General features: G+C 37.7%; 4 protein-coding genes and 3 pseudogenes across 7 annotated transcripts; 5 read left to right on the top strand and 2 right to left on the bottom strand.

Annotated features, from left to right (window-relative positions):
* Positions 1-14,260: 14,260 nt before the first annotated feature.
* Positions 14,261-15,167, top strand: LOC308641995 (olfactory receptor 10A3-like; annotated as a pseudogene). The gene has a single exon. The product of its transcript is annotated as an olfactory receptor 10A3-like (transcript).
* Positions 15,168-20,361: 5,194 nt separating this feature from the next.
* LOC308642859 (olfactory receptor 10A3) lies at positions 20,362-21,306 on the top strand (the record flags this gene model as incomplete). The annotated part of the gene is made up of 1 exon (XM_081282237.1): positions 20,362-21,306. One exon carries the CDS (start codon positions 20,362-20,364, stop codon positions 21,304-21,306), a length of 945 nt encoding a protein of 314 aa, XP_081138363.1.
* A 12,322-nt stretch (positions 21,307-33,628) lies between these two features.
* On the bottom strand, positions 33,629-34,328 carry LOC308641767 (cilia- and flagella-associated protein 97-like; annotated as a pseudogene). The gene has a single exon. The product of its transcript is annotated as a cilia- and flagella-associated protein 97-like (transcript).
* An 80-nt stretch (positions 34,329-34,408) lies between these two features.
* Positions 34,409-34,891, bottom strand: LOC308641766 (cilia- and flagella-associated protein 97-like; annotated as a pseudogene). The gene has a single exon. The product of its transcript is annotated as a cilia- and flagella-associated protein 97-like (transcript).
* Positions 34,892-39,195: 4,304 nt separating this feature from the next.
* On the top strand, positions 39,196-40,146 carry LOC308641765 (olfactory receptor 10A3-like; the record flags this gene model as incomplete). The annotated part of the gene is made up of 1 exon (XM_081280373.1): positions 39,196-40,146. One exon carries the CDS (start codon positions 39,196-39,198, stop codon positions 40,144-40,146), a length of 951 nt encoding a protein of 316 aa, XP_081136499.1.
* A 9,301-nt stretch (positions 40,147-49,447) lies between these two features.
* LOC308641764 (olfactory receptor 10A3-like) lies at positions 49,448-50,458 on the top strand (the record flags this gene model as incomplete). The annotated part of the gene is made up of 1 exon (XM_081280372.1): positions 49,448-50,458. The coding sequence occupies one exon, from the start codon at positions 49,448-49,450 to the stop codon at positions 50,456-50,458; it is 1,011 nt and encodes a 336-aa protein (XP_081136498.1).
* An 8,609-nt stretch (positions 50,459-59,067) lies between these two features.
* LOC308641328 (olfactory receptor 10A3-like) lies at positions 59,068-60,012 on the top strand (the record flags this gene model as incomplete). The annotated part of the gene is made up of 1 exon (XM_081279805.1): positions 59,068-60,012. One exon carries the CDS (start codon positions 59,068-59,070, stop codon positions 60,010-60,012), a length of 945 nt encoding a protein of 314 aa, XP_081135931.1.
* Between the last annotated feature and the right edge of the window lie 12,077 nt (positions 60,013-72,089).

The following is a 72,089-nucleotide window of genomic DNA, read 5'->3' as shown; positions in this document are numbered from 1 at the left end:
TTTCAAACTTCAAATGTAACTAGGCATCCTGTATTTCTATTTGCTCCATCTGGCAATCCCTAAGTGGAGGAGATTTAGTAGTAGAGTAGGCAGCAACTATGAGCCACAGGAGTAAGACATCCATGGTTGTGGCTTATGTTAGTCAGCTTTATGTTGCTGTGATCAAAATACCTGGCAGGGACAATTTAGAGGAGAAAAAAATATTTTGGCTTATGGCTTCAGAGATTTAGTCTGTGGTGGGCTAACTCCATTTCTCTAGGCTCAGAGTGAGGCAGCACAGCATGGGGGAAGGATGTGGAGGAAGGAAGTTGCTCAGGACCTGGTGGCCAGAAGAGGCAGCAGAGAAGATGAACCTTTCCAGGGCATGCCCTTAGTGACCCACCTCATTCCACCATGTTTCACCTGCCGAGAGTTACCATCCAGTAAGACCATTGAAACTAGGACGAAGTGATTAGGTTAAAGCTCTCATCATCTAATCATTTAACTCTGAATGTTTCTTCATTGACACAAGAGCTTTGGAGGGACACCTCATATCTAAATCACACATGGTTCTTACTGTTCCGAGAGCTTTTACCTCTCTATTCCCTGAAGGATGGAAAACAACAACCCCCAGGGAGAAAGGGAACAACAACCCCCAGAGAGAAAGGAGGACAATGGGTCTGGGGCAGGGGGGACAGGAGAAGGCAAACAGTGGGTTCTGGACTTTCACCATTTCCCAGCAACAATGAACTTTGAACTTTCACAACTGCTCCCTCTGACTGCCCAACTGATGCATTCTGCTATGATTCAAGTCAAACTTAAACCCTATAAAAATCAGACCCCTCTTGTAACCAGTTGACATTTTCTCTCCTGAAAATGTGCCCCTCCAGGAGTTAATAAAGCATCAACGGTCCATCGAGGTCTGTCCCTGTGTCAGTTATTTTTGCTATCATTATTGTGTTGAAACCAGGTGTGGGAGTAAGGGGTCTTTATCCCTTCCTGTCCTAAGGAACCTCTTCCCTAACAGTCATGTTAAATGGCTGATGAGACCTGGGAAATAACCAGTGATCATCCAGCGCTCCTGTGGTAATCTTAGTTTGGGGAAGCTGCCAGCCACTGCTTGGGTAGCTATGGCTGAATTCCCAGAATGACTGCCCCTCTCTTCCCCCCCAGCCTTTATAGGAGACCCTTCACACTCTCTGCAGTCCACTTTGACTAAACAGTAGCTGGTACATGACTTGAAACTGGCCCCATTTTTGGGCTATGTTTTTACTGCCTTATTGCTATGTGAAGGGAGCAAGGATCTGTATTGGGTCCTTTATTGGATTTGGAGGCATCCTCCTTCTAATCCTCTCCTTTCCAATTCCCCCCTGTACTTAGACCTCTTCCTTGCACTTAACACCTCTGGATCAGAGACTGCTTTTTGCCATTTTGTTTCTGCATGCAACACCAGCCTTCCTACTCTTCAGAGAAGTAAGATTTCTTGTAGGCGCTCAAAGAGGCAACCTGCCTAAGACCTCTGCCTTTGGCTTGTCTGGACACAGGGATCCCCGTACCACAGAGGTTGTATCAGGGGACGCCCTCTCATTCTTTGGTGGAACTGCTCTAGTGATGATAGACTTCAAAGGATGCTTTGATCTCAACTGCCACCCTGATTAAATTTCTCCATCCTGGGAGCCTCCATTCCATAGGACTCCCCCTTAGGTTATTTAATAAATTATTTTAAGAACCTCTGCCTCATTAACTTTAGTACTTGGATCTGGCCACAGTATAAATTAGACCCCTAATTCCATAGTCCAAATTCAGAATTTGGGAACTTTGATCCAAAAATTTTCCAGAATTTAGACAATTTTCTCCATCGAAATGACAAATCGTCTGAGGTTTCCTACCTCCAAGCTTTCTCTTACCTTCACTCATAGTGCTCATTAAGCCAGCCCTGCTCTGCTCTACAATTAATTCTCACTGACTCCCCATTCCATAAGCCCCCTAGATAAGGTCCCAACCCCCAGCCCTCTCCTTAATTTAAAGTCAAAAGTTGGGGTGGATTCCCCATCACCCAGGTGTTGGGAATGTTGGTCCTAACTTGCTTCAGTTTCTTTTCTGTGGGAGAAATTTGGTGTTGGATAGAGAAAGGTTTGGAACAACTGAAGGCAGCTGGCCAGGGCCACTCCCTGGTGCCACATGAAGATCTCATGTTCTGAGTCTGACCCTGACTGCCCTCAGGGGTACCATATATCAACTATCTGCCTTTTTTTCTGACCGCTTGTGCCCCAATTCTGTCCATACTGTCTGCCTCTTAAACAGGGACTCATTATGAGAGATTTTCAAGATAGAGCTATTCTAACTTTAAAATCACATTCCTCTCATCTGGCAAGAAGAAGACCAGAAAATCTATCTCACTTAATTAGAGTAAAACTACCCCTCATCTGTCCTAGTTCAGGAATATAAATTATTTATTTCCTCAAGGGAAGATATCCAGGGCACTAGCAGGCTTGTTTCCCACTTCAAATTAAGGAGCATAAAATGAAATCATGGTCCTGTGAGTAGGAGAACCCCCAAGGACAAAGGGAACATGTAAAAAATTTTAAGGCACAACAAGCTGGCAAATGTCCTCCCTGAAATTAAAATAGTTATTCACAAGTTGAGAATAATTTTCTGCATTATCTATTATTAAGAGCTCGGATTACAGTCAGTTCAGATATAGGAAAAATGAGAGAGCTCTGAAATCCTTAGGTAAAGATTCTCAAAGTAAAGAAAACGTGTATATATGAGATCATGCCATCTTTTCTCCCTGTGCTGTAGTATTTAGGGAGCAACTCAGGTGACTCTTAACAATAGATAAGAACAAGGTCAATTTGATGAGATTGGTTTTGAACACCTAGAAAAATAGTTATAACCAAAATACAGCCATACCTGAACATTTAAAAGAAGAGACAATAGTTCTTTTAATGGAACTTAAGATGTACACTTGTGTCAGTTCCACAGCCCTGGTGCCTCCCAATTTCTGAAGCATTTTTTTCTTTGTGAGGCTTATATTTACCCCTGCCTACAAAAATTGGACTGGCCTCTCTACCTTGGTCTTGTTTACTCCTCAAATTGACATTTGACCTAAACAACCAAAGCCTATCCACTCCAATAACAGCACACGCCAGATGTAGGAGAGCCCTCCAAGTTATTCTCTTACCATAAAAACATTATCACAACAGATTATTGAAGACATCCAACAGGTTTCTGACTTAGTACTGATTTTTACGAAATCAGTTGGATTCCCTGGCATCTTTCATCTTGCAAAACTGGTTGAGGAAGAATTCTGTTTCTATGTAAACCAATCAGGAATGGTAAGAGACAAGATTATATGGCTCCAGGACAACCTGGAACAGTGGAGACGAGAACAGCTGATTCTGATAGTCCTGAGGGAGCTTCTTTTGTAGTGATAGGCATCCCAGGTCCTAAAACTATGGGTCAAGGTAGGCATGTGTTGACCATGAAAATATTTGTGTTTGGATTCTAGGTCATAATATCAAACATTATCATGGAAGAGGAGAGGATGGGAAAAGTGAAACAGCTGTTACTGGATTCAGTGGGAATCCAGTTTCTCAGACAAAATGTCCATGCCTTGAACCTGGAAGACACAACTCATGCTATGGGGGCAGGTCAAAAAAAACAACAGAGATGACTGAAGGGCAGCTAAGAAAAATGGGTCAGCCCATTAATCCTACTATGGGGCTTGATCCTTTTCATAATGCTTCTTTGGATGTGTTAAAATTACAATCTCAGGTCCTGGCCAGGGCTAATGCAAAAGCACCTACTTTTTTTTTTCCCTTTGGTAATTGGATTCAGGGGCACTTGACCACTGAGTCACATCACCAGCCCTATTTGTATTTTATTTAGAGATAGGGTCTCACTTCACTGAGTTGGTTAGTGTCTTGCTATTGCTGAGGCTGGCTTTGAAATCATGATCCTCCTTCCTCAGCCTCCTAAACTGCTGGAATTACACCACACTCAGCTGCAAAACATCTATTTTGATAATAAAAATGGTTTCTGGGAAGTTTGGCTGAAAGGATTTTTTCCCTTACACATTTTAAATACTTTTCTATACATGCAGCTGGGTACTAGGTGTAACTGTACTGTTAATTTTTTTCTTTTCTTGTTTTACATAGTCTGTTAAGCAGGATGGTGACGTTTAAACCACCAGGAAAATATGGTTCCAAAATTAATTATGCTTGCTATGCTTCAAAGTACCTAACCTCCTGAGATCACAGAGAGTGAAACCTAAATCTGAGTGGGGCATAATGACTCTTGATTAAGGAGAAAAATAAAGGCCCAACTGTATTACTTGCTATGTATTTTAGGTGTATGTTTCCTGGCATTTTAGAAGAACATATTCTGTTTTGTCACTGGGAAAAATGTTTCCCTCACACTAGCAAGCCAGTTAATCTTAATCTTTCTCATAATAACCTTTCTCCTCTGTATTCTTAATTTTATACAGAAACAGCTTCTTAGTAAGCTGAACTGTTGAGCTCAAACAGCCTCCCAGGAACACATCAAAGCCATTCTCCTCCTGCGCTCACAATCTGTCTCCCTGAAACCACAAAAAGGGGAATTTGCCTCCAATGACTTTGAGTCTCTTCCCACATACACCCATCCCCAGCCTTAGTCCCTGGATCTCCATATTCTCTCCTAGAACTCTGAAGGCGGGTGGGCCGGTGGGGTGGGGTGTGTCCCTCTACTTCATCCCTTTCAGCAGGAAGCAGATGGACAGGATATCTATGCCCCTATTCATTATCCCTTTACAGAGTCTGGAATAAAGATGTTTCTTTTCCCCAACATGAATTATAGATGGCTAAAATATATAAGGCTGAAAATACCACATTCTCTGAGAATGTGGATGAACAGGAAGTCTAATTACTGGTGGGAAGGAAAAAAGTGCAACCACTTTCAAATACAGTTTGGCAGTTTCTTATAAAGCTAAACGTAATCTTACCATATATGTGATCTAGCAAACATGCCTCTAGCTATTTACACAAATGAATTGGAAACTTATGTTCATATAAAAATTGCACACAAATATTTGTAGCAATTTTATTCATAATTGGAAGCAACCAAAATGTCCTTCAATAGGTGAGTGAATAGACACAATGTGGTATATCACGGCAATGGGATATTATCCAGTGAGTAAAAGAAATGAGCTATTTAGGCATAAAAAGACATGGTGGGGCCTTAAATGCAATTATTAAGTGAAGAAGCCATTCTGGAAGCCCATATATGGTATAGTTCCAAATATATGACATGAAAAAGTCAAACTCTGGAGACAGTAGAAACATCAGTGGTTGCCAGAGATTTTCAGTGATGACAATCCAGGTGACAATCCAGGCACTTTGAGAGCAGTGAAAACTATGATACTATAATGATAGATACATCACATCACACATTTGTCAAAACCCATAAAACTGTACAATTAAGTGTGTACCCTCATGCCTCATGTAAAGTAAGGACTTTAGTTAATAATAGTGTATGGATATTCTTTCATCAATCTTAAACAGCTGTGCCACACTAATGCAAGATACTTGTAACAGGGGAATCCCTGCAGAAGTGGTGATAGTGGAGAAGGTATATGGGAACTTTCTGCACATTCTTTTTTAAAAATACAGCTTTACTGAGGTGTCGGGTTGCTCGCGACTAAAACACTCAGGGGTCACTCCAGGGGAACTGGCCCGCGTGAAATAACCATACAAGACACAGAAATACCTTTTTCTTTGGGGTGCTGTGACGGCTCCTCTGACCTTAAGGGTCCGAGGAGAAAGAGAGAGAGAGAGAGAGAGAGAGAGAGAGAGAGAGAGAGAGAGAGAGAGCGCGCGCACGCTAGTGGGGACCCCTTTTATTGAAAAGAAGTCATTCAAATAAGGCAAGGGGTCAGGTTTCAAGGGGCTGAGTCTAGCTTCATGATGTCTGCTGTCAGCAGTTGACTGACATCTAGGAAGGCCACACCCAAGGGCATAGTAAAAGAAGGGGACACACAAAAGGCATTTCCATGGAATATTCTATCCCAAACAGGGCAAGAGGTAATATTACAAAGGAATAGGTGAGCATAGTTCCACCCATGGGGATGTAGGAAGGCATGCCCATGCATGAGACACAGAAGACTGGGGCTACCCAGCAGTGTGACTGCCTCTGGATGCCACACAGCTCAGCAGGAGAGATGAACCCAGTCACATGCTAGACAGCCTCCCACACTGAAGCACAGCTGGTATACAATAAACTGTACATATACATATGGATACAATTTGGTGAATTTGGACATATATACGCGTGTGAAACCATCACCAAAAGTAGGTAATAGATGCATGCAGTATTACCAAAAGTTTCCTTTTGTCCCTTTTTTCTTCTCTTTGGTGGTGAGAACACTCAACATGAACTTACCTTTAATCTCATCCACAGCCCTCTGTGCTGGGGTAGTGGGATAGGTTGCAAGAGGGAACAGCATGGGTCTGCTTTGATGTGCTATTCTTTTCTATCAATCTATTTGTATATTCTTGTAGGCAAATATCTATTTTTATTTTTAAGAACCCTCCATGCTGTTTCCCATAGTGGCTGTAATAATTCACAAACACCCAACAACATATAAGGGTTCCTTTTTCTCCACATCCTCACCAACACTTGTAAGGCTACTCTTTTTTTTAATTGGTTGCTCAAAAACAAGAGAGTCAGGCTACCTTTTAAATAACAGCCATTCTAATAGGTGCGAGTGCTATCTCATTGTGGTTTTGAGTCACACTTTCCTGATGATATGGATCAACACTGTTTTATATATCTGTTAGCCACCTTGTGTTCTTTGGGAAAGTGTCTATTTAGTTCTTTGACCATTTTAAAAACAAGTTATTTGTTTTTTGCTATTGACTTATGTGAATTTCTTGTATATTTTTGATATTAATCCCTTCTCAGATATATGGTGTGCAAGGATTTTCTCCCAATCAATAGGCTGCCTCATTGGTTGGTTCATTTCATTGTGGTGTAGATGCTTTTCAGTTTGATGTAATTTCACTTGTCAACTTTTAAATTTATGTTGCCTAAGGCTTTGGTGCAATATAAAAAATCATTGAGATTTCTCCATTTTCTTCTAGGAGTTTTATGTTTGCAGATTTTTACATTCAAGTCTCATATCCATTTTTTTTTTGTTGATTTTTGTGTATGATGTAAGATAGGGGACCTATTTCATTCTCTTGTTTTCCCACCCAGTTTTCCCATCACACTTCACTGAAGAGACTATCTTCCCTAATGTGCATTCTTGGTTATCTTGATTACTGCTTTTAAAATCCAAATAGAATTAGATCATTTAAATTTTCATGACAGGAAATCATTTCATATGACATAGGAGAGGAAGATATTTAAAATGGTTTTAAATTGCACATTCTAATCTGTTTTGATAAATTCCTTCTTCATTTTCTCTCTTACTTTTCACCTTATCTACTGTTGCTCTCTGACCACTTAAATGCCCATCAGAGTTTGCTAAGAAAAGGCTTTAGCATATAATTTAGCATCCCTCTTACACTCAATTCTTGGTGCTTGGTATGGGTGTCAGTTTGAACATCTACCAGACTCTAGTAAAATCATGGGAGTTTTATCTATAGACCTATCTGGAATTGCACCAGAAATTTTCTATATCCGTTTGTGTCACAGTCATTTCTGAACAATACTTTTTTTCTGAACAAGTTAGATTTCCTTTTCATTTTTTCCTATTTTTCTTTTATTGGTGCATTATAATTATACATAATAGTAGGATTTGTTATTAAATATTTGTAGAATGCACAGGATATAACAATATAACTTGCTCAATATCATTCCCCAGTGCTTCCCCTTTCCTTTCCCCTGGTCCCTTTCCTGTACTCCACTGGTCTCCTTTCTATTTTCATGCGATCTCTACCACCAACCTTTCTTTTTCCTTTATTTAGCTTCCACATATGAGAGAAATATACACTCCTTGACTTTCTGAGTTTGGCTTATTTCGCTTAACATAGTGCTCTCAATTTGCATCCATTTTTCTGCAAATTATATAACTTTATGCTTCTTTATGGCTTAATAAAACTTTATATTTTCTTTATCCATTCATCCACTGGTGGATGCTTAGCCTGGTTCTATAGTTTGGCTATTATGAATTGTGCTATAAACGTGGGTATCTGGGTATTCTCTCTTTTTTTTTTAGATCATTGATAGAAATGCACCCCCCCCCCCGCATTGCTGCTGATGCCGCTTTGCTGCCTGCTGATGGAACTAACTCCTGATGCTTTCCTTCTTTGCTTACCAGAGACTCATAAGGAAGATGATAATTTCTGTGTGTTACTCTTCCTATTGCCCACTTCAAGAGTCCCAATGGAATTTCTTACTATGAAAGAAGGGGACTGGAACATATCTACATTGCTCATAGAATGCCTTCTACAGTCAGACTTTCAGCATGTTCAATGAAGGTCAACTCAAAAAAAGACTTCTTCATTCATGAAGTATATACTTATTTACCCTTTGACTTTGTTTAAGATGCTTCCCCATCACTCCAAAGGGTTGAAAAGCTTTTGAAGTGATTTGTTTACAGACTTCCTTGTCCCTGTCTCTAGTTATTCTTCACCTTCTCTTTTGCCAGCATTTGAAACCTTCTCTTCTTAACCTACTACATTCATATCTTCCATGTACAATTCTTCTTCTTCAAATTTATTGTTTCACTGGACCCATTTCATCCTATTTCTACTTCTGTTACCAGTGTTAAGTGCAAGAGTATCCAGGGTTGAGGTTTTTGTGGTCCTGAGCAAAGAACTGAATGAGACTCAAGAGGTTGGCAGACAGGCTGAGGTTTATTGAAAGTGAAAGAAAACACTGGTAGAACAGTGAGCCGAGCTGCCTTGTCTACATGGTGGAGCTCATTTTTTACTGAGCTGTGCTAGATCTCCTCTTTTAGGTGGAGCTGGGACTAATTAGCACCTTGGTGGACAACTGAATTTGACATGATTTCTTTTCTACTGCCCCTGGATAAATTTCTTTTTCCCCTGGAAAATACACAGAGGTGGATCAAACACAATGCTAAATGATATGTTAACTAGCAACAAGTTAACTTAGGTCAGCCCCCCAAGCTAGTTTCTGGTGTCTTTACTTTTAGGGACTTGATTCCCCTTGTGGACTGTTAACTTCCTCTCTTTAACTGTAAGAGGACTCAGTTTCCCTCACAGAAAGAATCTCAAGGCAGTGTGTTACATGGGATTGAGGAGCTCTAGGTGGAGCTGAGAGCCCTAAGGGGTGTTCTTTATCTATCCCTTCCCCAGGCCCTATCTCCTACCTAACATTTCTGATCAATTCTCTCTTGCAAAAACTACTAATGTGGATTTATGGGTCCTCAGCTTTTATCTTATCTTCCTGCATTCATACAATAATTTAAAGTATACAATGCACTTTCTCTTTGCACAGGTCATTAATGTGTTGAGTCACTATCTTTCATTGAGCTCCTTCCTCTATGAATAGTACTTTCATTTCTCTTGGGGGTGTTTTTTTCATTAAATATTTTCAGCTACTTATAGTTGGAAATGATGCCACACTCAGTTATGGGGTAGAAGTTATGTAAATTACAAATTAGGCAGTATGTCCTACCCCATTCACAGTCACAGTGTCTGGTTCATGGATGAGCACATAATCTCAACATAGTGAAGAATAGGAATATTTGGATTAGTTTTTGTAAATGAAAACCCTTTTCCCTCAGGATGAATTGTACATTTTCCACTGGACTTGGTTAAAGAGGATGTATCCGTAAGTTTTGTTGACAGCCTTGTTGCCACTAGGAGAAATCTTTGGAATGGAACCCACTCTAGGAAAGCAAAGATTTAGAAATAGAGAAAAGGAACTCAGGTCCTGGCCACATTACCTGAGCTTTGGATAAAGCCACACCTGCAGACAATTTATACCTACACTTTGCTGTGATTGAGCCAATGGTCTCATTGAGTGATTGAGTGGGTTGAGGATGAATCCTGAGTACCCTGGTTCTTATATAGACCTATGAGGTTAATAACATTATCTTTATTTTACCCTCCTCCCCCACCAAATAGAGCCAGAGCAGTTATATGAATTGCTCACAATCATAAAGCTAGCCCTGATGTTTTAACTTCAAGTTAAAAAGCTCCACCTATAAAAAAAATCTCTGAAAGGACCCCTGCCCCAATTTTGGTGTTCCATACATATTCTTACCAGAAATTATAAAAATTTTGATGATGATGACACCGAGGCTTTTCACAAAGTAACTTCAGTTTCCTGGGCTTCACACATTTGGTATCATTGTATAAGCTGTCCACCTAACAAATCGGATCCTCTGTCTAGATCACCATGTCCTTGCTCCCACCCACAGCCTTTCCTCCCTTTTCCCTTCTCCCTGGTGCCTATTTACTAACGTTCATTCAATCACTGGTTTCATTTTCTTAATGAGGGAGGTCATGATGAAATTGGGTCTCTTGTGTGAAGACATGTTTATTTTTCCCTATAAAAATTTGGAGGAGTGGTTTCCATGTTTGTGCAGCCAAGCAAGCTTCCTTATCTGTATAAAGGAAAGTCTGTATAAATGAAGTATAACATTCTCCAGGGAAAGTTTTTCCCAGGACATACAATTCAGTGCCATGTAGTGTTATAACATCAATGCAACAAATCACTAAATTGCATTTATGATAGTATTTCTAAACTAAAGAGGTAAAACAATTGATTAAATGGGATGAAATCATGAAAAATCAATAGGTAAGGAACCAAGATTCTGCTTGTTTACCTTTAGTTGGTTTACCATTTATAGATCCTCTTACTGATAATTGGAGTTACTTATCAAGTGATAACTCAATGTTCAGCTAAGAAGGTCAATTGCTCTACCTTTCATATTCACATAAAAGTTTAGATAATAATTAGAGCTGTAGGATAGTTTGCTTGCACAAATCATCAATTCATAGTGGAATATAACTGAGGGACAGGACGAGAGTGGTAAGACACAAGGAAAATCATGTAGAAAGACAAATCCTAGAGGAGGGAGTTATTTGCCCAAGATTATAAAGAAAGTTGATGCTAGAGCCCATGGAACATGTCATTGAATTAGCTAAATTAGCATTTCCTTCATGGTAAAGGAAAAAGATGGAGCATTCAGGTTCAGTTTTTTTTAAAATCACTCTTGAAGACATTAATTTAGATTTGTTTCATAATTTCACCTTATCAGCCCCCTAAATAATGGTCTAAATTTTCTTATTTTACAAACTTATTTACTTTTATATGTGTGAAATTGAATGTATCCTTTTGTCTATTAGAAATCAAACTTAAAGGTTGTTTTCCTACAGAGTTCATTTTACTTATTTTAGGAAATTATTTGACATCCCCACTAGATTATCACAGACATTTGATTTTAATGTATCATCATGGTTGTACTCAATAAATCAATCTGTTTTTTACTCTGTTAATGTCCTAATGATCTACACTTAAGACATTTCATGTCTTCAGCTGATTGGTCCCTGGCTTCTTATATCCCACACTGTATTTCTTCAGGTTTTCAAAGCCTCATAAAAAGGTCAGTAGGCCTCCATGATATCATGAAATACCTTCTACTTAAGTGGCCAGACTTCCTTCCTAAACCTTTCTTCTCTACCTGCTGGCTCTTCTTTTATGGTTTAGACCTGGAATCTCTCCTCTAAAGCTCACATGTTGAAAACCTGGTCCCCAAGGCAGCAAGATTCAGAGGTGTGGCTTTTAGGCAATGATCAAATCATGGGGCTCTGACCTCATCAGTAGATTAGTCCATTTGGTGGATTAATCCTTCATAGCTCAATAGACCACTGGAGGTGAGACCTCATTAGAGGAAGCTGGTGGATGTACCCTGGAAAGATTTATCTTCTCCTCAGCCCCTTCCTCTCTTCCTGCATCCTGGCTGCCATGAGCTGAGCTGCTTTTCTGTATCATGCCCTTCTTCCAAGATGTTTCTGCTTTAGATGTGGCAAACCATGGACTGAATCCTCTAAAATTGTGAGCCAAGATAACTCTTTCCTCCTCTGAGTTGTTCTTGTCAGTTATTTTGGTCACAGTGATGGAAAGCTAACTCACCTTCTCTCCATGATAACGTGTGATGAAGCCTTTGTCTTCCATTCAGAATTAATTTTTCCTCATTTAAAATTCTAAAACTGTTATTATCACTCTGGTTTCCCTTAAGTGCCAGCCTGAGAAGTGGACATTTAACTCTACCGATCAGGGGAGACCTGAAGTTTCCAGGAAGGAGAGTGAGATTATTTTGATGAGGCTATGAGGTACAGATTGTAGGAGAAGGTACAAAACATAGAAAGTCAGTTAAAACATGGGAGGAAGGGAAGGGAAAGGGAAGGAGACAGGGAGATTGGGCTTGACTTGCTGAGGCCCTGTGGGTGAAGAGAAGGCTGGGGACAGGAAGAGTTGATCTGGATGATAGCAGGAAGAATGGAGAGCTTTATTGAGAAAGGCCCTCTGGCTTTTCTTTTATGCATGCTGGGGATCAAACCCAGGACCTCATGCATGCTAGGATAATGCTCTACCATCTTCAGCCCCCAGAGTGGTGCTCTGGAAGAGTAGATTGGGAGAATAATGGTGAGCTCAGTGTGGGAATGGCTGGTTCAAGATGACTCAGGCATTATGTTTGCCTCCTAAGTGCTCATTCACTGCCATTCCATCCTCCCTTCAGCCTGACCCCTGTTTAAATGCAGCAGAGGCCCTGAAGCTGCATATTTTTTTAAGCAACAAATCAGAAATACTCATATTAGAACCAGAAAGCCTGTTTAGGGTTATTTGGCTGCTTCCAGTCAGGCAGATGGAAACTTGCTTGAGGGAGAGGGAGAGATTCATCTTGGAGGTCATGGCAGAGACAGGACTGGCTCTCAACTCAGTAGTATTTCTAACCACACAAGGGCCCTCAAACATCTACAGAACCTGGCATTACATGTAAGCTCTTTTTATTAATGCCTTTGATTTCTTTCAGGTATTATGTTCCTCAAGGCTAGAGTGTGGGTTTTCCAAATTTCAATATTTATTTCTCCATACATTCAATAAATATTGGCTTAGCCTCTATTATGTCATCTATTACCTGTTCTAGGCATTCTGAAGGCAGCAAGGATTAGAAGGAAGTTCTTGTCCTCCTGGAGTTTACTTCATTCTAGAAGGAAGATGTAGATACTAACATAAAAGCTCAAATAAATATGTTTTATTTCAGTTGTTGGTGAGTGTTATGGTGAAAAATAAACCAGGGAGATGGGAATTAAGAGCTGCTATTGCATACAGTGTGGTCATGGAAGGCCTCACTATTCAGTTTATGGAACAAGTTTATATGTAAGTGTACAGAGGCCCTCTGCAGTAGCTGCTAAATCAGTGTTCATTGAGTAGGTAATGATTAATGAGCTTCCTAATATATGGGGGGGGGGGTGCTTTGGAGAGGGGAAGGAAGAGAGAAAAGGAAAGAGAGGGATTAAACCACAGGATCAGAATGATCCTAACTGATATTTTCTGTAGCTCTAAAAGCCACCTTCACCTTATGACATAATTATTGATAGGCTATAGAGAACTGACCTCTAAACTTTCTCACTGAGGCAAATGTCAATATTAGTAGCCAAGTCCAGACTGACTAAAAATCAATATCCTTAAAGCCATTTTACTTATGTTCACCTAAGAAAAGTGAATCTTCAATTCAACTCCGTTTGAACGTTTTTATATCTTGGTATATTATTTTTATTTTTCATGTTTAATAAGGTAATATAAATATATTTGAACTTTGGTATTTATAGTAAATATTGACCAAAAAAGTGTTCAAAATTGGGATTATCATTAACTTTATTTTTTCTGCATTTATTGCTATTTGTCTAATTTGAAATTCTATTTTAAAATGCACATATGATGATAAAATTAAAAAGAACACAGATGCATACATTAATGTAATGGACAATGGATTCTAAATAATACAACATTCATACATGCTCTAAGAATAGATTTATTTTTTTGCTACAAAGCAAAAAAGTTGCCAGAGAATATCTGCTATTATTCTGTACATTTTAAATAAGATTTCCGAGCTAAAATTCTTCACTTCTTATTCTAAAGATTCACTGTTATGAGTTATTGACCATTCTTCAAAACTGCCAATCTGATGTTCTCTCAAAATGTGTGTGTCATTATATCTTCTGACACAAAGAACAGACTTGATTTCTCAACAACTGGACTGTGATCTCAATTTTCATTTACTATGTCTGCAAAAACAATATAGAGCTCTAGCAGTACAATGAGAAGACAAAATCAAAGCTCTGTGGTTGAATTCATCCTCTTGGGCTTCTGTAACTTTCCTGAACTCCAAAAGCAGATCTTTGGGGTTTTCTTGGTCATTTATCTGGTGACCCTGATGGGAAATGCTATCATCATAGCTGCAATCTTTCTGGACCAGACCCTCCACATCACCATGTACCTGTTCCTGCAGAATTTATCTGTGGTGGAGGTGAGTTTCAGTGTAGCCATCATGCCTGAAATGCTGGTGGTTCTGACTACTGAGAGAACTATAATTTCTTTTGTGGCCTGTTTTGCACAGATACATTTCATGCTATTTTTTGGTGTGACCAATGTTTACTGCTAGGGGCAATGACTTATGACCGATTTGCTGCCATCCTTGGACCTACCCCATGATTATGAACAAGAGAGTGTTTGTGAAATTAGTCATGTTCTCATGGGTCTCAGGGATCATGGTGGCTACTGTGCAGACCACATGGGTATTCAGTTTTCCCTTTTGTGGCCCCAATGTAATCAATCATCTGTTCTGTGAGACTCCCCCAGTGCTGGAACTGGTATGTGCAGATACCTTCTTGTTTGAAATCTATGCCTTCACAGGCACCATTTTGATTGTTTTGGTTCCTTTCTTGTTGATACTCTTGTCTTACCTTCGAATTCTCTTTGCCATCCTGAAGATGCCATCAACAACTGGGAGGCAGAAGGCCTTTTCCACCTGTGCCTCTCATGTCACATCAGTCACCCTCTTCTATGGCACAACCAGTGTGACTTATTTACAGCCCAAATCCAGCTACTCACCAGCAACCAAGAAACTGAGGTCATTGGCTTATGCATTGCTCACACCCCTGCTGAATCCCCTTAACTACAGCCTGCGAAACAATGAGATGAAAAGAGCTTTGGTGAAATTATAGCGGAGAGCGGTGGTTTTACAGTCTGACTTGTTGAGAAGCCATGTGAGATTTGCTCATTCCCCAAGTGAACTCTATTTGAATTTAATAAATGATGATAACAGATTCCATTTCTTGATATTAGTGTGTTCACACTGTTGAATTTGTTGAGTTTGAAAATATATCAGGAGATCCTTCTCTTTTAATACTGTAGTCTTGTCATTTGTTCTTTTTTTAAAAATTTATTTATTTATTTTTAAATTATTATTTTTTAAAAGAGAGAGCCACATCCACAGCCCCTTGTCATTTGTTCTTAAAAGATAAAGAAGTTTGCACAACACATGATACAACAGTCTATTCATGCCTTTCTCTATTATGGGCATCAAGGTTACTATCAGAGTATTGTGATTAAGATGATGCTTTAATAAATATCTAGTTCAATAGGTTTCAATGTATTGATGCTTTTATTTCTGTGTGATGGACTGATAGGATTGATAGGATGAGTAGTTTGGTGCTTATATATTTTAATAGCTATTATTTTAGGAGTACTAGGAAATGTAATAGGTTAATTTTCAAAATGATTATCACTACTTCAGTTTCACTTGAGGGCCTACTGATCCTCACTGACAGAGCTTCAAGAGACCAACATGGTGATGTGATTTTTATTTCTGAAGTAAAATTTGGTTCCAGAAAAGACTAAAAATATGTTTATTTGGGGGGGGGTTAAATCTATATTTCTCTTGGTGCTTTTATGAATTTTTGTGTAATGTTGTTGATTAGAGAACTACATGGGAAGTTTCCTGAGTTCTCACCTGCCAGTGTTGGTATCATTTTCATTTACATACTGTTTTAGAGACTTTCTTTGTATTACCATTTCAATTGTCCTCAGATATTTTGTTTATAACAAAAAATAATTCTTTTTTGAGGTTTATTGTGGGAAGCAAATATAATTGATTAATTGTGGCCCTTGTGTTACATCACTAATTTTGTGACATATTCAGAATGCATAATTTCAAGGTTACAAAATTTGCAACATTTCATGCTTGCTTTCTGTTTCAATGTTGCTCTTAGAGAGTAGAGAGGGACCAGTTTATCAACTCTGTTATCAAATCAGCTGTACTGCCCTTAATTTCTGCTTTAGGGATAGCAATAAAGGAGTAAAACACAATTATTTTCCATGCTTTCACTTAGTTATGGGAAAAGCCATCTTTATTTACAAGTATTTCTGCCCAAAATTAAAAGTGGAGGCATAACATGAACTGGATTTTCACTAAAAGCAATTTCATCAGAAGGTTGAAACCAGTTTGAGTAATATTTGAATGTTGTATATTCCTTCTATCACAGCCTTCAGTAAGCATTATTAGCCAATTCGGTTTTTGGATTCTGTCCATTGGTGTCCTGAAATTTTCTCATTGCTCTTAAAGACATCAATGAAATGAGTCTATTAAGAAATAAAAAAAAATTTTGAAAGCTAAAAAGCCAAGAACAATGTACAACTTAAAATACACATCTTGGGCTGGATGTAGCTCAATGGTAGAGCATTTGTCTGGTATGTGTGAGGCCCTGACTTTGATCACTAGCACCGCAAAACAAAAATAAAATGAAAGATACATCTTCATTATAATTTTTAGTTTTTAATTTATTTATCATAAATCAATTCTGTTAGGAGTGGATTAATGTGAATGTCCCTGGGGAAATAGTCTTGGCCCTTGAGGAATTTCAAGTTTATTGGAAGATCACTCAACTTTGGATCACTGAATTTAAAATTTAGGTATTTCTCTGTTCTTGGTAAGAAATGGAATTTGAACTGGCACTCACATACATGATGACATCTGAAACATACTAAAGCACCAGTCTTCTTGCTCTACTTAATTCCCACCATTGCCCAAACTGTGCATTCTGTCCAGTTGAATCCTCCACCTGCTTACCTGCCTTTGCTCACACCTCCCCTGACTCCTCCCTTCTTTCCCTGTTTACAAGGTTCATTCACCCTCTGATTTCACAAAACTCCTACTGGGAGACGTCGCATTAGAGTTGAGTCTCATGTGTACAAGGCCTCCAATCCCTGTGGACACATGGAGGACTGGCGCTCCATGTGTGTTCTCTTGAGCTTTCTTTCCTGCCCAGAACTGAATTCTTCAATTCTCTGTAGCTCTCATACAAAATATGAGAAGGTCTATGAGAAGCATTCCAAGTTCTCTCTGGAGGGATTCTCTGGGGCACATGATTCTATGTCATAGGAGGTTAAAAATCAGTGCAGTGAACCACTGAATTGCATATATGAACAGGTGTATTTTGATCAGTGGTGAGAGTGCTGTTGAAGTAGCAGGCAAATGAGAGTCAGAGTCAATGGGTAAGGCAATGCGGCTCCTTCTTGTGTACTTGTTAAAGGTTTTTTTTTTTTGCTGCGAGTTCTCAGTGAGGGTTGATGACGCTGTTGAAGACATGCCTCAGGGATCAGTAGGCACAGCTGAAGCATTTGAATCAGAAGATTTTTTGGTTTGATGCTTGTCTGTTTCTTTTTTGTTTGTTTTTCAGAGAAAACTGCAGACCATAGTACAGGCATAAGGACTTTGCATGCACTAATCATGAAATTCAGGGAACTTTGTCAATAAGTCCCACACTAACCATATATGATTGGCAGGCTGAAACCTAAGGAAAGAAGCAACCTGCTCAAGTCCTACTTGTTAGTCTTTTAATATATAGAGAAAAGAGGGAACATTCATGATCAATTGTTCTTTACCACTATTCATAGTTTTCTTATTATTGTTGTTTTTGGTGTTATTTATTTTTAAAAACATACATACATTTTTAAATCAGAACATGTTAATTATACATACTTATAATGTAATGTGACATTTTAAAACATGTATACAGGTGTGCAATGATCGTATGAGAGTAAGTGGCACTTCTACCACTTAAGACACCTATTAGAAAACAAACAAACAAACCAAGCCAAAACAAAAATCCACTTTATGTGTGTGTGTGTGTGTGTGTGTGTGTGTGTGTGTGTGTGTGTAAGATTCTAAAGAATTTCTGCTAGGTATTTTGAGTTGTGCAATTAGTTACTGTCAACCATAGTTATCTTACTTTTAAAAAAAGATAATTTTATTCTGTTATGTGCTTTTAATCAGTTCTATAAAAGTTTCCTAAGATTTTATAATATCTAAATAATATAAATTTCAAAACCTGTCCATTTTTCTAATATTTGGAATTGATTACATGTTGTACATTCTTTTTGCTATTAGAAATAAGTCTTGAATATTTTGTACTGCAGAGTGTACTTTACTAACTTTAGGAGGATTTTTCATATCAAAAATATGTAAATAACTTGATTGGAATACATGACTATGGTCCAACTCGGGAATAAAGCAATTTGTCTTCTACTGTTGCTAATACCCTACAGATCTGCACTGAAGACATCATATACCTTCATCTGGCTGGGATTCTGTGTCCTACTGGCTTCCTCGGCTCTCTTGTATTTCCTCTGGTTTTCAGAACATCACAGAAGAAACAGTGTCTCTACTCTAGGCCTATTGTCATCGAGGACCTCGGATTTAAGCAAGTGCATCCTGTGGCCCTTCCATCCACTGGCCCTTCCACCCACAGCATCCTGTGAATATGGTTGTCTCTCCATCTCCCGTCACATGTAATCTTTCCCTGATTTAAATTGTCTAAAGCACTTATTTTTACTTGCAGTTTTTTCCCTATTGTGTCGTGTACTGGCTTTACTTTTCTTTTAGACACTGTATTCTTTAAAGATACAGTCTAATTTTCCTAATATCTTCTATTCATTTGTTTAAAAAAATACTGTTTTTACCCCCGGTACTGGGAATTAAACCCAGGGATGCTTTACCACTGAGCTAAGTCCACAGGCCTTTTCGTTTTTAAAATTTTTTTGTTTTGTTTTGAGACATGGTATTGTTGAGTTGCTGAAGCTATCCTCAAACTTTTGATCATCCTGTCCAGCTTCTCAAATCATTGGGATTACAGGCATGAGCCACCTCCTCTGGCAAAAACTTGGTGTTTTGACATCTGTCATGAGCCAGCGATTATTGTAATATTGTGTAGTTAGCACAGAAATAAAATTTTCCCACTCTCAGGGATTATACTGTGGTTAAATTTTTACACATACATATATAATGTCAATTGGTAAAAATTAAAAAACATAGTGAGGGTAAGAGGTTCATATAGAGTCCTGAGGTTTGAGGGGGTATGTTTTGTAACTTACTGGTGAGGGTCATAGTTATTTTAGGTAGTGTGCTTTGGTCTCTGTTGAATGCTTGACTCTATAGTGTTCCTGACTACATAGAGTTTGGAAAAAGGTAGGTAGGTGGTCAATCATATCTTATTGAATAATTAGTGATTCCATGAACTTCTTAATGAGGATATTAGGGACAGGGAAAAGAGAGAGTGGTTCGAGAGAGTGGAAATTTTGAAATTATAGTTCCAGAATGACTAAAAAGTGGGCTTGTCCTTAAATCATCATGGTTGGAAGATTGGGCCTTGGAGCTCTGACCCTAAAAATTTCACATGCACAGAAATCTCAATAGAATTGTCCAGAAATCAAAAGAAATCAATAAGCCTGGAGCCAGTTTACGTAGTCTACAGGTGTCACCATTGGTAAATGAGTCTAAAATACACCCTTTCTAAATGTTCTTATGAAATGTTGTCACATTTTAATGTCATATAAAACTCTATTCATTTTGAATCTAGTGAGTATTTCAGTAAATTTACATAAAATTCACTATTACTGATTGTTAGGTTACTGTCAGAATTTTGAGGTTAGTTTTTTCCATCTATTTTTTTGTGACTCTCTCTATATATATTTATGTAACATTGATTAAAATAGATGATACCTATAGCAAAGTTATGGAATTAAAACCAGTGTTATAAAATATTTGTATTTACTTTAAAGCTATATTTATTTACAAACTATATAGTGTACAAACTGTAACAGAATTTTGATAGCATTTTGATTTCTAAAAAGAATTCTTCATGTTTCCTTTTGTATTTGATCCACTAATCCTAGTATTTTGATATTCTCCAAAATTTTCAGCATAAGTTTTTGTGAGGATGGATTCCTCTCTTCATTCTCTGCCAGAATTTCTGATTTAAATGCAGGCTGTTGCTCTCAGCTATTGGACCGTAACTTCTTTTTTTTTTTTTTTTTTTGCTTATTATGTCTGCAAAAACAAAATAGGGCTCCAGTACTACAATGAGAAGACAAAATCAAAGCTCTGTGGTTGAATTCATTCTCTTGGGTTTCTCTAACTTACCTAAATTTCAAGAGCAGATCTTTGGGGTTTTCTTGGTTGTTTATCTGGTGACACTGATGGGAAATGCTATCATCATAGCTGCCATCTTGCTGGATCAGACCCTCCACATCCCCATGTACCTGTTCCTGCAGAATTTATCTATAGTCGAAGTGAGTTTCAGTGCAGCCATCATGCCTGAAATGCTAGTGGTCTTAACCACAGAGAGAACTACAATTTCTTTTGCGGGTTGTTTTGCACAGATGTATTTCATTCTTCTTTTTGGGGGGACTGAGTGTTTTCTCCTGGGGGCAATGGCTTATGACCGATTTGCTGCCATCTGCCATCCTCTGACCTACCCCATGATTATGAACAAGAGGGTGTTTGTGAAATTAGTAATGTTCTCATGGGTCTCAGGGATCATGGTGGCTACTGTGCAGACCACATGGGTATTTAGTTTTCCCTTTTGTGGACCCAATGAAATTAATCATCTGTTCTGTGAGACTCCCCCAGTGCTGGAACTGGTATGTGCAGATACCTTCTTGTTTGAAATCTATGCCTTCACAGGCACCATTTTGATTGTTTTGGTTCCTTTCTTGTTGATACTCTTGTCTTACCTTCGAATTCTCTTTGCCATCCTGAAGATACCATCAACAACTGGGAGGCAGAAGGCCTTTTCCACCTGTGCCTCTCATGTCACATCAGTCACCCTCTTCTATGGCACAGCCAGTATGACTTATTTACAGCCCAAATCCAGCTACTCACCAGCAACCAAGAAACTGATGTCATTGGCTTACACGTTGCTCACACCCCTGCTGAATCCCCTTATCTACAGCCTGCGAAACAATGAGATGAAAAGGGCTTTGGTGAAATTATGGCGGAGAGCAGTGGTTTTACACACAGTCTGACTTGTTGAGAATATATGTGATATTCATTAATTACCCAACTGAACTGTATTTAAATTAATAAATAATGAAAATATTTTATATTTCTTTTTAGGAGTATGCTTAATTTGTTTAGTTTCCCACGTTTGAAAACATTTTAGGAGACACTCTTTTTTAATACTGTACCATTATTATTTTTTTACATTTCCATAACATATGGTAAAACAACCTAGTCATCAGTTTTGCAATTAGGAACATTCATGTCATTACTAGACTATTTTTATTAAGATGATGCTTCGCTAATTATCTATACGTTATATATTGATGATTTTATTTTTTGAGTGATTAGATTTCTCAAAGTGGACTGAGGAGATAAAATTTTTTGTAAATGTATACATAAATATAAGTATATATGTACACATACATGTTTGTACAGAGAGAGAAAGAGAGAGGAAGAGAGAGAGAGAGAAAGAGAAATTGGGAATCCAATTCATAGCTTTGTATATGGTAAGCATGAACATAATCACTGTGCTATATCTTCCACCCTGTTTATATAATTTAATTGCTATAGCAGAATTACTTTTCTAATGCTTGTAACTATTTCAGATGGCCTGAAAGCCCACTGAGATTCACCAATTGCTTTAAGCTCAAGAGACCTACAAATATACCGACGTGATTTTTAATTCAGGAGTACAAATCTCTTCAGTGAATAAGTAAAAAAGAAAAAAAAAAGAATTTATTTTGTAAAGGCCCAAACTAGATCACTTCATGGAGTTACACATGTTATAATACCAAGCTGCTTTATCTTGGTATTTTTTGAAAGATTTATGGAGTGGTGGTTGCCAGAAAGCTATATGGGAAGTTTCTTGAACTCTCACTTGGAAGAAATAATCATAGTTTTCAACTATAGGTGCTGTTTAAGAGACTTTTGTTGCATTTGCATCTGTAGGCCAAAATATACTCTCCAACATTTTATTTTAAAAAATGAATGATTCTTTTTTGTTGTTTACTGTTGAAACTAGTGGAATTCACTGATCATTCTTCTTTATACGGTCCTTGGATCACCTCCAGTCCTTGAACCCTATTTACTGCATGCTTCCCCCAACTATCTTGAGTATTCTGTGCTGTTGGCATCTCTAGGAAACTGAGTCTGAAATGCAGTGAGGAGTGCAAACATCTGGGAAGGAAAAGAACTGACACGATTGGCAGGAGGAGTCCTCCTGCTTCCCAACAGCCCTCCTTCTTGCCCAAGAGGGAGCTCTGGAGTATACATTAGGGCATCCCACATGGGTCAGAAGTGCTAGATCCTTGCCCAGTCATTGACTGGAGACTCTTTAAGAATTTCATACATAGTCCCAGCTATGTAAGAAGCTGAGGAAGAAGTGTTGCATGGCTCCAGGTGTTTAGTGTCAGCTTTCACAAAATAGCAAGACCGTGTTTAAAAATAAGTTAAAAAACATTAGAAAAAGATAACTATATTTGTTGTTATAATAGTCAAAATCAGAAACATCTGTCACAAATTTTAGCTTTTTAATTATAGATACTCTTTGAAGAGCTTTATCTTTCTCTATAATTTCCTTCTTGTAACGCTTTGTAAGATGGAGTCTATGCAAATCTCCATTCCTCAAGTCAATACTTTAAGTGTGTTTTGCTTTTGTAGGGATATCAATTATGTATGTACTGGATCTTTTTGTTAGCTTTCCAATCGCCAGTTTTTATTCTAATGACTCATTTTAGTTTTATTTTGTTCAAAATTCTTTGCTGTCTTTAGCCCTTACTTCAGTATCTTCTGTCTTTATCAATATCTTTGCTATCAACGTTGTATTTGAGATTTTTAAATCTATCACTTTCCTGAAATCTGTCCATGAAGGTGCTACCAGTTTCTTTTGTTTTGCTGCATCCTCCTGAGCAGGCATAGTTTTTATTTCATGCTTTCCTTCCATAGAGACAGTTAGTTTATAAGCTTTAAATATCTTTAGACACTTTTTGGGGACAATTTACATCCACTCTGTGCTGTGTTGGTGAATGTTCTTTCCGTATTGTTGTTTGCTTTTCTTGTCTCTTCCCTCCTTTCCTTCTCCAGTTTCTGTGTATTACTGTGAAGTGGGGCCTTTTAATCATCTCCCATTTTGATAAGAGTGTGTTCTTTCTTGAGCAAGTTATCTGTAAGGTGTTTGGTTAGAGAAGGGGACAGGCTATGTTTCAAGGCAGCATAAATTGCCCATGAAGAACACAAAAACATTCTTTACGAACTTGGAGCTCCATCTTGAGCCAGATTCCATGAATTCCAACCTGCTTTTAAATTAGATCCCCAGGTGACGTGGACACACTTTAAAGTTTGAGAAGCTTTGCTGTACAATGCAGTGTAAATCTTCATGCTAACCATGAGTTAATTTTTTCTTCCACTGCTCCCCTGCCATCAGATGATTAGGACTCACATATACCATATTACCTCATTGACAAGATAGCTTCCTAAAACTACAGTAGGACTATGTGATCCTTTGGTCATCCATGCCCACCTGCTTCTCTCTGTTTTAAAACATGTCTGGGGAAGTCTTTACCACCAACCTTCTTAAGCAGTTCTCATATCTCTAAACAAGCGATTATGGTCACTACAATGATTCCAAAATTTAGCGTACATCAGAATGTAGAAGCAGAAAAAACACACCATCATACTTATAGGGTTCTGTCTGGATGTGAACATTAAACTGATGGAAATAGATTGGAAATAGATATCAGAAAACTCTCACAAAGCAAAGAATAACCAGAGAAGCAAAGTTGATTAGTTATATATTGAATTGGGCAATCATGGTAACTTTTGAAGAAACAGTTACATTATTTTTTTTATTCTTTTCAGTTTTATTACAAGGAATTCTGTATGGCTTAAAATGTGAGTTATTTTAACAATAGTTGTATGGAGGTATTTTAGTCTTGACTAATGTCCTTGAGGGTAAGGATGTTGTATGTCCACATGGGAATTTTATCTTCTGTTTTTCAGAATCAATGTGAAGTTCAGTGTGATCTTCTGCACCTGCTGTTTTTCAAGAGCCTTTAATTTAAATACTGAACATCAGAACAGTATATTTTAACCCCTTCAAGAATCTGACTGATGCTAAGCCAGAGGGTTGGGCTCCATACAAAATGTGTCTTGCAGCAGATCTGTGGTGGGGTCTGGTTGCATGCTGATGCTGCAGACCTGGGGCTCACACTTTGGAACCACAGCTCTGGAGGAGGAGGCTGAACTGCCCATGTAGCATCCCTTTTGAATCACATGCATCTTATTTTCTCACTGTATCTGACTGTTCCTCTCTCATGTTGTAATTTAGGTTAAGATATGTGCTGTTTTAAAAAATATGACATTTAGATTCAAATGTCTCATTGTTCTTTGGGGTAATTTCTTGGAGCACAGTGATATCTTTAACTTGTTATTTAAAAACCCGAACTTCACTTCCAATAAAAAACTAGCTTTTATTTAATACAAAGTAATAAATCCAAGAACTAGATGATTAAACAAACAAACTGCAAAAGGCTTTCTCCGAAACCCTCAAACTCTCATCTCCCCAAATTCTCTCAAAAGTAACTCTCATCCCCAGTCCCATTCCATGGAATAATTATTCTAAATTGGTGATGTACATTCCTTCTGATATTTCTGATGGATGTAAAAATAGTGATATCTATACATGTGTGTTATTTCAAATTAGAATAAGAGTTTATACTCTATTTTAAGCTTGTTTTCTCTGGCTTTTAAGACTTTAGTTTTCCTTTTTGTTTTAAATAAGCAAATCAGAAAATTTTAGAGTAGAAGCCAAGAAGGAAGCTTTTTATGGAAGTTGAAAAAGAAAATAGGCAAAATATGAGATGAGAACTACCATTTAAAAACCAATTTTAATAGTTCAAAATCTTTCACAGCATCTAATTAAAAAGGAGGCAACAATAGTTTAATATTTGACAGAAATAAAAATAATTCTCAATAAGAATCTGACCTCATAACTAGAACTTGGACTGGTATACTTTCTAGTTATAGATGTAAGTCTAAATCTTCAAAGTATGTATAATAAGAGCAAGTCAACCAAATACAAAACAGTGCCAGATCATCCTTTACTCTATATTCTTGAAAATGAAGAGATTAATGTACTCGTGAGTTCTTCATTAAAAAATGCCCCGTAAGCCCTCATGACTTCAAAGTTCTGGGGCTTAAATCAGAGAATACTAATTTTTCAACTCTTATCCAATTCATCATGTATGTGCAACCATGACAACAAAATTATAATTATGTTTAAAAAGAATTATTGCTCTTCCAAACTTTTACTTTAAGTCAAATCCTTGTTATTAGTAATACTTAAACTTTCCATTTCAAAGTAGTAAACACTAAAAGTCAATAAGTTAGTATTTAGCTGGGCATGGTGGTGCACACCTGTAATCCCAGTAGCTTGAGAGACTGAGACAAGAGGATTGCAAATTAGAGGCCAGCCTCAGTGATTTAGTGAAGCCCTCTGCAACTGAGTGAGACCCACATCAAAAACAGTGATAACTGTAAAATATCATCTCAAAATAAAAAACCAAAAGGGCTGGGAATGTAGCTTAGTAGCAAAGTGCCCCTGGGTTAAATCCCCAGTACTTTGGGTAAATGTCCAAATGATGAGTTTTAAATTCATCATTAAAGTTATCCTTAAAGTTAAGTTTGTAAACAAACAGTAAAAGTGCAATAAGTTAAAAAAACAAATAAAATAAAACCTTGGTTTTGTACAGCTAAAGCTTATATAGACAACAGATATAAAATCTTGTTCACCAGAACCAAGCATCAAATAATGTCAAAGAACATTGTGAACCAAAGAAAGCAGCAGAAAAACCTCATAGCCAGGTTGTGTTCTTGAGAATTTTTAAATTCCATTGTTCCCACACTGTATGTGCCATATCCTAAACAAAATCTATGAATATAAAGTAAGGCCAAGAAATTATGAATTAATGGTTAGTAAAATGTAATCTGCCTTACTGCTAAAGCTTCTAAGAAAACGAAGAGCAGCATACATGTCACAGAGCTTAAGCACTGAAAACAAAAAAAGAAAAATTGCCATGGCTAGAGAAAATTCATGGTAAATAAAGACTTATCATTTGATATGAAAACTTTCTTATACATTGTAAAGGTATACTGAAAAGGCTGGTAATGAAAAACAGTGATAACTGTAAAATATCATATTTGGTATGAAATAAGAGCTTATAGATTGACAGAAAACTATTCAAATGTCAAATGTCAACTACATTATACCCAATTGCCACTAACAATTCCATCAAAGTAGGTACTCTTTTAAATCTGAGACTGGCAACAATATTTCCAGAATTCAGTCAAATAAGCCAAACCAAAGCAAAACAGAAAAATTAGGTAATATTTATGGTAATAGCCCCAACAAATGTAAAATTTATTTCTCTTTTTGCTTATATTTTAGTTGTTTTTCAGACCCCATAAAGAGTAGCTGAAATTTATTTTTTTTTGCATTTTTTAAAAATTTATTTTTTAAATTTTAATTTGTTATATATGACAGCAGAATGCATTACAACTCATATTACACTTATAGAGCACAATTTTTCATATCTCTGGTTGTACACGAAGTAGAGTCACACCATTTGTGTCTTCATACATGTACTTAGGGTAATGATGTCCATCTCATCCCACCATCTTTCCTACCTCCATGCCCCCTTCCTTCCCCTTCCTCCCCTTTGCCCTATCTGAAGTTCCTGTATTCCTCGTTCCCCATCCACCATCCCCATTATGAGTTAGCATCCCCATATCATAGAAAACATTGGCATTTGGGTTTTTGGGATTGGCTAACTTCACTTAGCATTATATTCTCCAACTCCATCCATTTACTTGCAAATGCTATTTTATTCTCTTTTAATGCTCAGTAATGTTCCATTGTGTATATATACCACATTTTCTTTATCTATTCACTACTGAAGGGCATCTAGGTTGATTCCACAGTTTAGCTGTTGTGAATTGTGCTGCTATAAACATTGATGTGGCTGTGTCCTGTAGTATGCTGTTGTTAATTCTTTGGTTATAGACCGGAGAGTAGGACAGCTGGGTCAAATGGTGGTTCCATTCCAAGTTTTCCAAGGATTCTCCATACTGCTTTCCATATTGGCTGCACCAATTTGCAGTCCTACCAGTAGTGTATGAGTGTGCCTTTCCCCCCACATCCTTGCCAACACTTACTGTTATTTGTATTCTTGATAGCTGCCATTCTGACTGGAGTGAGATGAAATCTTAGACTAGTTTTGATTTGCATTTCTCTACTTGCTAGAGATACTGAACATTTTTTTCATACATTTGTTGACTGATTGTATATCATTTTCTGAGAAGTGTCTGTTCAGGTCCTTTGCCCATTTATTGATTGGGGTTTTTTTTTTTTTGGTGTTTTTGAGTTTGTTATATATCTTAGATATTAGTGCTTTATCTGATGTGCATGTGGTAAAAATTTGCTCCCATTCTGTTCACTCTCTATTCATCTCACTGTTTGTTTCTTTTGCTGAGAAAAAGGCTTTTAGTTTGAATCCATCCCATTTCTTGATTCTTGATTTTAATTCTTGCATTATAGGAGTCTTATTAAGGAAGTCGGGCCTAATCCAACATGATGGAGATTTGGTCCTACTTTTTCTTCTAATAGGCACAGTGTCTCTGGTTTAATTCCTAGGTCCTTGATCCGCTTTGAGTTGAGTTCTGTGCATGGTGAGAGAGAGGGTTAATTTCATTTTGTTGCATATGGATTTCTAATTTTCCTAGTGCTGTTTGTTGAAGAAGCTATCTTTTCTCCAATATATGTGTTTGGCACCTTTGCCTAATATGAGATAACTGTGATTATGTGGGTTTGTCTCTGTGTCCTCTACTCTGTACCATTGGTCTACAGGTCTGTTTTGGTGCCAATACCATGCTGTTTTTGTTACTATTGCTCTGTAGTACAATTTAAAGTCTGGTATAGTTATGCTACCTGCTTCACTCTTCCTGCTAAGGATTACTTAGCTGTACTAGGTCTCTTACTTTTCCAGATGAATTTCATGACAGCTTTTTCTATTTCTATGAGGAAAACCATTGAGATTTTGATTGGAATTGCATTAAATCTGTGTAGTGCTTTTGATAGTATGGTCATTTTAACAATGTTAATTCATCTATCCAAGAACAAGGGAGATATTTCCATCTTCTAAGGTATTCTTTGATTTCTTTCCTTAGCACTCTGTAGTTTTCATTGTAGAGGTCTTTCAGATCTTTCATTAAGTTGATTCCCAAGTATTTTATTTTTTTGAAGCTATTGTAAATGTGGTGGTTTTCCTAGTTCTCTATTTGTCACTGATGTACAGAAATGCCTTTGATTTATATGTGTTGATTTTATATCCTGCTACTTTGCTGAATTCATTTATGATTTCTAGAAGTTTTATGGTGGATTTTTTTTTTTGATCTTCTAGGTATAGAATCATATCATCAGCAAATAGTGCTAATTTGAGTTCTTCTTTTCCTATCCATATCCTTTTAATTTGTCTTTCTAATTGCTCTGGACAATGTTTCAATAACTATGTTAAATAGAAGTGGTGAAAGAGTCCATCCTGTCTTGTTCCAGTTTTTAGAAGGAATGCTTTCAATTTTTCTCCATTTAGAATGATGTTGACCTGGAGCTTAGCGTAGATAGCTTTTATGATGTTAAGATGTGTTCCTGTTATCCATAATTTTTCTAGTGTTTTGAACATGAAGGGGTGCTGTATTTTGTTGAAATGCTTTTCCTGTATTTATTAAGATAATCATGATTCTTATCTTTAAATCTATTAATGAGATGAATTACATTTATTGATCCCTGGGGTGAACCCCACCCGATGTGGTGCACTATTTTTTTGATATGTTTTTGTATTCTATCCACCAGAATTTATTGAGAATTTTATTGATATCTTTTGCAACCCATTGTTCATTCATTAGAATATTATTTAGTCTCCAGGTGTTAGAGTAGCTTTTATTTTTTACTTTATCATTGACTTCTAATTTCATTCCTTTATGTCTGATAGAATGCAGCATAGTATATCTACTTTTTTTTGTATTTGCTTAGGGTTGCTTTGTGGCATAATATATGATCTATTTTAGGGGCTGGGGTTGTGACTCAGTGGTAGAATGCTCACCTAGCATGCATGAGACAATGGGTTCAATCCTCAGCACCATATAAATATAAAATAAAGACATTATGCCAACCCAAAACTAAAAAATAAATATTTAAAAAATATATGATCTATTTTAAAGAATGATACACGTGCTGCTGAGAAGAAAGTGTATTCACTCATTGAAAGATGAAATATTCTATATATGACAGTTAAGTTTAAGTTACTGATTGTATTATTGAGTTTTATAGTTTCTTTGTTCAGCTTTTGTTTGGAAGATCTATCCAGTGGTGAAAGAGGTGTGTTCAAGTCACCCAGAGTTTTTGTGTTGTTGTCTATTTGACTCTTGAACTTGAGTTTGTTTGATGAATGCAGATTGTTTGGGGCATATATATTTATAATTATTATGTCTTGTTGGTGTATGATTCCCTTGAGCAGTATGAAGTGTCCTTCTTTATCCCTTTTGATTAACTTTGGCTTGAAGTCTACTTTGTTTGATATGAGGATGGAAACCCCTGCTTGCTTCTGCAGTCCATGTGAGTTGTATGATTTTTCCCAATCTTTCACCTTCAGTCTGTGAATATCTTTTCCTATGAGAGAGTATCCTGGAGGCAGCATATTTTTGGGTCTTATTTTTTTAAAAAATTATTTTTTTAGTCATGGGTTGACACAATAACTTTATTTTATTTTTACGTGGTGCTGAGGATAGAACCCAGTGCCTCATGCATGCTAGGCAAGCACTCTACCTCTGAACCACAACCCCAGCCCCAGCTCTTCTTTTTTAATCCAATCTGCCAGCCTATGTCTTTTTTTAAAATTTAAATTTAAATTTTATTTTTTAGTTATCAATGGACCTTTATTTTTTAATTTATATTTGGTGCTGATAATCAAACCCAGTGCCTCACATATGCCAGGCAAGTGCTCCACCATTGAGACACAACCCCAGACCCCAGCTATGTCTTTTGATTGGTGAGTTTAGGTCATTAACATTCAGGGTTATTATTGAGACATGACTTGTATTCCCAGCCATTTTTGTTTATTTTTGGTATTTAACTTGACTTGGTTTCTCCTTTGATTAATTTTTTCTTTAGTTTAATACTTCCCTCTGCTGATTTTCATTGTTGTTTTTTATTTCCTCTTCATGGAATATTTTGCCAAGGATGTTCTGTAGTGCAAGCTTTCTAGTTGTAAGTTCTTTTAACTTTTATTTTTCATAGAAGGTTTTTATTTCATCATCAAATCTAGAGCTTAATTTTGCTGGATATAAGATTCTTGGTTGGCATCCATTTTCTTTCAGAGCTTGGTATATGTTGTTCCAGGGTCTCCTGGCTTTGAGGGTTTGGGTTTAAAAATCTGCTGAGATATGAAATGGTCTTCCCCTATATGTGATCTGATTCTTCTCTCTTGTGGCCTTTAAGAGTCTATACTTATTCTGTATGCTAGGCATTTTCATTATAATGTGCCTTGGTGTTGATCTGTTGTAATTTTGCACATTTGGTGTTCTATAAGCCTCTTGTACTTGATTTTCCAATTCATTTTTCATGTTTTAAAAATTTTCTGATATTAATCATTGAAGAGATTGTGAATTCCTTTGGTTTGATACTCTGTGCCTTCCTCTCTCCCAGTAACTCTTAGATTTGGTCTTTTGATGTTATACCATAATTCTTGGATGTTCTGATCATGGTTTCTTACCATCTTCACTGTGTTGTCAACTTTATTTTCCAGATTGTATAATTTGTCTTCATTATCTGACTTTCTGTCTTCCAAGTGATCTAGTCTGTTGGTAATGCTTTCTATTGAGTTTTTTTAAAATTTGGTCTATTGTTTTATTCATTTCAAGGATTTCTGATTTTTTTTTCAAAATCTCTCTCTCTCTCTGTCTCTCTCTCTCTCTCTCTCAGTAATCTTTTGATACCTGTATTTGCTCCCTTATCTCTTTATTGGTGTCATCAATGGTTGCCTGTAGTTGCTATCTTATCTCTTTGTTGGAGTGATCAAATTTTGCCTGTTTTTGCTCATTTAGATCATTCTTTAATTCACAGATCATTTTAATTATGAACATTCTGACCTTCTTCCTTGGCATTTCATCAACTGCACTATCCATGGGTTCTGTTATTGTAGTATCCTGGTTTGTATGGGGCACTTTCCTCCCTTGTTTTTTCATGTTGTCTATGTGTCTTCCTTTCTTGCAGTGTGGATCTGAGGTATTACAATTTCTATTCTATAATCTTGTTGTATCTGTGCAGATTTATCTGTGTCTCACCTTGGTGTTGGGCTTCTAGACCCTGCTGGTGTCCCACGATGGATGCTATTGCAACTAAAGGTGGTGGCAGCAATAGGGGAGGTAATTTGAGATAGCAGTGGGGGTGTCCCAAGATGGATACAAGGTCTTTCAGAGATGGGGCTGAAAGGGTGGGCCTTACACTGGCTTTGGGATGCCTGCTTCAAGATACAGCTGCTTCTCAGCCCTGTCTGTTGTCCCAAGGTAAAGGCTACTGTGTGGGGAAGGTTAGGTGGCTGCAATGACCCAAGATGGAAGTGGGTTAGGCCCGGGCTCCCAGGTGGTGGTGGGGACCCAGCCTACCCTTGGCATAGGCTTCCATGCAAGTCGGAGGAGGCAGATCTGGGCCAGGGCATGAGCTCCTCCAGGTGTCTGCTAGTTGGCAGAGGCAGTCCTGAGCTGGGCCGAGCTCCAGTGGTGTCTTCTAGTTGGTGGAGGTAGATCTGGGCTGGGGCCAGAGTTCTGGAAGGGGTTTGCTGGTGGCAGGATGAACCTGGGCCTACCCTGGGCCTGGGCTCCCATGCAGGTAGGCAGAGGCCGATCAGTAGCTGAAATTTCTAAAGCATTTTTTATTTTTTTCTTTCTTCTCCATTAATAAATACTAAATCACAGAAAAATATACTAACAGCATCATTTAACACACTGTTCTGACATACCTTAGAACCTGCTTATTGGCTCTTCAAACTGGTGGTGCTATTTAACTGACAAAACAAAAAAAACAAGCAAAAAAACCCTTGTATTTGCTCATAATACAACTGATTTGTTCTGCACTCAAATTAGTCTCAAGGAAGTAGATGTAAATCTAAAGCCCACCACCCTTGTCAGAATCATTAATACTACTCTACCTGAATGTATGAAAACACAAAAGACAAGCTTTTACACTGAACTCTCTAATATTCCCAGTGTGAGAGGATTTGGAATGGCTAAAAGAATTTTTAAGACCTAACAGTGCACTTACACAGAAGTACTAGGTACTTCTGGTGAAATTGTGAGGTATGCCCCAGTACAAGCTTCTCTCAATTTGCTCATCAAATCTAAATCAGTTCCATCTATAAAAACAAATTTCAGGATGTTTCATAACAAAGTGTAACTCTCATAAATCAGGTTGTGACTCACCATATAAGTTCTAAAGCAAATAGAAAACAAAGTCAAATAAGAGGTAAGCTCGTGGTTGAAAGCTTGTAAGAAAAGAAAATAACATAAAATGAGAACTGCATAGTGAATAGCTTGGATCCAACATGCAATGATACTGTCACTACTGTTTGATCAACATGACAACTGAATCAATTTCTATGCTGAGAAAATAAACATGCATTACTACCATTTTTCTAATAAATCCACACATATTTTATATAAATTCACACTCATAGTAAATACTGTTTTTACATTAAATTGTTGTCTTTTGACAACAAGTTTTCATTGAATCACAAACAATAAATTAACTCACTGTTATATACTTTAAATTGCTGGAAAAAATATTTTAGATATTAACATAGTGAAATATAGTAATATAACAAAAATATGTCAATAAAAATTGGATGAATAGGGAGGAGAGGGGAAGGGGTATGGGAGCAGGAAAGATGGCAGAATGAGATGAACATCATTAACCTATACACATGTATGACTGCACATATAGTGCGACGCTACATCATGTACAGCCAGAGAAATGAAAAGTTGTGCTTCAATTGTATACAATGAATCAAAATGCATTATGCTATCATATATAACTAACTAAAATAAATGAAAAAATTTAAAAAAGAAAAAGAAAAAAATTGGATGAATGATGTTTAAAGTAATAATGTTTTATAACTAAGCAGTGCATACATGGGGGCGGGGGGTTAAGTCATAGCAATAGGCCACTGGGTGTGTCAAAAACTAATTGCTCAGTCTTACAACTGACACCACTGTTAGCACTGGATGTCCTGGAAACTTCTCTTAATAGGCTGCATTGGCAAAATGCATGTTCTTAGTCTTCTGGAGGACGGTGACCTTAGAAGGAGATGATCCCATATTACAATGGTAGTCCATTAGCTGTTCTGAGTATTTCATACCCATTGCTGGCTTCATAGTTTCAAGTTTTTTCAATAAAGCCACATTTTCTCTTTCAAACTTTTGTTGCTCCTTCTGGCTATTGAGAGCACTACAACATAACTTAGAAGGATGATCAATGGGGATTGTACTTTTGCTTTCTGATTTTTCAGCCTGCCTTGACAGTTCTTTCAAAAGTCTCTGATTTTCCTGATCAGTCTGTCTCACCTCTTCTCTTGTGAAAGAGTAGTTTTTCCTAGGTACTACTGAGGGTTGATCAAAGTGAAGTTTTTGTGGTCCCTTTTTATTTAATTGCAGAAAAGCCTTTCAAAGATGATGCAGGTTCACTGTGACATGTAAGACATTGTGGTCTAGATCACAATTGAACACTGATGACTTTGGGACAACAGCAGGCCCATGTTTTTCTTTCACTTTCTTGGCTGCTTTCAAATACCTTGAATCATTTTTTAAAACCTCAACATCTTCATCTACCTCTTGACTCACATTTTCTTGCCTTTTAACTGACTTTTTGGTCATTTGGTGTATTCAACTCAAAAGATGGAACGGGGCTGATATCTGGAGTTGATAAAGCAGTTATCAGAGACATCATCTGAACAGTCTGAACTTCAAGAGGAGGAAGGCAAAGATAAAGAAGAAGAGGGAGAGGAACTAACCTTGAAATTCTTTTTACTCATGCTTGTATTTGGAGTTATTAGATGGTTTAGCTGACTTGGACCTCTTATGATGTTTGTGTCCATCATCACTGTTTTCCTGTCCATCTGTATAGTAATTCTCCTCACCTTATTTTACAGTTTTTGGAATTCTATTTGGAATGGGCAAGTGTGTTTTAGTTCCTTTTGCAGCATCACATAATGTTTTTTTGGATCCTGAAGAAATGGTTTGCATAATACGATTCTCTACAAGGTGTTCATCTGGAGAAATTTTTGCTCTTTTTTTTCATTTTCCTTCTCAGTAAGATAATATTCTCTCTCTTTTTTTGAACTCCAGATTTCAGATTTCTCTTTTTTATATCCTTATTTATTCTCTCTTCAGGATTATCACTTTGCTTGTCAAAAGTAATTTACTTTCATATTTCTTTACTTTTTCAAAGACGCTATCAAAGCAAGAATGGTCTATGTCACCTTCTGATGTATCTCTAAAGCAATCCATGATGGTAAAATATCTCCCAAGTGCTTATGGCTGCCTGTCTCTTGGGAGGGAAACTGAGCCCCAATGGCAGGGAAGGTGGCAGGCATGTGGAAAGACTAGTTTTTATTATTACTTTTTTTTTTCTTTTTCAGTTGATTGCAAGGAATGCTGTTTCTATGAATAAGATTTTGAAATTTATTGAGATTTTCTTTTGGAAAAAAGAAGTCAGATTTTTTAAAGTTTCCATAGATTTTTTGGGATGAAATGTACTCTGAAGGATATAAAATGTGTTCTTTTTATCCCATGTTTAATCTCATCATTTATTAAATATAATAATATTGGTTAAATCTTCCCATATATATTTCTTTGCTATGTATTTACTTTCTTAAACTTCAAGTATACTGGGGTACAGTCTCTATATTTGTACTACTTATGTATCAATGATATAAAAGCTCTGAATTAGAGATAAATATGAATATTATGACCTTTTATCATCTCAACATGTGTCTGAAATTTTCTTCACACACTTTTCAAGGAAATGTAAAATACAGGCAAAAACATGGTGATTGTCTACATGACTATGACTTCTCACAAAGCGTATACCACCCGTGATACAGTCAATGGCATCTGGACATATAACATGTTGGTCCATCAGAGGCCCCTGTAGGATTGTATGGGGTGTGAATAAGGAAAGCACACTACACACAGCGGGCCCTTCTCCTGGAGAATGACTATAGTGAGTCACTTGAGAAGGGTCCTTGGATTGGATTCTGTAAATGAAAACCCCTTCTCTTAGGTTAGTGTTATGTTTCTTACTGGACACAGATTAAAGAGAATGTATCTGTGTTATTGGTAGCCTTATTGCTCCAAGGAGGAGAGAACAGTCTTGAGAGGGATGCTTCTCCTAGAAATCAGAGAGGAGAACAGAAAAGGAGAACATTGGTCCAGGCACATTGTCTATAGGTTCATCCAGTCCTGTATTCTTCTGAAACACAGCACGTGGTTTTCTTCAATGCCCTAGCCACTTTATACCAAGCCCAGAGTCCCTGATCCTCATGTATACATTGGGAGAATAATAACAATGTTTTCCTTTTACATAGAAAATAAACAAGGCAGAGAAGTTCAGTGATGTGCTCCAAGTCCTATAAACCAGTCCAGATCTTTTTACTCTAGTCAAGAAGCTCTATGCATGAAATCAACTGTAATGATGCCTTCTCTCAAAAATATCAGTGGCTCTATATTTCTTATGGAAAATATGCAAGTTCGGGGCTCAGGAGCATCCAGACTTAAATCTCAGAGACTTCAATCTTCTTGCCTTTACTTAATTCCCACCATTGCCCAAACTGTGCATTGTGTCCAGTTGAATTCTTCATCTGCCCCCTGCCTTTGCTCACACCTCCCCTGACTCCTCCCTTCTTTCCCTGTCTACAACATTCATTCACCCTCTGATTTCACAAAAATCCTACTGGGAGATGTCACATTGGAGTTGAGCCTCTGTGTACAAGGTTTTCAGTCCTCATGGACACATTGAGAACTGGCATTCCATGTTTTTCATTTTCCTTCTCAGTAAGATAATATTTTCATGTGTGTTCTCTTGAGCGTTCTTCCCTGAGGGACCAGATTCAAGTCTCTGTAGCTCTCATACAAAATATGAGAAGTTCTGTGGGAAGCATTCAAAGTTCTCTCCAGAGGGATTCTCTGGGGCACATGATTCTATGTCATAGGAGGTTAAAAATCAGTGCACTCAATCACTAAATTGCATTTACAAGCAGGTGTATTTTAATAAGTGGTGAGAGTGATGATAAAGTAGCATGTAAACGTCACAGTCAATGTCAATAGGTAAGATAGTGCGGCTTCTACTTGTGTGACTGTTAGTGGTTTTTTTCATTGAGTGTTCTCAGTAAAAGCTGGTGATGCTGTTGAAGACATGCCTCAGTGCTCAGGGACCAGTAGGCATGACTGAAATATTTGAATCAGATGTTTTAGTTTGATGTTTTGTCAGTTTCCTTTTTATTTTGTTCAGAAAAAGTGCATCTCATAATTACAATCATGAAGAATTTGGATATAATAATGAGCAAATGAAAAGAGGGAGCAGCATTTGTGGTCAATTGTGACCATATCATAGTTTTGTTTTGTTCTTTAAGTATAGGTTTTGTTTGTAATTGACACATGGTAATTGCACATATTCATGATATATTCTGTGCCATTCCAATGTATGCACACAATCTTAATGATCAGATAAATGTAATTGTTATTTCTATAACCTCAGATGTTTATAATTTCTTTGTGTGGAACATTTAAAATCCTCTTCAACAAGTTTTTGAATTGTGCAGTTAGCTGTTGTCAACTATAGTTATCATACTGGGTTTTTAAACATAATTTTATTCAAAACATGCTTTTAATCAGCATTATAAATGTTTCCTATTTTAAAATAATACTCCAAATTTTGTAAATTTTAAAACCTATCCAGTTTCTAACACGTGGAACTCAGTACACATTTCATTTATTTATTATTATAGCCATTTGAAATGAGTTTTGATTATTTTGTCCTACAAAGTATATTTTTTAATTTTAAGAAAGTTTTTGCTATTGAAAAAACATATAATTATCATGGCTTATATAGGCTTTGGATAATATGTCTATGGTCCAACTCAGGAATGAAGCAATTTGCCTTCTGCTGTTGCTCATGCCCTACAGATCTGCACTGAAGACACCATATACCTTCAGCTTGCTGGGATTCTCTGTCCTGTTGGCTTCCTCATATCCCTGCTGACTATCCCCTGGTTTTCAGAACATCACAGAAGACACAGTGGGCTCCATCTAGTACCATTGCCATCAGGGACCTCTGACTTGAGCAAGTGTGTCCTTCCCTGTGCCTTTTTCCTCCCACTTACCAGCCCTTCCACTTACAGCGTTCAGTGACTGTGGTTGTCCTCTCCAGCTCCCTGTCCACATGTAATCTTTCTCTTATCTAAATTGTCTAAAGCCCTTGTTATTACTTGCAGTTTGTTTTCCAATTGTGCTCTGTTCTGGTTTCCCTTCACTTTTAGACACTATTTTTTAGAGTTTAATTTTCCTAATATATTCCATTTATTTCTTTAAAGTTATTATTTTAACATGTGTAATGAGCTGGGGATTGTTGGGGGCATTGTGTAGATACTAAAATGCAAACAAAATCTTTGCCTCAGGGATTATACGGTTGTGGGAATGATATTTGTATAAATGTGTATATAATGTCAATTGATAAAAATGGAAAAATACATGGCAATATGTGAGGGTTGTAGAACTAGAGAGTTTGGAGGCATAACGGGGTACTATTTTATGTAGCTTAGTGGTGAGGATCACAGTTATTTTAGGTAGTGTGCTTAGGTTTCTATTGAGATCTGGTCTATACTGAATTCCTTATATTGCAGAGTTTAGAAAATGGTAGGTCCATCAGAGCTTGTTGAATAATTAATGAGTCCATGAGGTGCTTGATGAGACTGGGGAAGGAAAGAGAGAGAAAGAGTGGGAAAGAGTGGAAAGTTTGAAATTGTAGCCCCAGAATGACCAAAAAGTGGGCTTGTCCTTAAATCATAATGGTCACAAGGTTGAGTCTTGGATCTTTGGGGCTAAAAATTTCACATCCCAGTAAATCCCAATAGATTTGGCCAGACATTAATAAGAAGTTAATAAGCTCAAAACCAATTTTCATAGTCTAGAGGTGTTACCTGAAACAGGTACATTTAAAATACAACCCTCCATAAGTATTCTTGTGGAATATTGTCAAACCATCAACATCACATAAAGTTCTATTTGTCTTGAATCCAATGAATATTTAAGTAGATTTACATAAAATTCACTATTACTGAATTACTGTAAAAAACTTGGATTAGCTTTTTCCTATTTGTCTACTTTATCACATTTTATTTTCTGTAGTTTTCATTGTTATACTTACAACAATTGAATAAAGAGAAGAATATCTGTGGTAATATGGGATTAGAACTTGTATTAGAAAATATCTATATACTTTAAGGGTATGTTTACCTTAAAACTACATAGCATACAAGTTGTAATAGAAACTTGATAGCATTTTGAACTTTTAAGACCAGATTTTTAAGAATTGTTCATTTTTACTTTATATTTGACAGATTGACTAATATTGTTAATCTTAGTATTTTGCCATTCTCCAAGTGTTCCAACGTAAGTTTTTTGGAACATGGGTTCCTCTTTTTATCCTATGCCAGAATTTCCATGCTGAATGCAGGCTGCTACTCCTAGCCTCTGGACTGTGACTTTATTCTTTGATCATGTCTACAGAAACAATATAGGGCTTTTGTACTGCAATGAAAACACAAAATCAAAGCTCTGTGGTTGAATTCATCCTCTTGGGCTTCTCTGATTCTCCCAAACTCCAAGAACAGATCTTTGGGGTTTTCTTGGTTATTTATCTGGTGACCCTGATGGGAAATGCCATCATCATAGCTGCCATCTTGTTGGACCAGACCCTCCACATCCCCATGTACCTGTTCCTGCAGAACTTATCTGTGGTGGAAGTGAGTTTCAGTGCAGCCATCATGCCTAAAATGCTGGTGGTCTTGACCACCAAGAGAACTACAATTTCTTTTGCGGGTTGTTTTGCACAGATGTATTTCATTCTTCTTTTTGGGGGGACTGAGTGTTTTCTCCTGGGGGCAATGGCTTATGACCGATTTGCTGCCATCTGCTGTCCTCTGACCTACCCCATGATTATGAACAAGAGGGTGTTTGTGAAATTAGTAATGTTCTCATGGGTCTCAGGGATCATGGTGGCTACTGTGCAGACCACATGGGTATTTAGTTTTCCCTTTTGTGGCCCCAATGAAATTAATCATATATCTTGTGAAACCCCAGCAGTGCTGGAACTGGTATGTGCAGATACCTTCTTGTTTGAAATCTATGCCTTCACAGGCACCATTTTGATTGTTTTGGTTCCTTTCTTGTTGATACTCTTGTCTTACCTTCGAATTCTCTTTGCCATCCTGAAGATACCATCAACAACTGGGAGGCAGAAGGCCTTTTCCACCTGTGCCTCTCATGTCACATCAGTCACCCTCTTCTATGGCACAGCCAGTATGACTTATTTACAGCCCAAATCCAGCTACTCACCAGTAACCAAGAAAGTGACGTCATTGGTTTACACATTGCTCACACCCCTGCTGAATCCACTAATCTACAGCCTGAGAAACCATGAGATGAAAAGGGCTTTGGTGAAATTATGGCGGAGAGCAGTGGTTTTACACAGTTTGACTTGTTGAGAAGCCATGTGAGATTTGCTCCTTCCTCAAGAAAATTCTATTTGAACTTAATAAATGATGAAAACAGATTCCATTTCTTGATATTAATGTGTTCACAGTGTTGAATTCCTTGAGTTTGAAATGTATCAGGAGATTCTTCTCTTTTAATATATGGTGTTGTCATTGTTTTTAAGGGTTACTAAGTTTCCTTACCACATGATAAAACAGTCTAGTCATGCATTTCCCTATAATCAGCATCCAGGTCATTATCAGACTAATGTGATTAAGGTGATGCTTCAATAAATATCTAGTTCAATAGGTTTCTATGTATTGATGCTTTTATTTTCATGTGGTCATTTCCTCAAAGTCATTCTGTTAGAATGAATGTTATTTACACTTGTGTGTGTGTGTGTCTGTGTGTGTGTGTGTGTGTGTGTGTGTGTGTGTTGGTTGAAATCCTATTGAAGGCCTTGCATGTGCTAAGCATGTGCTCAATCACTGTACCACATGCCCTGCACTTTTTAATATATTTTAATTGCTATTGTAGAGTTACTTCCTTGTATTCTTGTAACCAGTTCAAACTGACCTGAAGGCTCACTGAGATTCAGTAACAGCTATAGCCTCAAGAGACCAATCAATAGTGTGTGTGATTTTTTTTTTTCTGGATAGAAAATCTTTTCAGTGAATCAGAAAATAAATTATTATTTTCAAGCTCAAATGAGCTTTACTTCTCACAGTGGGATATACCAAAATTGTATTTCTCTTGGTGTTTTTTTACATATATTTACAAAATGATGCATATATTTTCTGGATACTCATGTGGCTATATTAAGTATTGTTTTCACTTATGACCATTATTTCAGAGTACTTTGAATTTTCCTTCATAGGTCAAATTGCCCTCAAATTTATCTGTGACCAATAAATGATTTTTTACAATTTATTTTGGGAAAATAATATGATTAATGAATTATTCCTATTTTCTATGGCCCTTACATCACATGACTTATGGTGTGAACTTTTCAGGGGTAATATTTTCACAGGTGTAAAATGTGGAAGTTCCATTCTTTGATGTTTTTCTATTCTCAGAGAATAGTAAGGTACCTGTTTACCAGTACCACATGTGTTTTAACACCATACTATTCTCTAAGATTATTCTTTTACCCTGAAGTAGTGTTACTTAATTCCTGCTCGAGGAATGGTAATAAAGGTGTAAAAGATTATTCCATTGTTAAAAGACCATTTTTAAGTTTATCAGTACTTCTGCCAAAAGTAAAAATTGGAGGTATAAAATGAATTGGATTTGCAGTAAAATAATTTCATCTGAAAATAAACACAAGTTTGAATCACATTTGAATGCTGTCCAATGTTCTTTTCATGAGGGCATTTGATTGGCATTAGCAAATTCTTTCATTGTATTTTTGTGACCTAAAGTTTCCTCATTGTTTATATATAGAGAGTGATCAAATACTGCCTTTGAGGAAATAAAATATTCAAATGCCCAAATCTAAGTACAATGCACAACTTAAAAATACATGATTTTATTTTAATCTTTATTCTTTTTTCATTTTTTCACTCATATACTGAATTAATATGTTTATATTATGAGTGAATCAATACTTTGAGGAAAATACAGTTAACTGTAAGATCTCTTTCAGTCAGGAGATAATTTCTTCCTTTCTGATGGTTAAATAAAACTCCATTGTGTATATATATCCCATTTTCTTTACCTGTTATCTATTGATATACACCTAGACTGGTTCTACAATTTGGCTACTGTGAATTGTGCTGCTATAAACATGGGAAAGCATGTATCTAAAATATGCTGTCTGTAATTCTTTTGGATAGACACCAAGAAGTGGTATAGCTGGATATTACAGTAGTTACCTGTTTAGTTTTTGGAGGAACCTCCATACGATTTCCATAGTGCCTGTACTAATTTACTTTTCCCACCGACAGTGGATAAGGGTTCCTTTTTCTCACATATTTGCAAACATTGTTATTTCTGTTGAGATGGAATCTCAGCATAGTTTTGATTTGCATTTCCTTTATGTGTAAAGATATTGAACACTTTTCATACAATTGCCATTTATTCTTCTCTGGAGGAGTGTCTGTTAGGTTCATTTGCCCACTTACTGAATTGGTTACTTGCTTGAATGGTGTTGAGTCTTTTGAGTTCTTTATATATTCTGGATTATATATATAATCCTCTGTCAGAAGAGTTGGCAAAGATTTTTTCCTCCCATTCTGAAGGGTTCTCTTCCTGCTGTTGTTTCCTTTGTTGTGTAACTTTTTTGTTTTGTTTTCTTGAGTCTTGGCATTACTTCCTGAGCTCTAGGAGTCCTTGTTGCCTGCACCTATAAGTTAGAGTCTCTCCTATGTCCTCTTCTAGCAGTTTCATAACTTCTGGTCTTATTCCTAGGTCTTTGATCCAATTTGAATTGATTTATGTAGGGTGAGAAAGAGGGATCCAGATTGAACCTTTTACATGTGGATATTGTTTTTCAAGCATCGTTTGTTATAAAGGCTTATCATTTCTTCAACATAGGTTTTGGGCAATTGTGTCAAGAATCAGATGAGTTTTTTTAAAAAAGGAATACGATGAGTGAAGCTATATGGGCTTACTTGTCTCTTCTTCTATATAAATTTGACAGAAGGACTTATTTTATGTTTCTACTCTTAATACCAACCATTAACTAATTTAACATTAACTTGAATTTTCCTCCCATTCTGAAGGTTAGCTAACTAACCTTCATTAACTTGAATCTTATGCCAGTTAGTGAGATGTATTCTTGAAATCACTTTCTGCTGGTTTTGAAGTTGACATACACAAGAAAGTGAACTTTAAAATGTAAATCTGTAATAACTATCCGTTTAAATATTTTAATTGGTGTTTAGTGTCCACTCATACACTTGCTTATGTTTTCTGATGAAAATTCTGCTTTGAATTGAGTCACCTCCATCTGGCCTGGAGCTGTCAAGTCATGCCTTTTTCGCTGTCTGGTATGTTTGTAACTTGCTGTTTCAGCTGGATAATTCTTGCTGTTTCTTCAGATCTCCTTAAAATGTCATCTGCTGAAGGTGGCCTTCCATGATCTGCTCTCAACTACCTATTTCCTGTTATCTCTGAAACCTGGACCTTACTCCATACCTTTTTATCTTAATTTTATTTTATGAAGCAGAATACACTTTTCCTTTCCCTAAATGTACCTTGTACTGGTTGCTGGGATAATAAACAGAGGTAGTTTCCATGTGATAGAAGGTGGAGAAGGTGAAGGCCCCATTAGCTAAGCAGGATAAAGTGCAGGTATAAGCCTGAATTTACTATTAGTATATAGTTAGTATTTATGGCACAAAAAAACTGCTTTTTTTAAAAAAAATTCATTCTGATTGCAGACCATTTTCCTCACATCTAGAGTTTTACCTGTCTCCACCCATCCTTAACAGTGGGAAATGGAGGAGAACAGTAGAAGAAAGAAACAGCACGTAAGTTTTGATGTGGGATTTGTAGTCCTATATTTATAAGTGCCTTTTTAAATAGCATGTACAGTTTGTAGATCAAAACACTCCCTCTGGTCCTTGTAGGACACTTATATCTTGAGTCTTTCTCAAGCATTTAAATGTGATCTGTGTAATGTTGGAAGTTTCATTTGATAAGTAGACAGTGAAGTCATTGATAACAGTGACTAAAATAATCTGTCCACCACTGTGTCCCACCTGCCTAACACAGTGCCTGGGAGAGAGTTTGTACGTATCAAATACTTTCTTCATGAATAAGAAGAGAGCAGTCTGAGTTAAGATGTTAGCTTCAAGTCTTGGTCCCTTGGAGCAGGGTCTGGCATAGTCACAGAAATAATCAAGGAGAACTGGTGGCAGAGCAGTCCTCAGGAGGAAGCCCTTCCAGTGCTTCACAGCTGAGGGCTAGTGGGGGGCAGGGTTTGTTTCCTCAGCTGCCTTCCTGAGTGTCCCTGTGTTGATTCAGCCCTCTGGACATGGAAGTCCCCATAAAGAGGTCTGACCAGTCACGTGCAAAGATACAGGGTATCTCTTGGGACACTGGTGTGGCCAAGTAAAGGAGATATTCCACTTCTTGTGATATGAAAAATGATGTGTTTATCATGGAGTTTCCATATCTCAGAGTTAAGAGCAAGTTCTGGGTCTTAGAGATCCTCTGATGTTTGATCCTCCTGTAATATACTCACCAAGTAATTTTTTCAAACTTCTTGAGCTCCTCTTGGGAGGAACTTGTATTCCTGAGGTAGCCCAGTTCACCTTTCCATGATGGGTGATGGGGCAGCTTGAGATGGAGGGGCAGCTTGAGAATTCTCTTAAAGTTGAAAGTTGGGTTGTTGTTCATAGTTTCTTAATGACTCCTGAATTTACAGGCAATCACACATGTGAGTTCAGAAGAGCAGCAACTTTTGTGTAAAAAATATACATATATATATATTTCTTTCTCTGTTTCTTGATTTGTTGTTCCAGCTTTCATAACTTGATAGCTTTTGTTAATGACACAATTGTACATCCCAATCTGTCTTGTATGATTGTTTGGGCTGTTGCCATTTGCATTTTGGTGGTAGCTGTGTGTGTGTGTTTATTGATTACTGTATATCACTTACTCTTTTAAGAAGATGCTATGGGGTTAAATTCGGAGGAAAATTGCATTGCCCCATAAGTGGTTTATTGGAAAAATGGGGATCATGTGTTTTTCAGCACTTAATATCTTAGCTGCATTTTATTGTGCATCACAATTGTGAGGAAAAAGAAAACGTTGAACCATTAAGACTATAACAATCATGTCTAGTGGGAAATTAGTGAAGAAAAATTCTGATTAACTCTCAACATAATCCTGGTTTAATTAATATGAAATCTTCAATATCCAGATTATCATGACTACTTTAAACATAATATGAATAAAATTAATTGTGTGATATTATTTAAGATTAGGTATACATATTCTGCTTCATTAAGGGATGTGTGAAATATTTGTGTCTGTTATTTGGGGATAGATCATTCATGCTTCTAGTCATGAACTATCTGCACTGTTCTTTGGGTTTATGATGGTTAAACTAGATCAAATTTATTTTTGTTGAGTCTTTATTACATAATAAAATTGATATAAATATTTAAATTATGCCATTGGTGTTATTTGCATTCATATAGAATTGAATAAATTTGTGTTTAAAAAATTACAAAGTGAAATGAGATCACATTAATTCTAGCATGGTTTTAAGTATGTGTATGGCTGTAGTCCTACACTGTCTACTCAATGGTTTGTGATGTATTTTTGAAGAGATAGTAAATTGAAGGGGTATTGGTAAATGGTGACCATGTAGTTTGGGCCAAGGGATAACCTTCTTCTCTGCTGCTATGGCTACTTTGTTCTTATGGCAGCATGCCAGCAAGGGAGTAGCTGCTGAGAGAGGCTGGTTAAAATCAATAACTGAGTCTCTAGTTACATGGTTGAATGTTAATGTGGGATGCCAGGACCTTCACACTCTATATCCACTCAGTATGTCTTAACCCTAGGCCTTGTGGCTGCCAGATTTTCTGTCTTTTCTTTCAGGACCAGTAAATTCTTCTTTATCTTGTGGCATTACCAACCTCCTCATCCATACCCTCATATTCAGTTCCATGATTTCCTCCTGTCCTTTTTGGTACAGGGTGACCAGATCATGCAGGTCTTTACGGGTGTAATTCCTTTGTTCTTTAGTGCTTTAGTCCTTCAGTGCTTCCCTAGCTGTGCAATGCTGTGATGGTCCCTCTTTTATAGGCCTGGTATAAAGGAGATAAGGTGAATGCAGTACCCTTCTACTTCTCTGCAAACCTGATGCCACACCTATGCTATTGTCTTATTGCTCTTAATTGTAAGAGGTTGGTTACTGTTGCAGTGTCAGAATGGTCAGAGATGTCTTAGCAAACAAAATCTTTGTAGGCATCCAGCCAGCATCCCCATACCATGTATCAAGGCCTTAGCTTTTTCCATATCTAGCTCTATCCTTGATTAAATAGTCAATTTTCTCTGAATTTCAGGTACTGACTAGAGAACTCATGTCCCCTTCACTGTTCACTTTACATTGAGCCAAGAGTCCCTGATCCTTATATATACCCTGTGGGATTAATAATAATGCTTTTCTTTTTTATAGAAAGTAATAGAAGCAGAGAAGTTCAGTGGTGTGCTCTAAGTCCAGATCTTTTGACTCTAAGAAGCTCTATGTATGAAATAAACTGTAATGACACTTTTTATCAAAAATGTCAGTGACTCTGAATTTCTTCTGGAAAATATGCAAGTTCAGGGCTCAGGGGCATCCAGACTTAAATCTCAGAGGTTTCAATCCTCTTGCCTTTACTTAATTCCCACCATTGCCCAAATTGTGCATTCTGTCCAGCTGAATCTTCACCTGCCACCTGCCTTTGCTTACACCTCCCCTGACTCCTCCCTTCTTACCCTGTTTACAACATTCATTCACCCTCTGATTTCACAAAACTCCTACTGGGAGACGTCACATTGGAGTTGAGTCTCATGTGTACAAGGCCTTCAATCCCTGTGGACACATGGAGGACTGGCGCTCCATGTGTGTTCTCTTGAGCTTTCTTCCTTGAGGGACCAGGTTCAAGTCTCTGTAGCTCTCCTACAAAATATGAGAAGGTTTGTGGGAAGCATTCCAAGTTCTCTCTGGAGGGATTCTCTGGGGCACATGATTCTATGTCATGGGAGGTAAAAAAATCAGTGCACTCAATCACTAAATTGTACTTATGAACAGGTGTCTTTTGACCAGTGGTGAGAGTGCTGATAAAGTAGCATGCAAGTGACAGAGTCAGAGTCAATAGGTAAGACAGTGCAGCTTCTGCTCATGTGTCTGTTAGTGGTTTTTAAATTGAGAGTTTTCAATGAAGGCTGGTGATACTTCTGTCTCAGTGCTCAGGAATGAGTGGGCATGGCTGAAATATTTGAAGGCGACTTTCTGGTTTCATGCTTCAGTTACTTTTTTGTTTGTTTCAAGAGAAAAGTGCAGCTCATAATTACAGTCATAAAAACTTTGTATAAAGTAATGAACAAATGAAAAGAGGGAGCAGCATTTGTGGTCAATTGTGACCACATCACAGTTTTGTTGCTGCTCTTTATTATTTATGTTCTGTTTGTAATTGACACATAGTAATTCCACATATTCATGATATACACTGTGTAATACCAATACATCCACACAATCTTTATTCAACTGCTAAACATAATTGGCATTTCTATAACCTCAGAGGTTTATGATTTCTTTGTGTGGCAACAGTTAAAATTCTCTCTAGTAAGTATATTGAATTGTGCAAATAGGTTTTGTTACTCATAGTTATCTTACTATGTTATTAAATATACTTTTATTCAAAACATAATTTAAATCAGTTTAGAAAATTTTCCTTTGTTTTAAAATATTACTCTAAATTTTTACATTTTAAAACCCATCCAATTCTAATATTTGCAACTGAGTACACATTTTGCTTATGATGATTATTATTAGTAGTATTTTTATTTTGCCATTAGAAATGAGTTTTGATTATTTGGTCCTACACAGTATATTTGACTAATTTTAAGAGAGTTTTTGCTATTAAAAAACAAATAACTCTCATGGTTTTTTACAGACTTTTGATAATATGACTATGGTCCAACTCAGGAATAAAGCAATTTGCCTTCTGCTGTTGCTCATGCCCTACAGATCTGCACTGAAGACACCATATACCTTCAGCTCGCTGGGATTCTCTGTCCTGCTGGCTTCCTCATCTCCCTGCTGAATACCCCCTAGTTTCCATAACATCACAGAAGACACAGTGGGCTCCATTGTAGTCCCATTGCCATCAGGGACCTCTGACTTGAACAAGTGTGTCCTGCCCTGTGCCTTTTTCCCACCCACTGCCCCTTATACTCACAGCATCCTGTGACTGTGGTTTCCTCTCCAGTTCCCCGTCCACATGTAATCTTTCCCCCATTTAAATTGTCTAAAGCCCTTGTTATTTCTTGCTATTTGTTTTCCAGTTGTGCTCTGTACTGGCTTCCCTTTGCTTTTGACACTATTCTTTAGAGTCTAATTTTCCGAATATATTCCATTTATTTCTTTAAAATTATTGATTTAACGTGAGTAATGAGCTGGGGATTGTTGGGGGCATTGTGTAGATACTAAAATGCAAACAAAATCTTTGCCTCAGGGATTATACCGTTGTAGCAATGATATTTGTATAAATGTATATGTAATGTCAATTGATAAAAATGAAAAATACACAGCAATATGTAAGGGGTAGAGCTAGAGAGTTGGAGGAATAATGGGTTCTATTTTATGTAGCTTACTAATGAGGGTCGAGGTTATTTTAGGTTGTGTGCTTAGGTTTCTGTTGAGACTGTGTCTGTACCAAATTCCTTATATTGCTGAGTCTAGAAAATGGTAGATCCATTAGAGCTTGTTGAATAATTAATGAATCCATGAGGTGCTTGATGAGGAGACTGGGAAAGGAAAGAGAAGAAAGAGTGGGAGAGAGTGGAAACTTTGAAATTGTAGCCCCAGAATGACCAAAAAGTAGGCTTGTCCTTAAATCATCATGGTCACAAGGATGAGTCTTGGATCTCTGGGGCTAAAAATTTCATATCCCATTAAATTCCAACAGAATTAGCCAGACATTAATAAGAAGTTAATAAGCCCCAAACCAATTCACATAGTCTAGAGGTGTTACCTGAGACAGGTGCATTTAAAATACAACCCTCCCTGAGTATTCCTGTGGAACGTTGTCACCCTTAAATGTCACACAAAGTTCTATTAGTCTTGAATATAATAATTATTTAAGTAAATTTACATAAAATTCACTATTCCTGAATTATTATCAAAAGTTGGCATTAGCTTTCTCCATTTATCTGCTTTATTTTCTGTAGTCTTCATTGTTATATTTACAAATATTGAGGAAATTGAGATACTTGTGGTAATATGAGATTAGAACCAGTGTTAGAAAATATCTATATTTACTTTAGAGTATGTTTACTTTAAAATTACATACTGTACAACTAACAATAGATAGAATTTTGACATTCTAACTTGATAGAATTTTGCACTTTTAAGACCAAATATCTAAATAAGAATTCTTTACTTTTACTTTTATATTTGATAAGATTTACTAATATTATTAATCTTTGTATTTTCCCATTCACCAAATGTTTCAATGTAAGTTTTGGAAGATGGGTTCCTCTTTTCATCCTATGCCAGAATTTCCATGCTGAATGCAGGTTACTTCTCTCAGTTATTGGACCATGACTTTATTCTTTATTGCAGAAACAATATAGGCCTTCAGTACTGCAATGAAAAGACAAAATCAAAGCTCTGTGATTGAATTCATCCTCTTGGGCTTCTCTGACTTTCCTGAACTTAAAGAAGAGATCTTTGGGGTTTTCTTGGTTATTTATCTGGTGACCCTGATGGGAAATGCAACCATCATAGGTGCCATCTTGCTGGAGCAGACTCTTCATATCCCCATGTACCTGTTCCTGCAGAATTTATCTGTAGTCGAAGTGAGTTTCAGTGCAACCATCATGCCTGAAATGCTGGTGGTCCTGTCCTCTGAGAGAACTACAATTTCTTTTGCGGGTTGTTTTGCACAGATGTATTTCATTCTTCTTTTTGGTGGAACCGAGTGTTTTCTCCTAGGGGCAATGGCTTATGACCGATTTGCTGCCATCTGCTGTCCTCTGACCTACCCCATGATTATGAACAAGAGGGTGTTTGTGAAATTAGTAATGTTCTCATGGGTCTCTGGGATCATGGTGGCTACTCTGCAGACCTCATGGGTATTTAGTTTTCCCTTTTGTGGCCCCAGTGAAATCAATCATCTGTTCTGTGAGACTCCCCCAGTGCTGGAACTTGTATGTGCAGATACCTCCTTGTTTGAAATCTATGCTTTCACAGGCACCATTTTGATTATATTGCTTCCTTTCTTGTTGATACTCTTGTCTTACCTTCGAATTCTCTTTGCCATCCTGAAGATGCCATCAACAACTGGGAGGCAGAAGGCCTTTTCCACCTGTGCCTCTCATGTCACATCAGTCACCCTCCTCTATGGCACAGCCAGTGTGACTTATTTACAACCCAAATCTAGCTACTCACCAGCTACCAAGAAACTGATATCATTGGCTTATGCATTGCTCACACCCCTGCTGAATCCCCTTATCTACAGCCTGCGAAACCATGAGATGAAAAGGGCTTTGGTGAAATTATGTCAGAGAGTGTTGGTTTTACATACAGTCGTACTTGTTCAGAAGCTATATGATATTTTCTCACTACTAAAAAGAACTATGTTTGAATTTTGTAAATGATGATAACCTTACACTTTTTTGTAATAGTTCACATTGTTGAATTCCTTGAGTTTAAAAAAATGTATCAGGAGATTCTTCTCTTTTACTACTGTGGTGTTGTTATTTGTTTTTCAGAGATAAAGTTTCCATAGCACTTGATACAACAGTCTGTCTTGTCTTTCTCTATTATAGGCATTTAGGTTATTATCAGAGTATTATCAGAGTATGATGCTTCAATAAATATCTAATTCCATAGGTTTCTATGTATTGATGCTTTTATTTTGATGTGATCAATTCCTCAATGTCATTCTGATAGAACGAATGATACACATACACAGGCATGTGTGTGTGTGTGTGTGTGTTGGTTGAGATCCAACCCAAGGCCTTGCATATGCTAAGCATAGACTCAATCATTGTGCTCTACACCCTGCCCTTGTTTATATATTTTAATTGCTATTTTAGAGTTACTTCCCTGAATGCCTGTAATTAGTTCAGACTGACCTGAAGGCTCACTGGGATTCACTAACAGCTATAGCCTTACGAGACCAACAAATAGTGTATGTGATTTATATTTCTTTAATGATATTTTTTTAAAGAGTCAGTAAGAAAATGAATTGTGTATTCAGGCTCAAATGGGTTCTATTTCATTATCTCTACCACACAGGGATAATCTAAAACTGGATATATATATATATATACACACACACACACACACACACACACACACATATTTGATGGATCTTTATTTTATTTATTTATATGTGGTGCTGAGAATCATACCTAGTGCTGCATGTATGCCAGGCAAGTGCTGTACCACTGAGCTATAACCCTAGCCCCTCTCTTGGTATTTTTTACATATATCTTTTACATAGACTTGTGCAATGATGCATACATTTTCTGGATTCTCATGTGGCAATATTAAGTATTATTTTTACTCATAACCACTATTTTAGATTCTCTCTTTGAATTTTCCTTTGTATGTCAAAGTGTCCTCAAAGTGTTTATAGACAAGACATGATTTTTAAAAATTTTTATTGTGGGAACACAATATTATTAGTGAATTATGTCTAATTTCTGTGTTACTTGCATCACATTACTTATAGTGTGAATTTTTTAGAAGGAATAATTTAACTGATGCAAAATCTGGAGCATTTCATACTTTTTCCTATTTCACTGTTATTCCTGGAGAATAGTAAGGTACCAGATAAACAGTTACCTCATCATTCTCCTGGAGTAACACTGACACAGTGTTACTTAACTCCTGTACCAGGGATGGCAATAAAGTGGTAAAAGACTATTCTCATTTGAAGTCATCATTCAGTGTGGGAAACCCATTTTTAAGTTTATCAGTAGTTCTGCCAAAAGTGAAAAATAGAGGCTTAAAATGAATCAAATTTTCACTAAAAGAAATTTCATCAGAAGATTGACACCAGTTTGAACCCTATTTGAACATTGTCTTATATTCTTTTCATCAGAGCATTTGATTGGCATCAGCCAATTTTGTGTCCTAAAGTTTCCCGCTTATATAGACAGACTGGTCAAATGCTGACTTTGAGGGAATAAAATATTCAAACGTCAAAATCTAAGCACAATGCAAAACTTAAAATACATAACTTTATTCTTTTTCCATTTTTTCACTCATATACTGAGTTAATATGTTTACATTATGAGTGAATCAATGCTTTGAGGACAATACAGTTAACTGGAAGATCTCTTGACTTTCAGTCACTGAAGTCAACCATTAGGTATTTCTCTGTACCTGGTAAGAAATAGCAGTTGAACTCCAATGATTTAGTCACATACATGAGGATTCCAGAGACATATTGAATCTCCATTTAGTCATAACTTTGACAACAATCAGCTGGTCCAAAAGGATCCATTTGTTTTGTTTATTTATTTATTTTAAAATTAATCTCAACAATCTTGGGAAGTATAATAACGTATCTGTCATTTGTTTTGGGTGCATGTTAATGATACCAAATGGTGACTTTTATTGTGGCATATTAGTACATATATATAACATGATTTGATCAATTTAATTCCCCAGTACCTCCCCTTGCCCTCCCCTCCTCCCTTCCTCTGAACCCCTTTCTCTACCTTATTTAGCTCCCTTCTAGTTTCATGAGGTCCTTCCCTGTTTCTTTTTCCTCTCTTGCTTCCACATATGAGAGAAAGCATATAGCACTTTTCTTTCTGAGTCTAGATTATTTTTCTTAACATAATCCTTTTCAATTCCATCCATTTTCTTTCAAATAACATAATTTCTTCCTTTCAGATGGTTGAATAAAACTCCATTATGTACATATACCCCATTTTCTTTATCCATTATCTGTTGACAGACACCTAGACTGGTTCTACAATTTGGCTATTGTGAATTGTGCTGTTATAAACATGGGAAGATGTATCTAAAATATGCTGTCCGTAATTCTTTTGAATAGATACCAAGGAGTGGTATAGCTGGATATGATGGTAGTACCCTGTTTGGTTTTTTGAAGAACCTCCATCCTGAATTTCATAGTGTCTGTACTAATTTACTTTTCCACCAACAGTGGATTTTTCCTCACACCTTTGCAACAACTTATTGTTATTTCAATTAAGTGGAATCTCAACATAGTTTTGGTTTGCATTTCCCTTATGTGTAAAGATGTTGAACATTTTTCATACAATTGCCATTTATACTTCTCTGGAGGAGTGTCTGTTAAGTTCCTTTGCCCATTTACTGAATCGGTTACTTTTTTGTATGGTGTTGAGCTTTTGAGTTCTTTATATATTCTGGATTATATATATAATCCTCTGTCAGAAGAGTTGGCAAAGATTTTTTCCTCCCATTCTGAAGGGTTCTCTTCCTGCTGTTGTTTCCTTTGTTGTGTAACTTTTTTGTTTTGTTTTCTTGAGTCTTGGCATTGCTTCCTGAGCTCTAGGAGTCCTTGTTGCCTGTACCTATAGGTTAGAGTCTCTCCTATGTCCTCTTCTAGCAGTTGCATGACTTCTGGTCTTATTCCTAGGTCTTTGATCCAATTTGAATTGATTTATGTAGAGTGAGAAAGAGGGATCCAGATTGAACCTTTTACATGTGGATATCCAGTTTTTCAAGCACCATTTGTTAAAAAGGCTTATCGTTTCTTCAACATAGGTTTTGGGCAATTATGTCAAGAATCAGAAGAGATTAAAAACAAAAGAATCCTCTGTTGAGTGGACACTAAACACCCATCACTAAACAAAATATTTAAACAGAGAGTCATTTCAAGCTGGTTGGGCTTATCTCTGTCTTTTATTTTTGGTAACACTGAGATTAAGACTCTTTTTAAGTTTCTACTCTTAATATCAGTAATTCTGGCAACATTAACTTAAATCTCATGCCTTTTAGTGAGACCAATTCTGAAAATCCTGCTGTGTGGGTTTTGAAGTTGGCCTAAAATTTTCAAACACAATCAACATAAACAAGAAATAAGTGAATTTTAAAAACATAAATGTATAACGACTTTCTGTTTAAATACTTTGATGAGTGTTTATTGTCCACTCACACATTGATTAATCTCTTCTAATGAAAAGTCAGCTTTTAGTTTGAGTCACCTCAATCTGACCTGAAGTTGCCAGTTCATATCTTCTTCTCCATCTGGAATGTTTATCCCTTGATGTTTCAGCTGGATAATTCTTGCTGTTTCTTCAGATTTCCTTAAAATGTCATCTGCTGAAGATGGCCTTCCTTGATCTCCTCTCAACCACCCATTTCATGTTTTCTCTGAACTCCTGGATCTTACTCCATACCCTTTAATTTTAATTTTATTTTGTGAAACAGAATGCACTTTCTTTTTCCCAAATGTACCTTGAATGGTTGCTAGGACAGTAAACAGAGGTATTTTCCAGTGATAGAAGGAAGGGATAGTGCAGGCACCATTAGCTGAGCAGGATAAAGTTCAGGAATAAGCCTGAAATTTACTATTAATATATAGTTAGTATTCTTGGCACAAAATCTGCTTTTTTTTTTTTTTTAAATCTTCATTCTGATTGCAGGCCATTTTCCTTACGTCTAGAGTTTTACCTGTCCCCAGTCTTGCTTAACAGTGGGAAGTGGAAGAGACAGAAGAAGAAGGAAACAGCACATAAGTTTTGATGTGGGATCTGTAGTCCCACATTTACAGCTGCCTTTTTAATATCATGTACAGTTTGTAGATCAAAATACTCCCCCTGGCCTTTGTAGGACACTTATATCTTGAGTCTTTCTCAAGCATTTAAATGTGATCTGTGTAATGTTGGAAGGCCTCATTTGATAAGTAGACGGTGAAAAACTGATAACAGTGACTAAAAAAAATCTGTATACCATTGTGCCCCACCTGCCTAACACAGTGTCTGAGACAGAGTTTGTGCTTATCAAATGCTTTCTTTCTTAATAAGAAAAGGGCAACTGATTTTTGGTTTCTAATGTGTTTCTGACGAGACAGTAAATTGAAGAGGTCTTGGTAAATGGTGACCATGTAGTTTGGGCTAAAGGATAACTTTCTTCTCTGTTGCTATGGCTGTTGCTATTATCCAGCTGAAACATCAAGGGACAAACATTCCAGATGGAGAAGAAGGTAGGAATTGACAACTTCAGGTCAGATTGAGGTGACTCAAACTAAAAGCTGACTTTTCATTAGAAGAGACTAGTGAAAGTGTGAGTGGACACTAAACACCCATCAAAGTATTTAAACAGAGAGTTCTTATGGGCAGCATGCCAGCAAGGGGAGTAGCTGCTGAGAGAGGCTGGTTAAAATCAATAACTGAGTCTCTACTACATGGTTGAATGTTAACATGGGATGCCAGGACCTTCACACTCTATATAAACTCAGTAAGTCTTAACCCTAGGCCTTGTGGCTGCCAGATTTTCTGTCTTTTCTTTCAGAACCAAGTCAGTAAATTCTCCTTTATCTTGTGGCATTACCAACCTCCTCATCCACACCCTCATATTCAGTTCCATGACTTTTCCCCTGTCCTTATTGGTACAGGGTGACCAGATCATGCAGGTCTTTACGGGTGTAGTTCCTTTGTTCTTTAGTCCCCTTCAGTGTTTCCCTAGTTGTGCAATGCTGTGATGGACCCCCTTTTTATAGGCCTGGCATAAAGGAGATAAGATGAGTGGGGTACCCTTCTAGTTCTCTCCAAACCCGCTGGCACACCTATGCTATTGTCTTATTGCTCTTAATTGTAAGAGGTTGGTTACTGTTGCAGTGTCAGAATGGTCAGAGAAGTCTTAGAAAACAAAATCTTTGTAGGCATCCAACCAGCATCCCCATACCATGTATCAAGGCCTTAGATTTTTTCTAGCTCTAGCTCTGTCCTTGATTAAATAGCCAAATTTCTCTGAATTTCAGGTACTGACTAGAGAACTCTGCAATTGATATCATGTCCCCTTCACTATTCTAGCCACTTTACACTGAGCCAAGAATCCCTGATCCTCATATATACCCTGTGAGATTAATAATAATGCTTTTCTTTTACATAGAAAGTAATAGAAACAGAGAAATTCAATGATGTGCTCCAGGTCCTATAAACCAATTCAGAACTTTTGACTCCAAATCAAGAAGTTCTATGCCTGAAATCAACATTATGTAATGACACTTTTTCTCAAAAATGTCAGTGACTTTGTATTTCTTCTGGAAAATATGTAAGTTCAGGGCTCAGGGGCATCCAGACTTAAATCTCAGAGGCTTCAATCCTCTTGCCTTTACTTATTTACCACCATTGCCCAAACTGTACATTCTGTCCAGTTGAATTCCCCACCTGCCACCTGCTTTTGCTCACACCTCCCTGGACTCCTCCCTTCTTTCCCTGTTTACAACATTCATTCACCCTCTGATTTCACAAAACTCCTACTGGGAGACACCGCATTAGAGATGAGTCTCATGTGTACAAGGCCTTCAATCCCTGTGGACACATGGAGGGCTGGCACTCCATGTGTGTTCTCTTGAGCTTTCTTCCCTGAGGGACCAGGTTCAAGTCTCTGTAGCTCTCCTACAAAATATGAGAAGGTTTGTGGGAAGCATTCCAAGTTCTCTCCAAAGGGGTTTTCTGGGACACATGAATCTATATCATAGGAAGTAAAAATTCAGTGCACTGAATCAATAAATTGCATGTATGAACAGGTGTCTTTTGATCAGCGGTGAGAGTGCTGTTAAAGTAGCAGGCAAATGACAGTCAATGGGTAAGACAGTGCAGTTTCTTTTTGTGTGCCTGTTAGTGGTTATTTTCATTGAGAGTTCTCAGTGAGGGCTGGTGATGCTGTTGAAGACCTGCTTCAGTGCTTAGGGCTCAGTAGGCAAAGCTGAAATGTTTGAAGCAGACTTATTGGTTTGATTATTCAGTTTCTTTTTTGTTTTTTTTTCTACAGAAAGTGCAGATCATAATTGCGATCATGAAGACTTTGCATAAACTAATGAGCAAATAAAAAGGGGAGCAGCATTTGTGGTCATTTGTGACCACAGAATAGGTTTTTCATTGTTGTTCTTTATTATTTAAATATATGTCTTGTTTGTCATTGACACATAGTAATTTCACATTTTCATGATATATTCTGTGCCATTCCAATGCATGCATGCAATATTTAATGATCAGATAAAACTCAACTGGCATTTCTATAACCTCAGATGTTTATCATTTCTTTGTGTGGGCACATTTAAAATCCTACTACATTTTTGAATTGTGCAATTAGCTGTTGTGAACCATAGTTATCTTACTCTATTTTTATACATATTTTATTCAAAAGATACTTTTAATTGGTATTACAAAGGTTTCCAATTTTTAAAACAATGCTCTAAATTTTGGAAATGTTAAAATCTATCCACTTCAAATATTTGGAACTAAGTCTGCATTTTGCTTATTATTATTATTACTGCCATTAAAAATGAGTTTTGATTATCTGGTCTTGCAGAGTATATTTTACTATTTTTTAAAGGGTTTTTGTTATTGAAAAAACATATAAATTTTCATGATTTGCACAGGCATTTGATTTGATTTGAATATGTGACTAAGGTCCAACTCAGGACCTTTTACTGTTGCTAATGCCCTACAGGTCTGCATTTAGGATATCATTCATCTTCATCTTGCTGGGATCCTCTGTCCTGCTGGCTCTTTCAGCTACTTCCTGAATTTCATCTGGTTTTCAGAACATCACAGAAGATACAGTAGGCTCTATTCTAGTTGTATTGTCATCAAGGACCTTTGCCATGAGCAAGTGTGTCCTGCTCTGTGCCTTCCTCCTCCCACCTACTGCCCCTTCCACTCATGGCATCCTGTGACTGTGGTTGTCATCTCCATCTCCCCATCCACATGTAATCTTTCCCTCATTTAAATTGTCTAAATCCCCCATTATTACTTGCCAGTTGGTTCTCAATTGTGCTGTGTACTGGTTTCACTTTGCTTTAACACTATTCTTTAGAGTCTAATTTTCCTAATATATTCCATTTATTTGTTTAAAATTATTGTTTTAAAATGTGTAATAAAGTGGAGATTGTTGTGGTCATTGTTTAAATATCAAAGAAGCAAACAAAATCTTTGCCCCTGGGATTATACTGCTGTGGGAATGATTTGTATAAAAGTATACGTAATGTGACTTGGTAAAAATGGAAAAATACTGAGCATTGTATAAGGGGTAAAGATAGAGAGTTTTGGGACACTATTTTTTGTAGCTTACTGGTGAGGGTCACAGTTATTTTAGCTAGTGTGTTTAGGTTTCTACTTATGATGCAGAGTATAGAAAATGGTAGGTCCATCAGAGCTTGTTGAATAATTAATGAGCCCATGAATCACTTGATGAGGAGATTGGGGTGAGAGAAGAGAGAGAATGGGAGAGAGTAGAAACTTTGAAATTGCAACTCCAGATTGACCAAAAAGTGGGTTTGTCCTCAAATCATCATGGTCACAAAGAATAATCTTGAATCTCTGGGGCTAAAAATTTCATATCCCAGTAAATCCCAAATAGAATTGGCCAGAAATCAATAAGAAATTAATAAGCCTGAAGCCGATTCACATAGTCTAGTGTTGTTTTCTGAGAGAGGTGCATTTGAATACAACCTTCCCTGAGAATTCTTGTGGAATGTTGTCACCTTTAAATGTCACACAAAGTTTATTGGTTTTGAATCTAATGAATATTTACATAAATTTACATAAAATTCACTATTACTGAATTATTATAAAAATTTGGATTAGCTTTTTTCCATTTATTTACTTTTATACTATATTTTCTACCTCTCCATTTTTATATATACATAAGTTGAATAAAATGAAAAATACCTGTGGTAATAATATGGGATTAGAACCAGTGTTAGAAAATATCTATATTTACTTTAGAGTATGTTTAGTTTAAAACTACATAGTGTATAAGTTGCAATAGAACTTGATAGCACTTTGCACTTTTAAGACCAAATTTCTAAATAAGAATTCTTCAGGTTTCCTTTTATATTAGAAATAGTCACTAATGTTAGTATTTTGCCTTTCTCTAAATGTTTCAATCTCAGTTTTTTGGAAGATGTTTTCCTCGTTTCATCCTCTGCTAGAATTTCTATACAGAATTCAGGCTGCTATTCTCAGCCTTTGGAGTGTGACTTTAGTCTTTGATTATGTCTGCAGAAACAATATAGGGCTTCTGTACTGCAATGAAAAGACAAAATCAAAGCTCTGTGGTTGAATTCATCCTTTTGGGCTTCTCTGACTTTCCTGAACTTCAAGACGAGATCTTTGGGGTTTTCTTGGTTATTTATCTGGTGACCCTGATGGGAAATGCCATCATCATAGCCGCCATCTTGCTGGACCAGACCCTCCACATCCCCATGTACCTGTTCCTGCAGAACTTATCTGTGGTAGAAGTGAGTTTCAGTGCAGCCATCATGCCTGAAATGCTGGTGGTCCTGACTACTGAGAAAACTACAATTTCTTTTGTGGGATGTTTTGCACAGATGTATTTCATTCTTGTTTTTGGTGTGAATGAATGTTTTCTCCTAGGGGCAATGGCTTATGACCGATTTGCTGCCATCTGCCATCCTCTGACCTACCCCATGATTATGAACAAGAGGGTGTTTGTGAAATTAGTAATGTTCTCATGGGTCTCAGGGATCATGGTGGCTACTCTGCAGACCTCATGGGTATTTAGTTTTCCCTTTTGTGGATCCAATGTAATTAATCATATATCTTGTGAAACCCCAGCAGTGCTGGAACTGGTTTGTGCAGATATCTCCTTGTTTGAAATCTATGCCTTCACAGGCACCATTTTGATTATATTGCTTCCTTTCTTTTTAATACTCTTGTCTTATCTTCGAATTCTCTTTGCCATCCTGAAGATGCCATCAACAACTGGGAGGCAGAAGGCCTTTTCCACCTGTGCCTCTCATGTCACATCAGTCACCCTCTTCTATGGCACAGCCAGTATGACTTATTTACAGCCCAAATCTAGCTACTCACCAGTAACCAAGAAACTGATGTCTTTGGCTTACACTTTGCTCACACCCCTGCTGAATCCCCTTATCTACAGCCTGCGAAACCATGAGATGAAAAGGGCTTTGGTGAAATTATGGCGGAGAGCAGTGGTTTTACACACAGTTTGACTTGTTAAGAAGCTATATATTTGCTTATTACTCAACAGAACTCTGTTTGAATTTAATAAATGATGAAAACAGATTCCATTTCTTGATATTAATATAATGATGTATTCCTTGAGTTTGAAATGTATCAGGAGATTCTTCTCTTTTAATACTGTCGTGTTATCATCTGTTTTGAAGAGATACTAAGTTCCTTAGCACATGATACAATAGTCTAGGCATGCATTTCCCTATTATGGGCATCCAGGTAATTATCAGACTATTGTGATTAAGATTATGTTTCAATAAATATCTACTTCAATAGGTTTCTATGTATTGATGCTTTTATTTTGATATGATCATTTCCTCAAAGGTCATTCTGATAGAATGAATGATATTTACACATAAACATGTATGTGTGCGTGTGTGTGTGTGTGTGCTGGTTGAGATCCAACTGGAAGCCTTGCATATGCTAAGCATGTGTACAACCACTGTGCTCCACACCCTTCCCTTGTCTATATATTTTAATTGTTATTTTAGACTTACTTCTTTAAATGCTTTTAACTAATTCTGACTAACCTGAAAGCTCACTGAAATTCACTAACAGCTGTAACCTCAAGAGACCAACAAATAGTGGGTGTGATTTTTTTTTCTGGAGAGAAAAATCTTTTCAACGAGTCAGTAAGAAAATGAATTATTGTTTTCAGGATGAAATGAGTTCTACTTCATGGGCTCATACTGGGATCATCCAAAACTGTATTTCTCTTGGTATTTATATATTTATGCAACAATGCATATATTTTCTGGACCTCTCATGTGGCAATATTAAGTATTGTTTTCACTTGGGGCCACTACATTAGAGACTTTTTTCGTATCTTCCTTTGTAGGTCAAAATGCCCTCAAATTGTTTATAAACAATTTGGTTTTGTTTTGTTTTGTTTTTTAGTTGTGATAGACCTTTATTTTATTTATTTATATGCGGTGCTGAGAACTGAACCCAGTGCCTCACACATGTCAGGCTACTGTTGGGTCACAGCCCCAGCTCCAGCTAGTGGTTTTTTATTATTTATTTTGGGAAAATAATATGATTCATGAGTTATGCCTATTTTCTAGAATCCTTGCATTTCCTGACTTACATTGTGAACTTTTCAGAGTGAATAATGTCACAGGTGCAAAATCTGGAACATTTCATACTTTGTAGTAATGTTCTCTCTCTCTCTCTTTCTATATATATATATATATATATATATATATATAGATATATATATATATATATAGATATATATCTAGATATAAAAAGCAGGCATTGAACCCAGGGGCACTTAATCACTGAGCACCAGCCCCAGCACCAGCCCTGCTTTATATTTTATTTATAGACAGGCATTGCTGAGTTGCTCAGAGGCTTTCTAATTTGCTGAGGGTGGCTTTGAAATTGTGCTCCTCCGGTCTCAGCCTCCCAAGCCACTAGGATTACAGGCATGTGTCATTGCACCTTGCTAGTACTTTTAATTTTGTTTGTAGTTTATTGTGCATCACAGCTGTGAAGGAAAAGAAAACATAACTTGAGCATAACAATCATATCAAATGGGTGAGGATATATATATAGTAGTGAGGATATATTCCAATTAAGTTTCAACATATTGATTTAGTATCGAATATTCAATGTTATTCAAATTATCATGGCTACTAAAGTATAATTTGAATAAAATTGGTAGTGTGATATTAATTAAGATTAGGCATACAGATTCTTCTACATGTAGGGTTTCTTATAATTTGCACTTGTTATTTGGGGATAAGCTATTCATACTTCTACTCATGAAATACCTATACTGTTCTTTTGGTTTATGAAAGTTAACCTAGACTAAATTATTATTTTCCCCTCATTCCTTTTTTATTTATTCAGCAAATATTTATTGAGTAGCAGTGGTAGGATAAATACTGTTTCAAGTACTGAGGATACAATGGAGCTCATTTCTCTACAGAATTGGTTCACCTGAGGTTTGATCCAACATTCCAAGACAGCTGGTGTGAAAAGTCAGAATGAAGTAGAGAAAAAGGGAGTAAATAAGAAAATGTTATATTATATGTTATATATATATAATGTTATATTATATCCCATTATATTAAATGGGATATTAAAAAGTATAGAGGCAAAGCCGCAATGAAAGAACAGAATATAAAAGAGAGGGAAAAACAAGGAGAGGGTATCAGGGAGGGAAAGGATTTTGTCTATCATTCTGTTTCATTATGCATTTTTCCTATTTCCTTAGAACAGACTATGTCTAAGTTGCAGCTCACGCAGGGAGCAGCAGTACCTGGCAAGACCCCCACCCTGTGTGCATGGAGCCCGGGCATGAGTCCTGGAGGTAGGGATGCGAGAGACAGCCCTGGTACTCATCTGTCCATTTTAAGATGAGGCTTAGGGAGAGAGAAAAGGACACAGGAAGGTCCCTGTGTCTCTCTTCACCTATCCTCACCCCAGCCCCTAGGGAGACCCATTCTCCACTCAGCCTGATCAACTTTCTAGGACTGGAGGAGTAATGGACAGGAAAAGAAACAGAAAGAAAACAGAAAACAGAAAGAGCCAAACAAGCAGAGAATATGGGGAGGATGTGTTATTTGCTTGAGAATCACAGAAGTACATTCTCTTCAACCCTATTTCTCTCTTGATCTTTTTCTCCCACTTTCTATGTCATATTCACTGTGGGATGGCACAGCAAGAAGGCCCTAGCAAAATAAGGACTCCTTGACCTTGAACTTTCATCCTCCAGAAACGTAACAAGTGTCTGTTCTTTATGAATTACCCATGTCAGGGATTCTGTTATAGAAGCACAAAATGGACTAAGACACAAAGAAAGAAGTAACTCTCTTCTTAAGGTAAATTAAACTTTCCTCTTTTGTTGGGAATTGCATACCTGCTGTCATCTGTTAAATTTGAATGACCAGGCAAGTCCCCTTCTCCATCTCTTTGGGATCATTCTTAGTACATGAAAATTTTCAAGCCTTTCCTATACTTAAGAATGCCTCTCCTAGGGAGTGTGACATTCAAGTGGCTTCTCTCAGGGAAAAAGAACAAATGGATAGGTAGAAATGATAACTAGGAAGGTTGTTTTCATTCTTGCATGGTTAGTTTAAAAAAAAACAAAGCCCCTCCTCATCCTATTGATCCTCTCAGCAAGGCTCCATCTGCATTAGTTAGAATAAGCTGGGTTATGCTGCTATGACAAACAGCCCCAAATTGAGCACAGAAATGCCCCAAATCTTTCTTCATTTAGGCAAGGTCTTCTACAGACTAAAGTGACTCCTTAGAGCAACTGTCCTTGATGCAGGGACCCAGAAATGCAAGCTACTCTAATCTAACGTGCCCACCTTCTTCTCAAAGCCAGGCTTCTTCTTCCTCTTGCCACGGCAGGAGAAGCAGTAACAACTTCTAAATCCAAGGGGCTAAGAAATGTTTTTCCTGTGTGCCAGGAGCAAGAAAAGAACAGAAAATAGATTAGAGTTTTACCAACAGCCTTAAATGCACATCCATTGTCTGCTGCCCTTGCTTTCTACTTCTACCTTAACTCTGCTTTGGATTCCACCACTTGCTCTTCAGAGTGTGCTCACTCTCCCAGTGACTGATGGTGAACCTGGGAAACCTGGCTTTTCTTCTGGGATCACAGGAACTCAGTCACCTATAGTATCCTCTTCCTGGACTGTGCTTTAATGTTTTATTTTGGGCTTTTTTCTTTTCCTTTTCTTTCTTTTATTCCTTTATTTTTGTAAAATTTATTTAAAAATTTTAATGGCCAGGCATGTTGGTGCACACCTGTAATCCCAGCAACTAAGGAGGCTGAGGCAGGAGGATCACAAGTTAGAAGCAAGATTGAACACATTTTGGTGTGGATGTGCTGGGATTTTCTTTTCTTATCATGGTAAACATACCTAACATAGAATTTACCACTTACACTATTTATAAGTGTCTGGTTCTGCAGCATAAAGTACCTTCCCCTTGTTAAGTAACCATCACCACCATCCACCTCCAGAACTTTTCATCACCTCAAAGAGAAACTCTGTGCCTATTCATCACCTCCTCTTCCTTCCCTCTACCCACACTGCTCTACTTCCTGTCTTTGTGTGACTATACTAGGGATCTCAGATAAATGGATAAATCATACAAGCTATCCTTTTGGGTTTGGTTTATTTCATTAGCATAATAGTATTTTCAAGTTTTGTCCATATCGGAGCATAAGTTAGAATTCATTTCTTTTAAAGCTGGATTATAATCCATTCTATATAGATGAATAAATAATATTCCACTCTATGTCATATTTTGTTATCCATTCATCTGCCAATAAACATTGCAGTTGCTTCTACATTTTGGCTACTATAAATAATGTTGCTGTGAACCTTGATATGCAAATACCTGTTCAAGTCATTGCTTTTAATGCTTTCAGATCTATCTGCAGGAGTGGAATTGCTGGATCATATGGGAATACCTGCTTAATTCTTTGAGGAATTGCCATAATGTTTTCCATGGTAGCTGTACCATTTCATATTCCCATCTACTATGCATGGAGGGATCCAATTTCTCCACATACTTGATAGCACTTTTTGTTTGGTGGTGCTGGTGTTGGTTGGTTGGTTGTTTGATAATAGCCATCCTAGTGGGTGTGAAGTGGTAGCTCATTGTAGTTTTGACCTAAGTATTGGGTTTCTTTTTTAGTTGCAGGATCACTTTTTTAAAAAGAACAAAATTATGGCATTTGCCAGTAAATGGATGGTAATGGAGAATATCATGCTAAGTGAAAAAATCCAAACTCAGAAATTCAAAGGTCAAATAATTTCTGTCAAATGCAGAAGGTGGAGTAAAAATAAAGGGGGAGGGAAGGATAGGATAACATAAAGAACCAACCAAATATAAATTAATACATGTTAATGTTTTCAATGTGTTTATTGCAAACATGTTCTCAGTTTTGTTGTTTGCCTTTTAAATTTGTGTAAAACTTTGAATGCAAAATGTTTGTTTTATATGATCAAATCTATTAATCATTTAATCTATTAATCTATTAATCATTTTATTGGTATCATCTAAGTTTACTTCTGTTTCCCTCTCCTTCAAGCTGATAAGTATTAGGTATATTGTTTCTTTTTTCTTTCAATTCTTTAATCTATCTTAAATTAATGTCGGGTAAGATGAGATAACAGTCTAATCCATGTGTGTTCCCCATGGTTACAATCAATTTCCAGCATCACTTATCAAGTAGATTTCATTTCCCGAATTCATGACCAACACCTAAAAAAGACACTGAGTTCTTCATATATACTCAGATCTGCGGAGTGGACCCTGTGAGGTGCCTCTCAGATTCCCCTCCAGAATGAAGAACTTACCTGCTCAGCTGCTGGAGTGTGGGTGGGAGATAGCCCCAAATCTGGGTCCTGCCTCCCCTTCTTCCAGGGACAGATTGTATCCAAGGAGTGGTCACTACAGGCATACAGGCCCAGCCACTGTACCCCAAAGCAGGACAATTTTGAAGGGCCACGTGACCTTTGGGTTTGCTGAGCTTTTGTTGGGTCCCTACCTCAGGTCATTCCCCTCTGCTCAGTCTTGCATCTTCTCCTCCCCTTCCCTTCCTTCCAGGGGTGTTTATCCCCAAATCATTCCCTGTAAACATCCTGCATGTTTATCTCTAGAGTCTGTGTGTGGACATTTTGTTTCATTAATCTATTGATTTTAGCACCATGTATTTTGAATTTTTTTTTATAGTTTTCAAATACAAAAAGCTTTTTGAATTCTTGGTTGTCATCATCTGAATCCATAGAATTATGTTATGTAGTAAACAAAACCCCATACAAGGACTGGTGTCATACGTAAGTGGTAAAGCGCTTGCCTACCACATGTGAGGCAGGCCATGGGTTGGATCCCCAGTACCACATTAAACCCCCCCACACACACACACATACAAACCATAACACAAAAATATTTACTTATGAACTCAAACATCTTCTTTCATTTAAAACTGGCATCTTGAGCCAAGCATGGTGGCATAGGCCTGGAATCCCAGCTACTCAGTGGCTCAGGCAGGAAGACCACAAATTCGAGGCCAGCCAGCATAGTATAGTGAAACCCCATCTCAAAAAAACAAAGCAAGGGGATGGAGCTGTAGTTCAGTGGCAGAGCACTGCCTAGTATGAGTGAGGCACTGGGTTTGATCATCAACACCTTATTAAAAAAATAAAATAAAGGTATCGTGTCCATCTACAATTTAAAAATATAATTTTTTTTGAAAGCAAAAATACAATAAGCCAATCCCAGAAAACCAAAGGCTGAATGTTCCCTCTGATATACAGATGCTAACACACAATAAGAGGGGTAAGGATAATGAAGGGAAGAGAGGGAGAATGGGAAAAGGAAAGACTGTGGAATGAATTGGACATGACTTTCCAATGTTCATATATAAACACACCACCAGTGAAACTACACATCATGTACAACTACCAGAATGGGGAGTTACACTCCATGTATGTATAATATGTCAAAATACACTCTACTGTAGTGTAAACCTAAAAAAACCCCAAATTATTAATAACAAAGAAACAAAGCAAAACAATAACACACTAGCATCTTCCTTTCCCACCAATCTCAGCTGCAACATAAAATATTTTTGCAATGACAATATATTACAAAGTGAAATTCTTACAAGAGGCAGTATTTCATAATGTCAATAGAACTGATAATAGAATTGCACTTAAATTCTTAAAAACCAATAACTAAATAGAATCTAGTCTAAAACAGCTAAAGGTAGTAAAGGGGAAAATCAACAAGATTGACAAACTAGTAGGCTCTTCTAAAGAAAACTATGGGATCCCTGGTAAATTCTACCAAAACTTTAAATAGACACTACTCCTTCTCAAACTCTACCAAGAAGTAGAAGAGGAAGGAACAATTCCCAACTTACTTTACAGGACCAATATTACCCTGATACCAAAGCCAAACAAAGACATCACAGGGGAAAACTAAGACTAATACCCTTTATGAGTATTAAATACAGAAATCTTTTTTAAAAAAACCTAACAACTGGGGCTGCGATTGTGGCTCAGCGGTACAGTACTTGCCTATCATGTGCGAGGCTCTTAGGTTTGATCCTCAGCATCACAAAAAAATAAATTAATGAAATAAAGATATTGTGTTCAACTACAACTAAAAAATAAATATTTTTAAAAAACTTAACAACCTAAATTCAGCAGCATATTAAAAATATTATGTATCATTGCCACTGGGATTTATCCAAGAAATGCAAAAATGATTCAACATTTAAAAGTAGAGTATAGCTGGGCATGGTGGCACGTGTCTATAATTCCAGCAACTCTGGAGGCTGAGACAGGAAGACCATAATTTTGAGGCCAGGCTCAGCAACTTAGTCAGGTCCTCAGCAACTTAGTGAGACCCTGAGACTCAATAAAAAATAAATAGGACTGGGGACAAATCTCAGTGATAAATCATCCCCTGGTTAAATCCCTAGTACATTCCCCCCAAAAAATGTTTTATAGGAGATAGTCTGAGACATCATTACCAAACTGGAAACTGGGGAGATGGCCAAGACTGACTCCAGCATCATGCAGGATCACCTTGGTGGTGCCCTTGCAATGAATGCAAGATACATGTCAGACCGTGTCTCATCAGATCATTGTAAGAATCGACACTATTGGTAATCACACTTGTGATTGGGAAAAAACTACTCCAGACCTTAAAAAGCAGGCTGGGGTGAAAGAGTTTGAAAACAGAAATGATAGTTGCCACACAAGGGAATTGAAGTTTGCTAGTAGTCTACACTGAAATTTGGAATGCCATTTTCCTAAGCTAAACATGGTTTCCTGCAGCTAACTACTATGTGTTGAAAGGTTTTATATTATAATGCCCATTCTTATCACATACTATGTAGTTAGTTTATAGAGTAATTTCCCCCCAGTTTCTTGAACATAGTGTATATCTTTGTGTCTTGGACCTGGTCAGTCAAGCTATTAATTAGTACACCACATTAATAGTGGAAGAAAAATATCATACCTGATCATTTGGTGCAGAAAAAGCATTTGACAAAATCTAATACCTTTCCATAATTAAGAAAGACACACACAGAGATAAAAGGTAATTTCCTCAACCTTATGAAGGGCATTAATGAAAAATCTTATATTTATTAAAAGTTTTAGCCACAGAAATTAGGCAAGAAAAATATTTAATATCCAGGTGAGAAAGAAAGAAGAAATCACTTGCAGGTGGAAAGATCTTGCATATAGAAAACCCTAAGATAGTCATGGCAGTTAACTCCTGTAACTTGGGAGGCTATGGGGGAGGCTGAGACAGGGGACCACAAGTTGGAGGGCAGCCTGGCCAATTTAGTGAGAGCACGTCTGAAAATAAAAAAGGGCTGGGGATGTAACTCAGTGGTGGAGCGCTTGCCTACTATGCCTAAAGCCCTTGGTTTGATTTGATCCTCAGTACCACACACAATCAATCTCTCTCTCTCTCTCTCTCTCTCTCTCTCTCTCTCTCACACACACACACACACACACACTCACAAACACACACAATTAGAACTACTAATAAATAAGTTCCATTTCTATTTTGTGGAGTAGTTTGAGGTGCACTTGGTATTATCCAGGCTGGTCAGTTTTCTCTCCTCTCATCTCCAGCCCTTGCCAGGAAGCCAGCCAGGTCAGCCACTGTGATTATTACTGTTACCATATTTTAAGGATGAGAGAAATGCTAAGTGTCTTGCCCAAGGTCAAAAAGCCAGACAGTATTGGTTCCTGAGCTTGGGTCTCCAGAGAGCAAGGATCTTCTCCCCTTCCAGGAGGGCTCTGTCCCAGCCTGCCAGCCCTCATAGCCTCCCCACACCCACAGAGAAACACGCTTCTCTGAACGTAGAATAAACAGGCAGAGAAGCGATAAAAAGCAACAAAAATGTATTTTATAAGGATTAGATAACTGTGGAGGTCATGGCACCCCCAACAGGGGATTGAGTGGGGGGGCTCAGGCCCGAGAGACCTCCATGTAGGGTTCACATCCTGGCATTGTTACCGCTGTTGACCGGTGACGAGTCCTTGCTTCCCCGATGTTGAAGAATAACACCAAAGAAGCACGCCGAGGCAAGGTCAGAGTAGAAATTAGAAGTTTATTAAAGGACAGCAGAAAAGACTTCTCCCGGAGGAAGAAGGGGACCCAAGAGGTGGAATCCGTGGAAGTGCGGTTGTCTTCCCTTTTTATAGTTCTTTCAGTGATGGAATGTAGGTGGGAAGGCCCGAGGGGTGGGACACTGGTGGGCCAAAGAAGTAGTCTGAGCAGGAAGGACTTCATTAACACTTCTTTGGGATGGGCTATCTTCAAATCTGCTGGGGGCTGTTCATTAACACTTCTTTGAGGTGGACTTTGGCCTAGGGCCTTTTCCCGGACTTCATTAACATTCCCTGAGTTGTTTCCCAGCATCATTCTCAGCATGGCCTCCATTTTAGATTTCACTCGGTATTAGACCCGATTTACCTAACTACACTGACTACCTAACTTTAAATCTGGCTTCAGCATCACCTGGTGGGATGTTGTAGCACTGGGCTGATGGGAAGATAAACACAGAGTCAGTACCTGGGGGCTCTCTCCCTAACCTCCACCCCACTGCTCACAGTCAAGTCCCTCAGCTCCTGGAGGCAGGAAAAAGGAGAGGGTTGGCACCACAAGTCATTGCAAGGGCCCTTGGGAGGCACTGGGGGTTACCCAGACCACTGCACTCCTAATGCTCCATTCCATCTGTTTACATGAGTAAAAATTTCCAATTAAAAAAAAAAAAGAATCTCCTTTAAAACATTATAAGCTACTGGACTAGTCTCAGACCTCATTAATGGCTGAGGAAGGTAAGGGACTGTCCCAAGGCCAACCAGCTAGTTAGCAATGCAGTCTTTTCTCTTTCTCTATCCAGGGACACCTGGGTGTGTTCTGAAGCCCTGTGACCTGGACCCTGCACCCTCCAGGTCCGTAATCTCACTCCTTAGGCTCCAAGGGCTTCAGATTCAGGGCCAGCCCAATATCGGGGGCTTTCCCCAATACATGTGCAACCTCAGACCCCCCATGTTTCAAAGCTCACCAGATACTCCTTACCTTCTATAAAGGTGCAGACTTACCTTGGGGGGGAGGGGGCTAAGTTGCAGACCTGGGCCCAAGGAGGTCTTTATGATGTCAGGTTGGCCTCCAGTTGGTGTCCTGCTACATCTAAAGGCAAACAGCCTCGGACATGTGCCTGGGAAGCAACAGGCCAAATGCAAGGAGTCACTACCCACCTTGGCCTGGTCTCCCTGACCACACTCACCCCTCAGCTGGGAAAGCAGAGAGCCCAGGGCTCTCATCCAGGAGCTTTATCCAGGCTGCCATTCCCCTCTACCACATATCTTGGGGCAAAAACCTACAACACCAAGGAAAAGTGAAATTCCCAGAAACTCCCAGAGTGCCCTGGAGAAAACCCCAAAGGAAAGGAACAGGAAGTGTTAAGGCCTGGGAGCTACGGACAGAGACCAGGGAAATAGACCCAGCTTCACCCCACCCCACCAGCCCCAGGGTCCACCACTTGAGCCCTTGGTTTACCAACTCACTTGGGTCCCAAGGATGCACATAGCGTGATGTAGAAATTCCTTATGCAACCCTGGTTATAAGGGTTATCGTGCTGGAGGGAGATGAAGAAGGGAACAGGAGCTCAGAATCAGCAAGATTGGGCAAGGCCTACTCCCAGTGACCCTTGCGAAGTGGGTCAGTTAAGCCAGGGCTCAACCTGGGCCCGAGGCAAGGCTCCAAGAGTGACCCAGGGCCTCCTGCCTTCCCAGGCTCCTAGGAAGAGTGACCTCCCTCAACCCACTTGTGAGCAGCTCTCCCCAGATGGTGCTGACCTAGCACCAACCTCTGCTGCCTTCTCAGGGCTCCTCATCCCCTTGTGCTTCCCTTTGCAGGATCCTTGCTCTGTCTCTATTGGCCACACCTGTCCTCTCACCTCATCATTCCAGGTACCTTTTAAAATCTTTCTAGTGCTGTTCTGCTCAACTGATCCAAAGATGGTGTCACCACTTTACTCTCTTACCTCTCGATTTTTTCTAAAAATCTACCTTTATTGAATTTCACTATCTGGGAGGCCAGTGGCAGCAGGGGATGCCCAGACATATTTCCCTAGTCAAAAATCAGATTTTCCAAGAAAATCTGAGCTGAAGACCTTCAGTACACAAAGCAGGAAAGGTCAAGCTCAAAGGTCATGTCCTTCCCTGGACACTGACTGGCTTCTCCTCTCCCTTATTCTACTTTCTCTTTCCCCTGAGTCCATTTGTCAGCCTCGACCCCTCCTCCTTCCAGACCAGGTTTAGTTTCACCCCAACTTCATGAGCTTTAGATAGCAAACTGATAGACCCAACCTGATCTTTTCTTAAAATTGGGCATCTCGCCATAAAACCATGAAAAGATAATTTCGGCTTTACTATAAATTACTGCAAATTCTGAACCTACTTGGAATGCCTGCCCGTGCCCTGAACTCACCCATGTCCGGTTTTCCCTGACCAGATAACAACCCTTTCCTAAACCTTAGTGACGCCTCACAAATTCTGGCCTTCCCTGGCCGGATAACGACCCTCTCTGAGTCTCTAAGATCTCCATAAATTCTGATGCCGGGGCCAGCAAAAATGTAAACTTGTGTTATGCTCCTCAGAGTGTTGTTATCTGTAACCCCCCTTTGTGTAACTTTTTGAGCTATAAAACTGGGCCACAAAGAAGCCTCGGGGCTGTCTTGTTTCCGCCGTTTTGGGAGGGAGAGGCAGCCCGGCCGGTCGAAATAATAAGCTTGCTTTAATTTGATTTTAATTGGAGTCAGTGGTCTTTTCTTGCGTCCTGGTCTAACATTTTGGAGGCCCCAGAGAGATGACCCTGCCTGACCAGACCACAAGACCAGACTGCTGGAAATTCTGAAGCCGGCCTTAGCTCCAGGGCTCCGGGCTGGAGAGCCACTCTAGGGGGTGCGCAACTTGAGACGTTCCAAGGCCTCGGAGTGAGCCTTCCGTCCCCGGAGCACTGCAGTGAACTGCTGCACTAAAACAATTAGCAA

The sequence above is a fragment of the Spermophilus citellus genome, assembly GCF_964194105.1.
Source record: "Spermophilus citellus genome assembly, chromosome: 2".
Lineage (NCBI taxonomy): Eukaryota > Metazoa > Chordata > Mammalia > Rodentia > Sciuridae > Spermophilus > Spermophilus citellus.
Note: the sequence above shows the minus strand (reverse complement) of the source record. Positions and strands in the feature narration are given on the sequence as shown.